The 68,101-nt window shown below is 57.1% G+C and overlaps 3 protein-coding genes across 9 annotated transcripts in view; 1 reads left to right on the forward strand and 2 right to left on the reverse strand.

The window, feature by feature from the left end:
• Positions 1-23,534: 23,534 nt before the first annotated feature.
• Positions 23,535-31,545, reverse strand: LGALS3BP (galectin 3 binding protein). 3 transcript variants are annotated; one of them, XM_011223864.3, is made up of 6 exons: positions 31,389-31,545; positions 29,886-29,966; positions 28,696-28,887; positions 28,008-28,139; positions 26,651-26,909; positions 23,535-24,939 (listed from the first exon to the last, which is right to left on the reverse strand). In XM_011223864.3, exons 2-6 carry the CDS (start codon positions 29,935-29,937, stop codon positions 23,886-23,888), a joined length of 1,689 nt encoding a protein of 562 aa, XP_011222166.1. In that variant the 5' UTR covers positions 29,938-29,966; positions 31,389-31,545; the 3' UTR covers positions 23,535-23,885. The 3 variants fall into 3 exon arrangements, with proteins under 3 accessions (XP_011222166.1, XP_019654352.1, XP_034496463.1); XM_019798793.2 differs by having other exon boundaries at positions 28,525-28,887; XM_034640572.1 differs by having other exon boundaries at positions 28,696-28,895.
• A 7,127-nt stretch (positions 31,546-38,672) lies between these two features.
• On the reverse strand, positions 38,673-54,597 carry CANT1 (calcium activated nucleotidase 1). Of its 3 annotated transcripts, XM_019798794.2 has the most exons (5): positions 54,462-54,564; positions 51,667-51,871; positions 43,778-44,430; positions 41,774-41,977; positions 38,673-40,869 (listed from the first exon to the last, which is right to left on the reverse strand). In XM_019798794.2, the coding sequence occupies exons 2-5, from the start codon at positions 51,774-51,776 to the stop codon at positions 40,499-40,501; spliced, it is 1,338 nt and encodes a 445-aa protein (XP_019654353.1). In that variant the 5' UTR covers positions 51,777-51,871; positions 54,462-54,564; the 3' UTR covers positions 38,673-40,498. The 3 variants fall into 3 exon arrangements, with proteins under 3 accessions (XP_019654353.1, XP_002918427.1, XP_019654354.1); XM_002918381.4 differs by lacking the exon at positions 51,667-51,871 and having other exon boundaries at positions 54,462-54,597; XM_019798795.2 differs by lacking the exon at positions 51,667-51,871 and having other exon boundaries at positions 43,778-44,466; positions 54,462-54,555.
• Positions 54,598-60,664: 6,067 nt separating this feature from the next.
• The window catches only part of C1QTNF1 (C1q and TNF related 1), a 20,043-nt gene continuing 12,606 nt past the window's right edge, over positions 60,665-68,101 (forward strand). The window contains exon 1 of one of the 3 annotated variants that reach the window (XM_019798796.2): positions 60,665-61,454. Coding sequence is in view for 1 of the 3 variants with exons in the window: in XM_011223865.2 (XP_011222167.2) it covers positions 61,108-61,454 (347 nt within the window). In the remaining 2 variants the exon portion in view is untranslated. The remainder of the gene's footprint in view (positions 61,455-68,101) is intronic. The other 2 variants (XM_002918382.3, XM_011223865.2) reach the window with 2 other exon arrangements.

The following is a 68,101-nucleotide window of genomic DNA, read 5'->3' on the forward strand; positions in this document are numbered from 1 at the left end:
CCACCTTGAACTGAAATGCCAGACAACAGAAAGGGGTGGCTCAGGTCACCAGCCAGAAGATCAGAAGGCAGCAGAGCAATGAGAAAGACAAGGAGGGACCTGGCTCCTTGGAAAGTGAGTCGTTGGGTCCTTACCACCGTTTCCAGCTGGTTTCTGGAGTTTGGGTCTGGCTCATTGGCACCCATGCCCTCTCCTTGGCTAGGAGAGCCTGCCCAGCTCCACACGCGAGAGGGGCCCAAAGGCAGTTTCTCAGTCCGGTGCCTGCATCTCCCCGGCCTGTCCAGCCCCTGGGTGCAGGTGGGACAGTGTGAGCCGTGTTGCCCCACACCCTGCTGCTTCTGTCCTCTTCCTGGGGAACCCTGGCTCTGTCCTGGCATTCGTGGCCCCAGGAACAAGGCCAATAGCCAGCCGCCTCTTGGTGTCCCCTGCTTTCTCCCGCTATGACTCGGCCAACCCCCCAACAGGTGTGACCTGGATGCCCACACTGGGGTCTCGGTGGGTGATGCTCCAGCAGTGAGGGAGTTGTGGGTCCCCGTCAGTGCTCCCCATCACATTGGACCGTGGCCTGACTCCTTGGGGAGTCAGCCTGTGTTCCCTGCCCCCGGCCCCCATCAGACCCGGAGCACTCCTTCCCCACCAAGCTGGATGTGGCCTGAGATCCCTCCTCATGGTGCCGCAGGCAGCCGGCCCAGCCAGCCGAAGGTGGCCTGTGATTGATTTCCATCCTAGGGAGGTGCCCAGCTGGGGCTGTGTGGACAGTGGGATGCCCTTAGCAGGGGCAATGATGGACACGGCCCCTCATAGCCCATCGCCTGGACTCCTTAGACTCCTTGCGTTTTCTCTAAACGGTTACTTGTCTTTGTGTCTGGCTTTCCCACAACTCCCTGCTTCTTAAGGTTACAGCTCATTTGTTCATTCATTCACCTATTCAACACGCATGTGTTGGGCACCTGCCATCAGCCAGGCCTGTGCAGGTGCTGGGGGCCTGGAAGGAACAGACATGGCTCCTTTCCTCCCACAGCAGGAGCCACCCGTTAGCAGAAGCACCTACAGAAAGAATTACAAGCGGGCGTGGGTGCTGGATGGGCATCTGCAGGGCCAGAGGGCCTGGGGGTGGCAGAGGGAGGGTGTCCGGCCTGCACTATGAGACCTGGACAATGGTAAGAGTTATCCCGTCAGGGGTGGGGGTCGGCGAGGAGGGCACTGTCCCAGATGGAAGGACGGGCCTTCGTGAGTGAGCACAGGTGGGAGAAGACAGGGGCTGTGCGCTGACCGGCGGGCTGAGCGCAGACCTGGGGTGGGAGCGGGGCCTGGGCTGTCGTCATGGCTGATCTGAAGGTAAGAGGTGGGAGACAGACAGGCAGCAGCTGTCGGGGCTGACTCACTGCCGAGCAGAATGATTGGAAACACATGTCCCGCCAAGAGAGTGCACATGTATTACTCAGAGCCGAAGGTTCTTGGACCACAAGGGAGTCAACAGGGAGAGGCGTGAGGAGGGGGTGCGGTGGGCGGCGGCCGTGGGGAGGGGCTCCCGGGCTCCCTTCCCTGGGGGGCTCACTGCTCCGTGACAGCCCTCACAGCATCGCTCCTCCACCCTGGCCCTGTTTCTTCTTGCTACTTTTTAAAAAACATTCTGTTAGGAAAACTTGCACGCATATTCACACGGACAGAGAACAGGGTCACGCTCACCCAGGCACCCAGACCCAGCTTGGAGAGCCACCAACCCCTCGGCCCCGGGCCCGGCGGGTTATTCTGAAGCAAATCCCAGACGTTGTCGTTCCTGTGTCAATTGGGGAAGAGCAGGGGTTTTTTTTTGTTTGTTTGTTGTTGTTGTTGTTGTTGTTTTTTAAGATTTATTTATTTATTTGACAGAGAGAGACAGCCAGTGAGAGAGGGAACACAAGCAGGGGGAGTGGGAGAGGAAGAAACAGGCTTCTCCTAGAGGAGAAGCCCGATGTGGGGCTCGATCCCAGACTGCTGGGATCACGCCCTGAGCCGAAGGCAGAAGCTTAACGACTGCGCCACCCAGGCGCCCCGAGCAGGGTTTTTTTTGAAGGGTTATCTGTCCTTCCTCTGTGTAGAGGAAACCCGTTAACTTCTGTATTTATGAGGGATTATCATACCGCAAGACTCTTTTTTCTTCCCTTGGGGCAGAACCAGCTCCCCAGAATCAGATAACCCAGGGCTTATCTCTCGTCACCAACTGCAGGACTGGTGCCCATTGCTCACCCCCGCCCACCTCTCCTTCCTGTTGCGAAATGGGAGCCTAGCAGCAGCGCAGTCTGAAGAGGTTTGGGAAGGGGTCCGGCATGTGCGAGTCCTAGATGCTACTGGTCCGAAGGGGCCGAGAAGCAAGAAGCAGTTTGCATACATTGGAAGCTGCTGGAGCCAGGAATCAAACCCAAGTCTGCCACGCTCTGAAACCTGTTACCGTTTGCCACCAGCCACATGCCCGATCAGCATACTTTTTAGGGCCCACTGAACTAGGTTGCCCGGTGACTTTTGCTCATAATCTGGAAGGCCCCTCTGCCCTGAATCCACTCCCTGGACACCAGGGTTGGGGGAGATGTCCCAACCCAGACAAGCAGTTTCTTCAAGAACTCAAGGCCGGGGCGCCTGGGTGGCACAGCGGTTGAGCGCCTGCCTTCGGCTCAGGGCGTGATCCCGGCGTTGTGGGATCGAGTCCCGCATCAGGCTCTTCTGCTATGAGCCTGCTTCTTCCTCTCCCACTCCCCCTGCTTGTGTTCCCTCTCTCGCTGGCTGTCTCTATCTCTGTCGAATAAATAAAATAAAATCTTAAAAAAAAAAAAAAAAGAACTCAAGGCCCTTGGAAAGGAGTAGCAAAAGGGGCCTCCCAGCCAACGGGAGGGACAAGAAGAGGGCTCCCTCCATTTGCAGGTAGGGGAGGACACCTCCTCCTACCTGGGGATAGGTGCCCCGAGTGTAACCCATCTGGATTTTTGGGTTCTAAGGAATAAACACCCAGGTGAGATAGTTGAACAAAGGTGGGCTTTATTTGAAGGATGAGGAGAACGGTAGGAGACTGATGGGTGCAGCTGGACATCAGGGACCCTGTCCCCTCCCCGCTCTTCCTCCTCTTGCTCCCCGGGGTTGGCCAGGCTCAGCCACCTGCTTCTCCCTGGCTCCTTTCTCTCTCTGGCTTCTCTGCGCGTCTGCAGGCCGGCCTGGCTGACCCACCACAACCCGGTGGCCCTTTGGTTCACACTCTGTCATCCAGTTCATTCCCCTCTAGGGTCCTGTTCTTGAGTGTGGATCTGACGGGCCAGCCAGGGTCAGGTGACTGCCACACACGGCTCAGGGTCGGGATCTGAAGGACAGGCCTGTTCAGAAGGAGAGTGAGAACGGCCCCTTCTGAGCCCCTCGCCTCTTGCAGGGACACACGGAGACACTAGGGCAGGGGTAGGGGGAGACCTTGGGTCCCTGATTGCCTGCCTGTGAGTCCCCTATACCCTCTCCCTTTGGCAATGGGAGAAGGCAGTCAGGGTCTGGGCCCCTGGAGGGCCAGATCCCACCTCCCTGCCATACTGGCCATTGGACCAGGGGGAAGTTTGGTCCGCAAGAAAGGCACTGTGGGGCCTGTCTCCCAGTCCTTGGGATCTCTCAAAACCTGATGGGGGAAAGAACGTCACTCAAGATGGATGAGGCCCAAACCTTGGCCTTGCCCATGGCCACAACTCCTGGCAGCTGTGGAGGGCAGCAGCTGCCCCGGGCTCGGACGTCGCCTGAAAGGCATGTCCGGGGCTGCTACTCCCTTATCGCCTGCCAAAGAAAATATTTTTTGCAGGTTCCTTGTGAGCTGAGAATGAAAACACAACACCCAGCAGGACGAGTGGGGGGGTGAAAGGCCTGGCTTTCTCCGAGGGTCCAGCAGACACTGGGGGATGGCGTCACTCAGACACAGCTGGACTGCCAGTCCTGGAGGCCCAGGGGGCTGCCAGGTGAGCAGAGTGGCCAAGGGTGGGGAGGGCCCAGAACCGGGGCAGGAAATGGGATTGTTGGAAAAGTTGTGTGCTCTTAAAAGGCCAATGACATGGCTCAGGCTGAACCAAGTGCTTCCTGGGAGGAATGCACTAGAAAAGACTTCTTGAGAGGGGTCTGCAGGAGCTCTGGGTTAAAATAAACAGAATAACAATGACAATTTCTAAAAAGGACAGAATTCAGGCTGAGTTTTCGAAGTTCAGATGAACAGAAAGGAAAAAAATATATACTACTCATGTAATCAGAAAGAACTGCTAATGTTTTGGCATCTAGCAACCATTTTCAAAAATCGCATCTGTGTATATACGCGATCATTTCCATACATACAAGAAACCATGTGTAGCAAGTAATGATGTATGTTCTAACTTGTAGCTTGCTTATTTTAAACCCAGGAAGTTATCATGAACATCTTTCCATGTCTTTAGTTTCCTGTAGCACCATTCCTAACATCTGCATTGCATTCTGACGTGGGCTCTCCCCAAGAGGTGGGAGGAAGTTGCCAACGGCAGCTCCAGGCTTGATGGTCCTTATAGCTCCCAGTCCCAAAGAATAAGCAGGTGGCCTCAGCCGTTGCTATGGCAAAATACCCAAGGAAGGCTCTGATTGGCCAGGCTTTGATCCTGTGCCTATCCTTGAGCCAGTCACGACAGCCAGTGGAATTGAGGGCTTTGATTGGCCAGGCCCGCAGCACGTGCCCATCCGGTAGCCAGGAGGAGAGCAAGGGAAGGGATGCTGAGCAGACAACAAGCATAGAGCCCCCACAGACTGCAAACCAACGAGAGCCCTAGGAACACACGTGCACGGAGTGTCCAGCACCGTAGTGGGTCTAAGACCAGAGGGCCATGAGACGTGGTCTTATCCTGAAGAGGCTTACGGTTTGGGGAGGGCCCTAAATACACAACACCCAACTACAGACGGGTTCAATGCCAAAATGCCAAGCACTGGGAGGACTTGGTTGCAGAACAGACCTGTATTAGCACCCCTGTCCTCCATGGCCTTGGCCAATCTCCTCACTTCTCTGGACTTGAGCTTCCTCATCCGTAACGTGGGAACCACAGTACCAACGGCGCTGGTCAGGGTACGGTGGCACATCCATTTGCGGGCATGAGCAAGAGCGCAGACGGGTGCGTGGTAGACGGGAGTTAGCAGCGGCAGTGGTGGGGCTGGGGGAGAGCATGGGGCACGGATAGCAAACGCCAGACAGCGCGCGGAAGAGGCTTAGAGGTGCACGGTGGATGCGCTATAACAGGAGCAGGAAACCACCCAAATGTCCATCAAATGATGACGGGGTGAAAATATGGTGCATCCGTAAGATGGAATATTATGGGGCCGTAAGAAGAACGGAGACTGCGGTCTGCCGCAATGGAATGAGCCTCAGTAGCGCGCCGGGTGAAAGAATCCGGCCACAAAAGGCCACCTAACATATGAGTCCCTTTGTCTGAAATGTCCGGAGCAGGTAGGTCTGTAGAGACACAAAGTACAGCAGGCTTCCCAGGCTCTGAGCGGAGGGAAGAGGGGAGATGCGGGTGACAGCTAAGGGCACAGGTTTTCCCTGGACAGACAGGGACAGCTGCTCAGGCTTGTCGGGGGACACTTGGGACAATATGGGAAGAGGAGGCGAAGGTTTGAGCCACGCGCTCCCAGGAAAAGAGCTTTGGTGGCACCTGGCTGATCCCGCTCGCCTGGAGAGCCACAGCCGCGCACTGATCCCAGTCCAAGGCACGGGGCAGAAGCCAGGGTGTCCCACGGCGTCCCCACCAGCCCCCACCTTTGTGCCCATCATCTCCCTCTGGGGAGGACAACTGCCGGCAGACGAGTACTTACACCATCCTGCCCCCACTCTGCCCCCAGAACATGGAGGGTCTGCTGGCGTGGCCCCAGGCTGGGACTCATGGGTGGGGGGCAGGGGAGACAGCAGGAGGTGAGGTTGGCTTCTTGTTCTCGGGCTGGCAAAGGCACAGCTTCGCCGGCGGAAGAGCACACGGAATTAAAGGCACCGGGAAGACGAGGGGACGGGAATAGGTGGGAGAGTCAAACACACGCGGGCTGGGATGGAGTGACAATGTGGGCACGCCGTGGGGAGGGGGCAGCTGCCACGGGCGCCCTGCAAGGCAGGCAGGGACAAGGGCTGGGGGTCCTGATGAGGACTGAAGAGCGACGCTTTCATTAAATCTTTATTATTCATTGTTTTTATTGAATAGAGCTTAATTTTTAGGGTGGGTTAACTTTACAGAAAACGGAGCAGATAGTACAGACTTGCCGTCCTCCCATCTCACGGTGTTCCCTGTTGTGGTCACGCAGTGTGACACATCGGTCACAGTGTCTTAGTCTGCTAGGGCACTGCCATAGCCGTGGTGGGACAGCGCACCTCGTTGTCCCAGGTGTGGAGGCTGGAGGTCTGAGACCAGGGTGAGAGGCCGCCTCCTGCTTCCTAAGTGTCTTCCCGCTGTGTCCCACGTGGTGGAAGGGGTGAGCGAGCTCCTGGGGGTCTCAATGACAAGGGCACTAACCGCATTGTTGGGTGCTCCCCTTCATGGCCTGATCACCTCCCAAAGGATCCACATCCCAACACCATCACATGGGGGGCAGGATTTCAACGTGAATTTGGGGGCACACACGCATGTGGTCCATTGCTCGACTGAACCAATATTGATACCTTCTTACTCACCGGAGTCCGGAGTTGGCATTAGGGGTGATCTCGGGGTTGTGCAGTGTAGGGTTTGGACAAATGCATGGTGATGTACGTTTACCGGGACAGCTCATACCGAAGAGTTTCACTGCCCTCAGATCCCCTGGGCACCACCCACTCCTCCCACCCTCACAGATTTGGTGTTTCCCTGAACGTGACATTCGCTGAGAGAGGACACACGGCCCAGCTTGAGCATCACCCACCAGATGTCATCTTGTCCCCGTGGGGCACCAGGGTCTTGGCACGGCCTAGCGCCTTCGGCCCCCAGGTGCCCCCTCTAGTGTGATGGAACCATGCATCTCTTCTGGGGTCTGGGTGGGCTAGCTGCCCCCTCCCATATGGGAGACGAGCAAGACCATCTTTGATTTGGGATTATGGAGGTCAGGCAGCCTATGAGGAGCGAGGCTGGGTCTAGGCCATTCTACCAATGCTGCGGAGATCCTCCGTCCATCCAACCCTCGGCCATGCTGCAGTGCAGGAGACGGAACCAGCAGGAACGCCCGCCTGCAGGAAGTGCTGGCCTCAGTGGGCTTGCGAGCCCCACGGCCCGGAAGTCTCCCTCGGTGTCTACTCTGCATGTGTCTTATGAAATAATGTGGTTGCTGTGTTCTCTGTGATTGCGGGGATTTGATGGGGTGACCTGTGGCTCAAGGGCCGGGCAGCCCTGACATCTTGGGCGACATGCCACAGGCAGGCGTGTACCAGAGGCTGGCGTGCGGGCGACCAGTCCCAAGCAGGGTGTGACGATCTCAGAAAGGCAGTCCCAGGACCAGCCCAAGCTCCCAAGGAGGGCACCCAGCACAGCCATCTCAGACCTGTGACCGCACCACCGGCCTCCCCAGTACCACTCAGGCACATCGCCGACCACGTCCAGCCCTGCCGTGGCCCTTGCCTGCACACACACGGAGCCACACGCGAGAGGAGCAGCACGCGGCTTGCACTCGGGGCTGAGATCTAAAGCCCCTGCTGATTTCCTCTTGCCAGGGCGGCGTGACAGGTGCGATGCTCGGACGGGTCACCCCACAAGCTTCGGCTGCTGGAGGGGAGTGCCTCTGACCCACCCCTTAAAGGGAATGTCATGTGTCCCCTGGATAGAGAGGCCACATTTTACTGAAATACCGCATACACACAGAGAAGTGCACAGATCGTAAGGGTGGGGCTTGGTTCCTCCCGGCAAAGCGAGCACGCGGTCCAGAACAGCAAACGGAGCGCCACCAGCCCCCAGAGCACCACCTCCTGCGTGGCCCCTCCGGCCCCTCCCCCCGCTCAGACCTCAGTCCTGACCACGGCACTGGGACTCACTCCGCTAGGCTTCTATTTTAGGTCTGACCGGCTCAAACACACAATTTGCCAAAAACCTGTCCAGTCGTTTTTGCAAACATGAGTTTATCGACTTAGAAAATACGCGGTCCCTGTGTGGTTCAGCTTAACTTTTCATTCCTCACCCACTGTTTGTCTGTATTTATCTGCACTGGGCGACCTCCTCAGAGGACAGCTCACCAGGGGCCAGAGCCCTGGCTGCCTGAAGTGCTCGGCTCTGGTGGAAGATCCAGACTTGGTCCAACAGTCCCCTCCCAGTCCTCGGGTAACACCCCAGAACAGGAGCACAGGGACCCACTGTCCTCAGGACAGTGAGAAAATGTCCAACATCGTGATGTCCCTGAGTAAGGACACCGAGGTCCGTCAGTGACGGGCATGACTGAACACGCCCAGGGACTCGCGCTCTGGGCTCCCTGTTGGGCGAGATTTTCACACTATTCTCGTCTACACTTCCTGATTCGGAGTTTTCTTTTACAGGCAGACCACATGGAGACCCAGTGTCACAACAGGCGCCATATTCTTGCAGGTGGGGGAGACGGGTGGCCACCACTCCGAGACCGGCCTGAGGATGGGCCCCGGCCGGCTGGTTCTGTGAGAAGCGCCGTGGGCCCAGGGCATGGGCCTTGGGCACCCACACCCCGGAGGAGGGCAGGCTGCAGGAGAAGCTTTTCTCAGAAATACTCTCAGAACACACGATCTGTTTTTCTCTTATCATGCTCAGCGAAGCTTCATGCGCCAACGCTCCTGATAGGCCGGGCGAGCGGGAGGACATCTGCCTTGTGAAAGTCAGCCTTGAAGCATGGCTTCATGTCCTGGGCTGAAGGCTGCTCCAGGAGTGAGGCCACATCTATCACCATGCGTTGTGCTGAGAACAGAGAAGCACCAAGGCTGGCCTCCTCCCGCTGCACCCCTGCTCCTCGCACACTCTCTCCATGGCCCCGCTGCCCCGGGGAAGACGGCTCCCCTGCCCTTCTTTGACCAAAGTCACATCTGGAGGGACTCAATCACAACATAGGTTCTGTGTTTGGGCTTTGAAAACAAGAGGCAGTGAATGGACCTCAGCAGGTACGGAAGCAGGAAAGGGGGGTTATGATAGAAACACCCCCAAATTCTGGAAGAATAGCTTCACCTGCTCTCATTTCTCTTCAAGTATGGTTCGAAAAATGGAGTGTCACATGCTGTGCTGGGCAGCAGGGATAGAGAAATGCTTGAGGCCTGGTCCCTTCTCCTAAGCCACTTGTTGCCCAGTTGCATAGGGAGACATATAGACAATCCCACAATGAAACTGGAAAAATATTGCACTGGTTAAGATACTCTCAATTATAGGGGCACCTGGGTGGCACAGCGGTTGGGCGTCTGCCTTCGGCTCAGGGCGTGATCCCGGCGTTATGGGATCAAGCCCCACATCAGGCTCCTCCTCTATGAGCCTGCTTCTTCCTCTCCCACTCCCCCTGTGTGTTCCCTCTCTCGCTGGCTGTCTCTATCTCTGTCAAATAAATAAATAAAATCTTTAAAAAAAAAAAAAAGATACTCTCAATTATAAATAACTATGCACCAAACATAGAGACTCTTAAATGGTAAAGTAGGTTTACTGGTTCGCTTACCTGAAGAGTCCCCAGGGACGGACGGCATTGTCACGTTTGATCAAGGTTCTTCCCTCCTCCATGCATCTGCTTCTTTTTCAGACTGGATTGCCTCATGGTTACAAAATGGCTGCCAGTGCCACTAGGCTATGTGGTTCCACATTCAAGCGGCTCTCTTCAGCCACAGACCTGAAGCCTCGGACTTTGCTATGGACTGGCCACTAGTGTAGACTCAGCGCCAGATGGGCCTGACCTTTAACTCTGTCTCTGGTGTCTTCTGGCCTTATACCCTTGGGCAAGTTACAAACCTTGGTTTTTGTAAAGTATGGAGAACAACAGCTCCAGGCTATTGAATTGTCGTAAGAAGTAATCAATGGAATGAGTGTCAAGCACTCAGCACAGCCCCCGGTGAGTCGGGAACACCGTGAGTGCACCCTGAGCTTCTCCTTCCTTTCTCTGGGGGATGCTGCTGGTTTTGTTTGGAATCCATACCTCCCCACACAGTCCAGACACCGTGGGGAGAGCCGAGTCTTCCCTGGATCCACAACCTATCCCCTGGCCTCAGTTACCAGTTTCGTGCTGGGCATGTGCCCCAAACTGGCTCAGTGAGAACGGAGGAGATGTTTGTGGGGGGTTGTGGCAGATCATATTTTTCAAGATGGCTCCAGCAACAGCTCCCATCCCACGTGCTCCTCATCAGTGCAACCTCGACACTCCACCAGTAAGTGGTGGGCTCTGCAGCCCCTCCCCTTGACTCTGCGAGGGTCTCTGCGACGCCTCAGCCCACAGAGTGCAGTGGGAGCAATGTTGCCTGACTTCCAAGGCCGGCTCATAAAAATGCCATGCACTTTTGCCTCATCTTCTTAGAACCCAGGCACCGTGCCATTAGGGAACCCAAGCAGCTCTCTGCAAGGAGGAGCTGAGGCCCCCAATGCATAGCCCTGGCTGAGTTCCCGGCCAGCAGCTGCAGCCACTTGTCAACCATGTGAGCGAGCCATCTTGAAATGGATCCTCCAGACCCCAGCTGATCTGCTCCAGCTGATGCCACATGGAACAACGACAAACTCGTTCTTGCTGAGCCCAGATCTCAGATTTGTAACCAAAATACAAGATTCAGTCACTAGGTTTTGGAGTGATTTGTTATACAGAAATATATAACCAGAACAGGAGTTCTGAAAAAGAGGTTCATTCTGCCTTTTAATGTGGCATACAGCTGGAGCCACTGCAGCCATTTTGGCACCATGAGGAGAATAGTGTGAGGATAAAGTTGCTGCTATGGGAGGCAGAAAGGAGCCATAGCCTTGCACCAGGTCCCCTGGACATGGCTGAACTGCTGGTTCAGCTAGCCACGAAGCCACCCGGCTTCTGCATTTCCCAATTAATGCCAACAAAACACCCTCTGCAGAGTTGTAGCCTTTCTGAATTGGATTTGTTATCATAACCCAAAGCATCCTGACTGATGGAGCTCCTCTCGCTATCAGGGAGCCATCATCTGAGTATAAGCAGAGAGCAATGTCTCCGTTGTGTACCTGAGAACAGTAATCACGGTGGCTCCGTGGCACTGGGTTGGAGACAGCTGGAAAGCAGGAAGGCCACTCAGGGCACGGCAGCCAAGCTTCCAGGCAAGAGAAGGTGAGGGTCAAGGTGATGGGTCTGGAGAAGGGCGTTGCTGAGGGACAGTTCACAGGTGTGTGCTCGGCACTACTCGTGATAGAAGGAGATCCCAAACACCGCCCCTGTTGAATGAAGACCCAGACAACTTAACTATGGGAGTGGCTTGAAGAAAGTGGCACCAAGCTTCCCTCCCCTGTCCCCTCTGCCCCCATGGGACTGAAACCATCCTTCCCACTGTCCTCGCTGTCTGGCTGCCAGGGCGATTCAAGATCTCCCAGCAGGATTGGGGAAAAGACCCCGAGGGCGATGGAAACTTCTAGGCCCAGGTGGCTCAGCAGCTTCCTGGCTCGGCACTGCTCACGGCCCTCGAACAAATGACTCTCCCTGTTTCAGCCCGTTGTCCTCCCTACATTTGTTCTTGGTTGGTCCCCACCCAGACTGACCTCAGCCCATCCCACCCTCCAGCCGAGCTGGGCGGCCTCCCCGCCCCCCAGCGCCCCCTCACACAGCTGGTAGCTGTTACTGCAAGCCCTCAGATGTTCACCAAAGGCCTTGCTCTGCATTTTCTCTCCTCTGGCAACACAGATTCTTAAAGGGGCCCAGCTAGTTTTCCTCCTCTTGGGCCTTGGGGACCCCTCTCCCTCTGGATTCTTCCTGGGGGTGCCCTCTTGACCTGGGGTGGGTAGCAGGTGCCACGGTTGGACTAGCTGGGGCCAGCAGCTGATGACCCCATTGGTTGTCAGCACTGAGGGCCGTGATGGCCGGGCCACCCTGGCTGTTGGAAGGGACCGACCTAACTGGCCTCCTTTCCTCCTGGGCTGGAAGGCATGCACCCCCACCCCCCAGGAAACTCAGGACAAGCCCCTGAGAGCCACTTCTCCAAGGACACCATGGCCAGGTCCTCCCGGCCCGGCCTCCTCCCTGACTGGGTGAATAAACACAGGCGCCCCAGGGTTTGGGCAGCCCACAGCCCAGAAACATCCCACTGTGCCAAAATGAAGAAAATCCTTCTGAAAGGAGCTGACGCTTTTAAGCATTTTCAGACATCCTCGGACCTTGCATGAGATCAGGCAGGCTGTCCAAGCATGCATCCAACAGACCCCACCAAGGTCCAAGAGAGCAGCCCGGCCTAGCGGAGTGGGGGGAGCTGGCCTGGCCCACGTGTGGTCGGGGTGAGTCCTCCTCACTTCCCCAGGCCAGGGAGATTGAGGAGGGCAGACCAGACCCAGCCAGGACGCTGGGGCCTGCCTGGCTGCAGCGTGGCCTCGTGCCAACAAGGGCCAGCGCGCCTCTCCTCCCCGACCCCCAGTCAATGCAGAGCCGTTGAATTTTTGTGAAGCCCGGACCCCAAATGAGCAACAGTGCCTGTAATCCAGCGCAGGTGGGGGGGCAGTTTATGGCTGGGCCTGGGGTGGGAGGGCACTGGGGTCTCCAACCTGGGACTCCAAAAGAGTGAAGATTCTCGAGAAACTAGCACAGAGCTGGACCTCCGGAAGCATCTGGCAGCGAGAGGAGATGCAGAAACATCCTGCCATCGATTGAATGTCTCCCCAGAATTCACACTTGGGAAGCTACTCCCCGATGGGATGGTATCAGTCTCGGAAGTGATCAGGTCAGGAGGGGAGAGCCTCATGAACGGGTTAGTGACCTTATAGAAGGGGTCCCAGCGCCTCTCTCACCCGTTCCTCCCTGCGAGGGCACAGTGAGAAAGACGGCCATCTGTGAACCAGGGAGAGGGCTCCCAGCAGACACGAATCTCCGGGCACCTTGACCTCAGACGTCTAGGCTGTTCGTTTATAAGCCACCGTCTGTGGCCGTCTGCCAGAGCCTCCCGAGCACACGGCGCCACGCCCTCACCATGCTGGCTAGAGGGACCATGACAACAGGCGCCTTCAGATGCCCTTTCATGCGGTACTGCCGACAGTCCTGGAGAGAGACGGTGTGTCCGCACCCCCCTTACAGGCTCGGAGCTGAGACTCAGAGAGGTGAAACCTCCTGCCTCAGGCCACACAGCCGAGATGGGAGTTCAGCCTGGGGGCTCTGTCTCACCCCCTTCTGTGTCTGGCCCACCTGGAACTCAGAGGTCCCCTTGTCTGTCTGGTTGCAGGTGCGGAGGGCACAGAGGGTGTGGCCCGGGGGCCACATGGCGAGGCTGGTACAAGCAGGGGCTCGGCTTCGGTCCAGGTGCTTTCCGGTGGGCACGGGATTCCTCTGTGCCTCCTGGTGAAACCGGCTTCACTGCCCTCAAGATGGGAGGGTGGGGAGGGGGCACGAAAGGCCTCCCTTAAGGACTGCATCTCCCCGCAGGCTTGGGAAGGGCCCCGGTGGCAGAGCAGGGAGATGAGAGAGCCACCAGCCCCACGAAATGGTGAAGGTCAAAAGCAGCCCTGGTAACCGTCGCCACCCCCGAAGTCTTTGTGTTGCCAAGGCAACGCTCCTCCCGTGCTACCCATCCCCGCACGGGGTCTGCTGGGACTGAAGCAAAGCCTCCCCAGAAAGGGCTGGGCTAACGGGGAACACATGCTCAGCACACCACACACGGCATCGTAAGGAGCTGCCCTTGGCCACTGTCCCCTCCCAGCCTCCCTGCTCGCAGGCCGGGTGCTGGCTGAGAGGCCGGTCTGCCCTCCTCTCCCCACCTGGGAGCGCTCCCCGCCTCTGTCCGAGCAATGCTGCCCGGACGCCTGGCCAGCCCCTGCCTCTCCCATCCAGCCCCCAGCCGACCCTCCCTCCCTCCCTCCCTCCCTCCCTCCCATTGCAGGGAAAAGAAGACGGAACCGGGAGCCAGAACCTAGCAGCCCAAACAGAACGGGGTGGTGGGGCTGTGATATCCTGATAAGACATGTCTATTAGGTTGGAGGATGGGGGCTGGCTGCCAGAGGAGCCAACCGTTGAGATCAGAGTTGGAACTTTCAGCCCCACCCCAAGACCTCCGGGAGGGGAGAGTGGCCGGAGGTCCAGCTGGTCACCAGCGGCCCTGATTTAACCAAGGATGCTTACGTAATGAAATCTCCATGAAAACCCCTAAAGGACGCGGTTGGGGGAGCTTTGGGTGCTGGGAGGGTTGCACAGCCACAGAGGGTGTGGGAGTGCCACGCTCCTCCTCCCCGTACCCTGGCGTGTGCCTCTCTCCCACCTGGCTGTTTCCGCCGCGTGTCCTTTATCAGAAACTGGGAACACTAAGTGCAGTGTTTCCCTGAGCTCTGTGGGCTGTTCTAGCAAGCGATCAAACCCAAGGACGGGGTCATGGGGATGCCCCTGGGGACTTGAAGTTGGCCTCTGAGGGGGATCTCATGGGATGGAGCCCTTCACCTGTGGGGTCTCTGCTGACTTCAGGCAGCTGGTGTCTGAGAGCTGGAGCAGTGTTGTTGGAAACGAAGCCACGTGGGAGGGGTGAGGCGGGAGGGTCGTCGAACCCTCTGGTTCGGTGTCAGAGGTGTTGCGATGACAGCACAGAGGGTAGGGGTATCAGCAGCTCTCAGAGCCCCGGGGGGTTCCCACCTGCAGCCCCGGGAGCTGTCACTGGTTCAGACCCGGGCCTTTGAACTTCCTTGAATGCGCTGGAATTTCTGGGGGGCTCTGGGAGTGCAGGGCCGTGCCCTTCCCCAGGGCTCCTGGCTTGGTAGGACAGGGCCGTCCGGAGAATGTGCGCTGCTGACAAGTTTCCCCAGGCCACGCTGATGCTGCTGATCAGGGACCCCACTTTGAAAACCGCTGGTTTAGATGATTCCGTGTGAAGCTGACCTAAGCTGGCCCCACGATCCACAGCCTGCTTCACTTCTCCTTAGGACTGTACGTGCGGGTCGTGTTGTAAGGGTTTGGGTTTTCCCCCTTGGGGGCGGATGCGGTAGTGGAGAAGGGGCGTGGGTCTGACTGACCGTGTATTTGAACACACGGCTTGGTTCCTTCATTCAACCGAGAGTTAGGGGCTAGTGGTCGCGGAGACACCACGGGGATGGCCCTGCCCCGTGGAGAGATCCCTGCAGGGGTTCACGGCGCGTGTCGCGGGTACAGGGCAGGGCAGCTGACTCGGTGCAGGACACAGAGAAGTGTGTTCCCAGAGGTCATGTGTCTGAGGGGGCTGCCTGGAGATGCAGAAGCTGGGGCCCCTTTCCGCCAGAGCCCTGAGAGCCGAGAGGCCCCCAGACCTGACGGATGCATGGCAATTACCTGGCGCAGAGGAAGAGAAAGAATGTTCCAGAAGAAGACAGCGTCTGTGGGCACTCTAAGAAGGGAAAGAAGTTCTGTGGACCAGAGCAGGATTTGGGGGTGGGTGTTGGCGGCTGGAGAAGGTTCTTTCCTTGGGAAGGGACCTCCGTGAGGGATACTCCTGGCTGCTCTCCTCCACCTGACTGGGGCCACCAGACCTCTGGCCATCTGGCTGGGCACTGGCGGTGGGTCGCCCTACCCTGAACTGCTCCAGGAGGACAGAGGACCCCTCTCCCTGGTGCAAGTGCGGTGCTGTTTGGCTCCAGTTCTGAGAAGTCTGCTCCAGCTTCCCTGCGAGCTCAGGTGCTCAGGAAATGGATGCTGGCCGGGCCGTGTCACAGGGAGGCTCCAGAAAGGAGAGGCAGCACGTCCTGGGTGCAGGGCAGGGACTGAGAGACGGAAAGGGGGCAGAGGGTCTTTGGAAGCTGGCAGGGTCCCCACTGCACAAGAGGAGCCTGGGGGGCAGGGGTGAGGAGTCCCCGTCTGCTCGGTTCTGCAGCTGAGGACCGGGGCTCAGGTCCCCGGCCCCCTGGCCCAGTTTCAGCCAGCTGCCCCCGAGGCCGTCCCCAAGTGCCAGCCGTCGATCCCTGGCCCACTCTCATCATTAGAATGTGTCTCGTCACATTAAACCAAAACCGGTCTCTCAGCGGCTTCCCTGCCTGGGCCCTTGGATCTTTGAGAGATGTCACTGTCCGTGATCCACCTGACCCCCTCACCAATCTCCTGGAGCTTGCTGATGGATCAGACTCTGCGGCAGTGTCCGTGGGTCAGCTTCTCGGTCACTTCCTAGGGTCCGGCGCCAGTGGGGGTGGACACCAGCTCCTGTGTGCTGAGATGGCCAAGGCCAGGAAACTTGCCAGGCATGGGGGTCTCCTGAAGTTGAATGGGAGAGTCCGTGTCTCAAAGAAAGCTGACGCCAGGAAGGGCGAGACACTCCGGGTCTGAATGTCCATCCCCAGGCAGCAGGAGGGGAGACAGCTTTGCATTTTCAAGTGAGGGAAGACATGCCAGCTCTGGGTACCCAAGGGTCCCTTCCGTCGGCACCAGCAGGGTTCGGATTAAGGAAGGCATACAAGAGCAGAGCCACCCGAGCCCAGACTCTGAACAGCCCCACGGTGGGGTAATGGTGGTTTCCCAAAAGACAGGTCTACGGCCTGACCCTCAGGACCCCTGGATGTGGCCGTGTTTGGATCAAGGGTCTTTGGAGATGTAACTAAATTAAGGACCTGGTGATGAACTCTCCCTGGATGTAAGGGGGCCTGAATCCAGTCTCTGACACCCTCACGAGAGAAAGGGCAGGGAGGCGGGAGACAAGAGGGTCGCGCTGATGGCCAGAGGTGGGAGCGATGTGTCTGCATGCCAGGGATCACCCTCAGACAGTAGAAGCTGGGACATAGGCCTGGAGCCCACCTGCCCTGGGAGCTTCCAGAAAGAACCAGCCCTGCCCATGTCTTGATTTCAGACTGTGGCCTCTAGAGCTCGGAGAGGTAGATCTGTGTCATTTCCAGCCGCGCATGGGGGGGGGGGGCAACGCATGCTGGGAGCCCCGGGAAACGAACACAGACCCCTCCGGAGTCTGGCCTGGAAGGCACGCAGCCCCCTAGATCTGACTGCGGGCAGGCAGGCCGGGGTGGGCGTCCTACTCCAGCAGGCTGGAGGCCAGCTCTAGCGGGCGGGTGGGGGTCGTGGGTGCTGATGCTGGCTGTCCCTGCTGGGCAGGTTCCAGCTAAGGAGCAAAGCCCGGTGACTCAGGTGGGGTGCTGTCCCTGCCTCACCCTGAGGCCCCGCAGCCCCTCTGGCTCCTGACCTGTCCCCACCCAGACCCTCTGTCCCACACTTCTGCACATTGGCTTCTGCCCTGACGGTCTCCAGGACCCCCCCCCCCCGCCCCACATAAGTCACAGCCCGTGGTGCCTCCAAGACCCTGCGTCTCTTCTCCCTTGGCGCACTGGCTGGGCGTGTTTGTCTCTGGTCCGCAGAGACCACGGCGGCTGATCCCTGGCCCCACTGGCCGGGCTGCGCAGTCCTCCTGCAGGATGGCAGGCCGCAGAAGTGCGCATGGGGCCACCCGGTGGCGGGGCCGCGATGGTGCGGGAGGCGGGCCCGGGAACAGGGCTCTGCGTTCTTTCCCGGCTGTTTTGCAAGGACCACATGCTTGGCGCTGAGCTCTGGCGGCCCCCCAGCGACATTCTTTCAGAAGATCAGCTGCTGCCACATCAAACCTTCTCTGTCCAGCTCCCCCTGGGGCCCAAGGGCCCGCCACCTTCCCCGGGACCACACGGGGGGGGCACAAGGAAGCCAGCGCGCATTTCAGGGCGGCCTGAGCATGTCTGGGCGAGGCCATGGCCGAAACTGAGGTGTGAGGGCCTGAGCAGCAAGGGGAGTGCTTTTACAAAACTTTTCCTTGAGTCATATTTCTCAATTAAAAAAAAAAAGTAAAAACCAGACAATAAAAACCTTTCATTGCACAAGGAATACGCAAGTACTCTCGGGGTCAAAGGGTGGCCTGCACATCCCCTCCTCCGACGGAAGCACCAACATGGGTCCCAGGCTCCTCACCCCAAACCAATAACTGTGGCAGACGGGGTGGGGGACTCCCCTCGGCCCCGCCCTGGGATCACCCCACGGCAGCCCAGTGGGGGAGGGGTGGTTCTGGAAGGAACACCTGGGTCATTTTGGGAAGGGTCTGGAGACGTGGTAGACAGCTGGGAATGTTCTGCAGCTTCCTGTCTAACTTGCTGTTGTGTCGGGAATCACTGTCATGTTGGCGCACGTGGGACCAGAGTCCCTTTGAACAGCTGATACTCCCGTCGTCCCCTCGACAGAGGCTGTAATGTTTCAAATTCATTCAGCTATTCCTCCGACTCTCCCTCCTGCGTTTGGGACACCTGCCACTGTGTGGGCTGAGGCCCGGCCGCTGCTCCCAGGGGGCTCTCTGCTGGGCAGCACGTGGCTCGGCGTGGCAGGGGTGGTCTGGAATGCTTGCTGAGGGAGAGAGCAGCAGCAGCGGGTCCCCCGGGGCCGTGAGCATGTCCGTGGCGGGGTGCTGGTGGTTGCAGTTCCAACCTCGCTACCGGGTTCAGGCATCCTCAGCCTCCTGGCTATGGCTGATTTTAAATGGCAGCTCCTGGGGCGCCTGGCTAGCTCAGGCAGTGAAGCATCTGCCTTCGGCTTCGGTTGTGACCCCGGGGTCCTGGGATCGAGCCCTGGGGCATCGTCCTCGTCATCGGTCTCCTTGCTCAGCGGGGAGCCTGCTCCTCTCTCTGCCCCTCCCCCCTCTTGTGCTCTCTCTTTCTCTCTCTCAAATAAATAAAATCTAAACAAAAATTTAATCAAATGGCAGCTCCTCCCGACAGGAAGTGGAGGCCGTTTTCCCCACCCTTGGATCTGTGGTGGCCTCGCATCATGGAGCTCTGCCGCCACGTGCCCAAGCCTGCGCTAGCATCCGCGAGGATGACACCGAATGGAGAGGGGCCCCACGATCCCAGCTGTCCCACCCAGGTGAGGCCCCTGATGTGAGGAGCCCAGCCAATCCCGAGCAAAGAGGAGCATTCTGGCAGAACCCAGCCCAGACTACCATTCCCTAGGGCCCTGCGCGCATGAAGGGTGGACTGCTTTGCTCGGTGGGCCAGTTACCCGAAACACTAACTTCCTTCATTGCTGCTCAGTCCCCGAGCCCGGTTCTCTAGCCTTTCCATCCACTCCGAGACCTCTCTAACCCCTTCCATAAACGCTCTGCCACTTAAGATTCACCAGGGTTGGTTCCGTTGTTTGCAACTGAGCACAGCGGCTGGTAGAGACACTGGTGCCGGGAATGGATCCAGGTGAGTGGCCCTCAGAGAAAACTGGACTGAAAGCAGAGAAACTCTCACGATGCCCCCCCCCCACTGGGACAGCTTTAGTTAAGACCCCCAGCGTGCGGTGCTGGTGACGACGCGTGGCAGCGGAGCTCTCGCACGCCACGGGGGTGGGGGCACTGGCACCGTCGCCAGGGAAGAGGGTTTGGCAGTGTCCACTCAAGTGAAACGTACAGCCCGTCAACTCCACTCCTAGGGGTACCCCAAGACAAGTGAGTCCCCGTGTCCTCCAAAGGGCACGTGCAAGAATGCTCGTGGAGGCTTTATTCAAAATACCACCATGCTGGACACAGCCCTGATGCCCGTCAGCTGTGGACTAGGTTGGAAAATCATGGCCAATTCATATAATGGAATTCTGCGTGGCTGCGTGGAATGACACGCACGAACCTCGTAGACAAGATGGCAAGCCCAAGAAGGCTGCCGCCGAAGGGCACGTGCTGTATGATTCCATTTACGTGAGCTTTGAGAACAGGAAAGCCTAGTCGGTGTTGAGAGAAGTCAGAGCGGTGGTTAGGGGACGGGGGTGTGGTGTACCTGCGAGGAGGCAGGAGGGAGCCCGCTGGGGCCGAGGGAAGTGTCCGCATCGAGATCTGAGGGGCGGGTGCACGGCGTATTGGTGTGACGTAGGGTAACGGAACTCCAGACTTCATACGTACACACCTGTATGTATTGCTGTGGTTCTATCTATCTAGATACGTACAAATACACGCACACGTCGTACACCGGTAAAGCCTCTTCTCACAATCCCACCGGCACACAGGATAGAAATCTGCCACTGCGTGCAGGGCGAACCAGCTGATTCAGTCACGGCCTACGGTCACCTGGAATGAAGTACCCACTGGAGGCAAAGTGTTGGGGACCCTACTGCTGTCCATAAAACAGTAGGAAGAACTAAGCGTTTTCAAGGATTGTAGGCTCAGGGCAGTCGTTTCCAATGGGACTAAAGCAAGGGTGAAGCAAGTAAGCCACCTTCCACACGAAATGGAAGGTGCACTCGGTGTCAGGGGATAGGCAGCGGGGGAAGGCACTTTCTGTCCCTTTCTGCTACCTCCTTCTTGCTTTCTGAAAGGCAGACACAGTGGCTGGAATCCCAGCAGCCATTATGGACCACGAGGTAACCTCGAGGACAGCAGTCACGTGCTAAGACGGTGTGGAGACGAGGTGCCTTCCCCGAGAACGACTGCCTCATCTCTCCTGTGTGAGAGAAAAAGAAAGTATCTCATAGAAGTCACTGCTATTTTGGGTGTTCATTATAGGAAGCCGAAGCTAAAAATACCCAGTACAGGTGCATTCATCAGAGGTCTGCCTTGGTTGCTCGAGCGTCTGAGAGCCGCGCTATCTCGATGGGTTGATGGACAACGGGACTCCCTGGAGACCCATGAACTCCTCGCTACGACGCAGAGAAAGGAACCCAGGACCGAGGCCCCTGAAGTGCGCACCTCTGCAGTTCATCCAAAGCCCCTCCTCTGGACAGACCGACAGCTCTCTTCCCTGAACGCTCGGGGACGTGGACCGAGGGAGGTGGTGCCAGGGGGCAGGGGCTTCCCAACCGCAAGGGGGAGGATGTGGCTAGCTGCCCAGCAGGTGCTCAGGACCAGAACAGGTGCGTTCACGAGCTGCTAACGCAGGGGTGCTTGAAGTTCACAAAGGCGCACTGGGGGGCTCAGGGGGCCACCCAGGTGTCTGGGGCTTTAGAGTTAAGTCATGCCGTGCCCTCCATGCAGGGAACCTCTCTTCTTCCAAGCCACAGACAGCTTTGGGCCCCAACACCTGAACATGGGTCCTACCTGCCCTCTGGGCCACCCCAGCAGCAGGTGGGGTGGCCCCATCAATCCCCGGAGGCATGGGTGACTGGCACCCACACACTGCGGCTATCCTGCATCTCAGCTCCCCCTCCCTCAGCCCCTACAGCCTCACGGGCAAATGCGAGCCTGGTTCCAGGATGCACCGCAGGCCAGCACCAGGTGGGAGGGGTTTGTGCCCTGTCACCCTCCTGTAGGGACTGAAGGTTGAGCAGACAGCTTACTCTCCATTTGGGTACAGACAACAGGCTCTGGGGCCTCCTTGCCTGTGGAGGAGGGTACGGGTTTGGTCGGAGAGGCTGGGATGGAAGGAGTGGGATGGGGGAGGAGTGACAGCAGGCTTTGGGAAGAGGACGAAGACAGATGTCTTGGAACGGTCAGAGGGCGAGGACGTTTATGTCTTGTGACTATTCACTGAAAGCCCCCCCCCCCCGCAGCATAGACTCTCCCACCACGGGAGTCGGGCAGGCTGCTCTGCGGCTGTCACTGCCCCTCCCCAGCCACAAGGGCCTGCTCTTCTGGCTCTTCAGGTGGCCTTGGTGGCAGGGAGGGAGGCTCTGCCTGGGCTGACCTCGGCCTGGTCACCCAGGCTGATGTGATCTGACCTTTGCCCCTGAGCCCTCACCCAGCGGCTTACGAGTCTGCCCATGGCAGACACTTTCCAGCCAAGGAACTGACATTTATTCCAGATTGGGATCGGGCCTCCTCCCCTGTCATTCTGGCCTTAGTGCTACCGACCCTGGACTAAACAGCACAGAGGCCGCCCCCCACTCAGGCAGGAGCCGAGGCCCGGGGACTCGGCAGGATCAGCACGTGACACACGTGGTGCAGGGCTTGGGATGGCAGCGATGAACAGTGGAAGACCCTGGATCCGGAGGCGTGTCAGCTGGGTCTGGAACCACCCTCCTTCCACAGTCCTTATAAACCCCATCATCCCTGCCAGACACGCAAACAACAGCTCTCCAGCCCACGGCACACGCTGAGCCCGTGGCCAATGCACGGTTCTTGCAGAGCCAGAGAAGAACATGGATATGGAAGCTGGCGGCGCCCAAGCCGTCCAGCTAGTCGCCAGGGGCACACTCAGAAACTCTGGGCTCTGCCGCGTCAGGGAGTTTACACCCAAGAGACCAATGTTTCCACCAGGAGACACCTCCAGGTCCCACTGAGTTGGAAGGTGCCAGTCTCACCATGCCCTCGGGCCGGCCCAATGGGCAGAGGGGGGTGGCTTGAGGGGAGCCGGGGGAGCAGGGCTGCCCCTCAAAAGTGTCCGGAGGGTGGAAGGAACTCGGGCGGATCCTGGGGGGGGTCTCCTCCCACTGCCGGGCTGCGGGCTTCCTCACAGGCAGGGGCCACGGGGGCCCAGGAGTGTAGAGAGGAGAGCGGCTGTTGGAGTGACTCCCGCTGCGTCTGGGGCATACTTACCGGATGTGTGCTTTCTGTCGGCCTCGACCGGCTGCTGTGCCTGACAGCAGAGATGGTGCTTGTCACCATGCGACGGAAGTAAAATGATCGACTTGGACAATGTCAAGGGACCGCCACAGGAGTGGCCAAGATGGTGGAGTGGGAGCAGGGTGCGTCATCGGAGCTGGGGGGAGCTGGGGGTACAGGCAGGAGGCTTTGCGTCCCAGCTTTTGTGTCTGTAGGGCCGGCGGGGGAGAAGTGTGTGGTGGGGCCTGCTGCTATCTTGGCTGCCCGGCGTCTGAACCCCCCCTCATTGGGTGAGCTTGGTCTCACCTTGGTCTCTACCTCCGCCCCTTCCCCAGGCCAAGACTGCCCAGAGGCTCGCGCTTAGACCCCGGCACGCATGTGGCCTGGGCTTGGCCAGATGCTTCCACCGGGGACCCTGGGCCAGGAACGCGTATCACAGAGAAGCACAGAGTTCCCGCCCCACTCGCGGTGGGGGCAGACTTGAGCACCCAGAATCCAGGGGTGGCATTCTCATGGGGCCCCAGGCTCGGGCCCCTGCCCCCGCTTGGATTCTGCAGGTCGCCCAGTACAGTTCAGCACGTCGTTCTGGCCGGCCCACCCCGTCACGGGTGTTATTTGTGGTCGGGCACCTTGCTGATGGGCATGGAAGTTGCTTCCAGGTCGCATTCTCACAGGCACTGGGTCCCAGTCCCTGTGCAGGAGGATTGACAGAGGCTGAGCAGGGACCGCTCCTTCTCCCTGGAGCGCATCCCCCCCCCCCAATTTCCCCGCACCCGCTGCTCTCATTCTTCATTTCACCACAGAGGTCTGACCCCAAGCGGGTCCAGCCTGTGCCTCCTCCCGCACCTCCTTGGGTTTCCATCACCTGTTATTCCAATTTTAACACCCTGTGTTTGTCTACCTGGGTCCTGACCCCCAGACTAGCTTCATGAGGACAGGGACTGTGTCTGCTCATTCCATGCCCCAGGGCCCAGCACACCCAACGTCCGAGTGCAGAATGGACTCATGACTCCGCACGAACAAACGCAGGAACTGGGAATCACAACGCAATTTTAGTGATCTCAGATGGGGGACGGCAGAGGACAGGGAAGGGAAAGTAGGTGTGGAAAATCCAACAGCTGCCCCACCCAGGTCCCCCTGCTTCTCCACCTGGAAACCAGCCGGGCGGTGGGGGGTACGGGGACTTCGGGGCACAGTGGTGAGTGGTAGTTGAAACCTTCCAGTACTTTCTCGAAGTTCAGAGAGATCAGTGAAAGCAGGAGGGCCCTCTGGTGGCCGCTGTTGGGGGTGGCTGCGGACAGGAAGCAGCTGGGGGTTGGGAAGCAGCTGGGTGGGGTGGGGGGGGGAGGAGCCCTGGGAGGCCCCTGGCTTCTCCAGCTCCTGTCTAGTCCACGCCTGAGGAGTTGGTCAGATAGAAGGGCCGGATGACCACCTGGAAGCTGCTGAAGGAGCCGGCCGGGCAGGGGAAGAGGGAAGCGCTCTTGGAACTGTTGGTGCCCAGGGCACCGGGGATCATGGCCTTCTGTCCCTCAAACTCGGTGACGTCGGCCACGAAGCGCCCCCCACAGAGCATGAGGGCTTTGTTTTCATAGCTGATGGTGGGATCCGAGTAGCCAGACTTGGAGAGGCCCAGGAGGGGGACCTCATCCGAGGAGCACGAGAACCCGTAGTTCCAGCAGCTCTGGACCGTGGGAAGGTAGACCAGAGACCAGGAGATGCGCATGGTCTGGAACAGGAAGCTGGGGTGCTGTGGGGTCTGGAAGGAGCGGTAGGGGTCGTTCCAGTAGCGGGACAAGGCCCGGGAATTGCTGGAGACAGAGGCGCTCCAGGTGGGCGAGGTGTACAGCCGGGGCTGGTAGGCGTCCTCGGTGAGGTTCAGGCCTCTGTACTGGGCCAGCAGGCGCAAGGGCACGGTGTGGAATTCCAGCGCCTGCAGGATCTTCTTCTGGAACAGCGCCTCGTGGCTCCAGAACAGGGACAGGTTAAACTGCAGCTCGAACAGGTCCTCGGGCAGTATCATGGGGAACCGGATCTTCTCCACCAGGCTTTCCACCTCCCTGTGGGACAGCTGCTTCTCCTGGCTCCACACGTCCAAGGCTGTGAGCAGGGCCAGCTCGCTGGGCACGGCCAGCTCACTCCTGGAGAGCAGGACCCGCAGCAGGGCTGTGGGCACGGCTGGCCAGGCCTCAGCCTGCGTCAGGGCCTTGAAGTTCCAGGCCAGGAACTGCACGCACAGCTCCTCCAGCACGGGGTCCTGGGTGGCCAGCGCGTAGGCATAGAGGTCCAGCGGCGTCTGGAAAGAGGGGTCCTCGGGGAGGAGGATGGCGAAGAGGCTGGCGCAGAAGCTCTGCAGCCGCTCGGCCCCGTAGGCGGAGGCGAGCTTGTGGACGCACTTCACGGACGTCAGGGAGACGCCCAGCCTTCGGGAGTAGAAATACCTGGGAGGGGAGCGAGAGCTGAGCGCCCGCGGCCTCTGCCCTGCAGGACAACGGGGTGCCCGGGCGTGGGCCGGCCTGCCTCTCCGACACCACCGTCGACCGCGTGTTTGCCACTGACCTGCACGGACACCCCCAGGGCGCCAGCCATCGCGAGGGGCACTCCGTGCCGCGTGCATTGATCTGAGGTTAGCTCAGAGCCACGTGCACAGACAAGCAGGCAGATCCCAGGGTCCTGGAGCAGGACGCTCCAACCCTCACCCCTGCCACCTCCTGCTCTCTGCCTTCGCGGCCACTGCCGTCCCTTTGGCCGGGCGCTGGCGCCAGGAGCAGCGGCGCGGCACCGCCCTTTCCTTTCTGGTGGCACACCCTGTGCTGGACCCCTCTGTCCAAGCACCTGTCTCATGCCCCCACGACACAGGCATCACCTCTGGCTGCCCCGTCTGCCCCACCCCCCGCCCCCGCTCCCAGTGACTCAGGGCACAACTCCAGCTGGGCCCAGGAAGAGGGGGATGGGCACCTGCCCTTGTCCTTGAACATATCACAGAAATCAACCCCACTGGGAGGGGCGCAGGCTAGCTTCTCATACTTGGCTGGAAAGAAACCATTTTCTCTCTTTCAATTGCCGTTTGCTGTTTTCTCTTAAATGTCACTTCCGCTATATAAAGCTTAGGTCTTAAGAACGGAAAGGAACAGTTCTTTTTAAATGGATGCTTTCTGAACACCAGCCCCCGGGAGGCCCCAGCAGGGAGGCCTGGCGGGAGGGGTGACGGCCCAGGCCCAGGACAGGCTGGCTCGCCTGTGTCTCGGTTTCCTTACCTGGGGCACTGGCTTGTTCGTGCTGCCGAGCCCACCGCGTGCACCGCACAGCCGTGTGCAAAGGCCCGGGTAAGACTTTGTGATGGTTTGGGTTCACAGGGGTTCTACCTTTCACACAAGCAAGGCCAGTATGTGAGGAGAGGGAGAATGAATTCATAACTAGGTTGTAGGTTCTTGGAAATCTTACACTGTATCCTTGTGTTACCTACGAGGTAGGAGTGTGTGTGTGTGTGTGTGTGTTTCTGGGCCCCGATTTCTTCCCTGCTACATGCATGTTTGGGCCTCCCAGAGGCTGTGTGATGTGGTGTTGCAGGGCAGGTGGCCCAGCCTCGAGTGTGCAAGGAGCCTCTTGCTCTGGGAGACACTTGGGGCCCCTACCCAGCTCTGCCTCCGGCCCTGCAGCAACCTCTCACCAATCCAGGCCAGGCATCTTGTTCCTGGTGGATTCCTAACCCACAGAGCGTTTGAAACCTCTTCTAATAGTGGCAGTTACCACGGGAGATTTTTGATGCAATGTTTTGTGGAAGTCGGTATATCTGTGTGTGCGTGACAGGGCGGGTATCAGTGGAGAGTATGCAAGTACAGGCAGGAGCGTATGAATGAATGTGTGTGTGTACACAAGCGTGGCAGCGAGAGTGTGTAGGAGAGTGTGTATGTACGTGAGTGTGGAATGCACACGACTGTGGGCCCAAATGTGCACCCGCAAGTGTGCACGTGTGCACGAGTGAATGTGGGTGCATGCAGGTATGTGTGGGGGTGAGAGTGTGCGTGTATGTCTGTGTTGTGCACACGCTTGTGTTCGTGAAAGCACCCATGTGCTCGTTGCCATAGCCCTATGGTTTGCTGTTGGAGGGAGGTGCCCAGGCCCTGGTAGCCCCATCCCGAGGGTGGTTACCTGATAAAGTCTCTGACGACAGGCAAGCACTCTGCGTCCACCTCCATGGTGACCGTTGGGCCCGGCTCCTTCCACAGGGCCTGGGCCTCAGGGTTGGTAGACAGGATCAGCCTGTGAGCACACAAGTCCAGGCCCTCCTCCTCCTGGTCCCTCACCCTCACCCTGATGGACAGGTCACAGCCCCTCTGGCTGTCAAAGATCTGCTCAAGGGCTGCAGGGAGCTCATCCGACAGGTCAAGGGTGTGGCCGCCTCGGGTTTCTAGAAGGGGCAGAGGGGAGCACATGGTTAGGTCAGGCGATGTCACTGAGAACACTTCCCCTCTATGGACTCAGGCTCCTCCCGGCCCTGTCCACTCAGGAAAGCTCGGGGAAGACGAGGGTGCCGTTCTCCTCTGTGGCCCAGAGCCTCCCCACCCCCGTCGAACACCCCTGGTCAGCTCCTCTGCTCCCCCACAATCAGGCAGCACCTCCACGGACTTTGAGCCCAAGGCCCCACCCATTTAAAATCCCCACCCATCAAGCAATCACTCAGGCGGCACCTTCTAAAAACCCAATCCTTCTCCCTGGCTTGACGGTCTGAAGGGTGGGGGTCTTATGGAAACTCAGTTTAGAGCTTAGGGGTCCCTCGCAGCCTCCCTCAGGGACTGAGGCCTAAAGAAGCAATCCTGCCCCCGGCAGTCCCAAAGCCTAGCTGGGAACTGAATCCCACCTGGTCTTTCGTTGCCACGAATAGGTTTGAATCAGTCCTGACATGTCAGCCAGGTGGGTTCAGCCCCCCATTCCTCCGGCCCCCACTCCCACCATGGGCTCCCCGCCAGGACTGCTCCCTGCCCTGCACCCCAGGTGCCGGTGCGTCACCTTCCCCCCGCCCCCGCAAGCCCTCCACACAGCTGCCCTATCCTTGCGTCAGTGCTCTGACGCGCTCCCAGGCCCCGGGTGAAGCCCACCAAGGACAAGTGGACAACAATAAAACCGATTCAGGGACCGAAGCAGACGGAGCACCGGGTAAGGTCAGCACGCGTGGTGGGGGCAGGGGACGNGGGGGGGGGGGCGGGCTCCCGCCACGGGGCCGGTTGAAAGACGTTCAGCTTGCTGTCGAGGCACGTGGGTGCTGCCTTCCACGTTTCAGGACGAGGACTGACGACCGTGAGAGGCTGGGGTTTGAAGAGGCACCAGGAGCCGTGCAGAGCACGTGGCCCGCGGGCACCGGGGGGAACGCAGCGTTTCTGAGCCGCTGGGGGGGGCAGTTTGGGATAGCTGCTGCGAGGGGTGGGCTCTGGAGGCTCTTCTGTCCCCTCCCGGCCAGGGGGCATCATAGAGGAGCTCCGCGCAGAGGGCGCGCGTGCCCAGGGCTCACCATTGGTGCAGATCACGCTGGCGTCTTGACGGTGCTTGCAATGGCTCTTCAGCCAGCCCAGGGACCTGCAGTCAGCCAGCGACGGCTCCGTCCCCGTGCACTCCACCTCGTCCAGCATGATCGGGCCCGCGCCTGGTGGCACAGCAAAGAGGATGGGGGCTGGGAGGAGGGTGCCGGAGCCCTCCGCCCCGGGGGGAAGGGCCTGTGCACCGGGGCTGCTCCCCCAGAAGCCTTGCAAAGGCGGGAGAGCGGCCGTGGGAGAAGCGGTCTGCAGGCCTCCCGATGGGTGACCTCACGCTCCCTCATGACCCCCGCGCCGTCCGCCACCGGCTAGAACCTGGGGCTGTCCGAGCGGGGTACGCTGGGAGCACTGTGCCACGAAGCAGCCTCTGTCCCCTCCCCGCCCCCATCGCCGAGGAGTTGCACTATTTCCCTGTCGTCAGAACCACGGCTGTGTCGGTGGAGATCTCCCTGCACCAGACTCTTCTCAGGGCGACTGTTTCAGGAAGGGACGCACCGTGAGGGAATAGGATGGCCTGTCCGAGCCTCTGCGGCACTATTTCACATGTTTGCCAGTGCTCCGTGAGTAGGAAGGCCATGTGTGTGTCTTAGCTGAAGGTCCCTTCCTGGGACAGTCTGCTTGGCAGTGAGTCTCAGCTTCGGAGGCCCTGGGGACAGGCAGGCCTACCTGGCCCAAAGGCGGCTCCGCCCAGAGCCTCAGTGGCATTCGCAAACCCCAGGGCCCTGCAGACGACGATGGCATCCATCAGGTCCCACAGGTTGTCACACACGGTCCCCCACTGGCCTCTGTAGGAGATCTCCACGCGGCCCTCATTGGCGGTGTTCCCATCGGCCAGCCGCATGTCCCCATCTTCCACACCTACAGAGCTCCGAGGGAACAGAGATCAGCAGGGATGAAGGCCTTGCAGCTGGGCCTCCGTCCCAGCGGGGAAGCACCACCCCGTCCCTCACTTCCCCCAACTGGAAGGGTCACTTGTCAAGTTCCCCCCAAGGGGGTGCCCACTGCACCATGAGCTTTAAAGCCCCCCATCCATCCTCGAGGGCTCACCCACTGGGGAGGAGTGGAAGACATGCCCCCCCCCCAGAGGGTAAAGCGCCTTTTCTTGTCTTTGAGGTCTGAGTCCTTCCTCCATGGATGGAGAAGGGACAGAAAGGGCAACTGGAGCCCCAGCACCTGAGGGTAGGGGAGGTAGGACCCTGGGGAAGAATGGGGGAGGAGGGGCCCATGCTGACCCCCCTGAGGGTGTCTGGGGCTTGGGGTGCACCATGCACATCACAGCAAGGACTGCTGGGAGGGCTGTGGGGCAAGTCCTGGGGCAGCAGGCCCAGGGACCCCCAGAAACACTGGCAGAATGAGCCGGGTGCAGACAGAAAGTGGGCTTGTTCTGGGACAGGGTCAGGAAGGAGCTGGGTGCCATGCTGGAGGGCAGTTCTCAGCTGGGGGTGTAGCCAGCCTCCATAGGGTCACCAGGACCAGGAAGGGCCTCCTCAGCCCGAGGTGCAGAGAGCATGAGGAACAGCGTCTAGAACTCTGGAAGTCTGACTGTGAGGAAGGGCCTGGACTCATGACCCTCCCACGCCCCACATTTGGCCTGTCCGACAGGCTCCTACTACTCAGTCCTTCTGGCTCCCACGGGATGAAATGGAGAATCCCTTGGTATCCCCCAGAACCTATAAGCCACCATCACTTAGGATAACCAGCGCTTCAAGCAGGAGAGAAGACCTGGGCTGACCCCAGTGACCCAGACACCGAGCAGAACCTCGCCTCGATTTTCTACAAAGAGGGCTCGATGCCACAGAACTGGGAGTGACAGCTTCTCAGACTGCCACTTTCAGCATTCCTGGGGCGCAGCTCACCTTGAGTCCCTGCAACCAGCAGCCACATCCAGAGGAGCGGTGGGACGGCCATGGCCTTTCCTGGGAGAGGAGGCCCTCGTCCTGCGGCGGAAAGAAGCAACAGAGTCAGAAAGCAGAGCTGGACAGCCCTCGGGACCAGGCCCTGTCTGTCCAGGACCCTTTAGACCCTCTGTGTGGAGGACAGCAGGCAGGCTCCTCTGAGCTGTGAGTTCGTGACCCGGGTCCCTCACCCCTCTGGGGGGTGGTCCTCTAAGGAGGAGTAAGACTTGCCCAGACGAAGGGGAGGGGGCCTGGGAGAGGTCTCTAAGCAGCAGGGCAGTGGGAACAAAAGCCCATCTCCGAAAACCAGGCCCTGGGCGTGGCCCCGGACAGGGCTGGGTGGGAATGGTGGAGGGAGGAGGCGGGGGCACACGGGGCCCAGATCAGGAGAGGCCTGGTGGGTCTCACTAAGGGTAGGGCTTTATCTTCAGGCAGTTGGACCCCTGTGGGAGTGCCTGGAGAGCTGTCTGTGAGCTCCTGAAGGGAGGGGACACATCAGGAGGCCACAGAAAGGCAGGCAGGAGTGACAGAGAGGGCCAGAGGAAGTGGCTGGGAGGGGGGAGGAGGGGGATCAGGGCTGAGGTCTGGGACTGACTCTGCAGCTGGAGAGGGGCTGGGGGAGCAGGGTGGGGAGGAAATGCTGAGCGGGTGGCTCGGTGGGGACCTGCCTCAGGTCAGTGTCCCCAAGAAACAGAGGCTTCGAGAGGCTGGGGCCACCAAGGCCACAGAGTCCGCCTGGGTGGGGCACAGAGGGCATGGGAGGCCCAGCTCTTGCAACTTTTGCCTGGAGTTCTTGCTTCTCTAGAATTTTGGGGGCACGCTTTTCATCTTCATCCCCAACCTGCTCCCTACCTGCTGTCTCCCCCATGTACCGAATGTAGAGGAGCCAGTCATTGTCTCTCTGGTTCATGAGAATCCCGTGGCTCCCGCACCACTCCTAGGCCCGGAAAGTGCGGCGTGAGGCAGCTGTTGTGCGCACCCCTACCCCTACAGGTCAGCGCCTGGTGACCCCCAGGCAGCACCCCCGTTCTGCATTAACAATGGCCAATCATGCACCTGGTGTATTGTACGCAAATGTGGCTGCCCTTGGGGTGGTCATGGCCACCTCTTGTAGCCTGACTCCCTTGTATGAGAAGTTGGGATAGGGCTGCCTGTTGGTGCCTTTTGCAAATTAGAAAAAGATACTCTTCCTTTGGACAGATGTAGGCCTGGGCTGAAATGCTAAAACTGGTGAAAGCACCCTGGGCTAAACTCCAAGCCTGCTTCCCCTTTGTCCTTGTGCAGTGAGCAACCTGGGCAACTATACATACAGAGACCCTATGGATCTGGGAGAGGGAATGATGGTCCCTGGGCTGAGGAGGGACACCAGATCCCCATTTGGGTACAAACAGGGAGATTATACCCTCTAGGTGACATTGGGTAGAGACAGGGACACCCACCTGAGACCAAGAGGCATGAGCTTACCTGCCTGAGGCAACCAACTACTGATAGCTGCCCTGGAGCCTCTCAGCTTTCTGCTGCAGGATCCCTCTGCAGGCTGTCCTTCGACCAGAAAATCCTCCCAGTGTGGAGTGTGGTCAGGCTGGTCCCAGGAAATACCAGAGAAAAGTCTAGTTTCGATTTCTAGAAACCACCTGACTTGGGTGTCTTCTGGGGTTGGCTGCCGACAAGGCTCCCGGGGCCCCTCCCTCCACTCAGCTCTGACTGTGGATGTCCGGGCGGCGGGCAGCGGTGGCCCGAGGTAGCAGCGTAGCTGACCATAAGCAGAGCAAGACGGCCAACAGCTACTGGGGAATGTAAACAATCTTCCAAGCTGGATGGGCCCCCAGGGCTGGCATTGGGGGAGGGCTGGAGGGGAAGCGGGAGGGGGGGTGGCAGCAGGGGGAAGAGTGAGGGTAGGCGCAGACAGGCAGGGTCTGCACCTGCCAGCATGACTGTGGGCTCCCACGGAATGCTCTGAGCCTTGTCCTGAGTCTGGCACAACGCCAGCAGGGTGGAGACCGCTCATTATTGAGTCTGCCCGGCCTGAGCGCTTGGCATGCCTGACCTCCCAGAGAGGCTCCCCCTCTGCGAGGCCACATGGAGTGCTCCCCCTGACGGTGGGAGGGAGGCCCCGAGACATGAGACAACATGCCCAGGTACACAGCCAGCAACTGGAAGAGCTGGGCCCCACACGCAGCAGTGACCCCCAGAGCCTGCTCTAGTCACCAGCAGAGGACGCCACACCCCCCCATGCCTACTGTTCTCCCAGCATCTCACCCCCTTCGGGGCAGGGGACGCAGCCTCTGGAGTGGCTGGAAAGTGCTGAGCCCACCTCCCAGCCATCCCTGGCCTCCAAGAGAAAGCGCCACCGCGGGTTTTCCCTTGGGGAAGCATGCGCTCTCACTCCCAGCCTGTGCTCTTGAGGACCCCAGGCTCCCCCGGAGTCTGCCCCAGAGCTGGCAGCTCAGAGTCCTTCAGGCCCCTTGCCACAGGGATGGTGTCAGCGAGGGGCCGTGATGGCAGCCAGCGTGTGGAGAGTCAGCTTCCGCATTCGGAGGGACCCTCTAGGGGATGTGCAGGCAGAGCCAGAACGTGGAGGCAGCAGGTCTGACGCTGTGATCTGAGCCCCTGGCTCCCCTGGCCTGAAGTCAAGGTCAAGTCCTGGGATTTGCAGTTCAATGAGGCAATCAACGCCCTCTATTGTTTTGGTCACCTGCATTCCAAGGCTCTGGATGAGAGCTGTCCCTTGGAATGTCCCCAGGTCTCTCTAGCCTAGTGGCCCCCAACCTGGTTTGCACATGAGAATCATGAGGGAATTTTACCAATTCCTGATGCTTAGGTCCGCTCAGTCACCATCTCTGGAGTGGGGACAGGCACTGGCATTTTAAAGCCTTCCAGGTGGCTGCCGTGTGCAGCCAGGGTTGAGAGCCGCTGGCAGACAGTTTCCCTGGCAGCCTGCGGTTCCAGGGAGTGAGCCCCGAGGTCAAGCATTTAATGGCTATTTGCCCAAGACGGGAGGTCTTAGGGAGTGGCATGGTTCACCTAGCTCCCTCCAGCGAAACTGCAGATAGTCAGGGGGAGAAGCATCTGGAAACGGCACTGGCCAAGAGACCGTAGTGAGTTTTAAAATCCCACGGACTGAAGGAGCTTCGGGTTTGTTGGCACAGAACCTCCAGAACCTTCCTTCACATAGTTTCCACTGACTTCTGCCCAAACAAGCAGCCCGTCAGGAAAAGGAGACAAAGGAAGTCCTTTGGGAGGTGTTGGTGGCATTAACCTTACAAATGAAACTGCCCCAATTATCCTACCAGCAGAAATCGGTTTATTCAGGAAGAGCAGAGGATTGCAACCTGGAATAAGCAACCAATGGCAGAACCACAGGCAGGTCCACCAAACAAAGAAGAGGAGACTTTTATGGGGGGGGCGGTTATTAGAAACAGAAAGCCCCCTGCAGTGAACTGGGAGTTGAAAGAATGGGGGCGTCTCACTGGCTGGGCTGTTGCGGGGGAGGAAGAAACCTTCCTTCCTCCAGGTGGGGTAGTCAAGTGGTGTCCAGGTGCACGGTGCTCTCTTCCTGCAGGGTCGGCAGCTGGCAACAGCGCTGCGGCGAGAGCTCCCCCTGCCGGCCGCGCCACTCCATTCTAACTGAGCTTCCCTTTTCTTAATGTTCACAGTGTTGAAAACTTGAGTTTAAAATTCAAGTTGCTGAATCTTTAGCCCCACAGTCCTGAGAAGTCCTTCAAGTCAAAGGGAGTAAAATATAAGACAGACCTCTTCGTGGAATCAGAGTATGGGTATCTCCTCCCCGGGGCTTTCCGCGAGCCAACTGGAACCAGCGCTTGAGATGATCTGCTCCAGCGAGGAGTGGGCTCAGTTCTGAGAAGGAGACTGAAAGCCCCGGACACCACGGACACCTGGGCCCAGCTGTGATGGTGTGCATGATGCCGCCGTCACCAAGAAGCCACTGCCACTGAGGCAGGAGAGAACCGTCAGCTAGCTTGTAGGCTATCCCACCCCCTCGCCCGATGTCCAAGCAGCTAGGCACTGCCGCGGACCTCCACACGCATGATACTGAAACCGCGATGGGAAGCAGCTGCTCCTCTTAGCGCCCTTTGTAGGTGAGAAAACAGAGGTGCGGAGAGGCAACATCTGCTCAGTGATCATCCGCTCAGGCAACATCTGCTTCTCTTTTTAAAAAATTGGGTTGAGATACAATCTACATATAATGAAATGCATGGATTGAATGAGTTTTGACAAAGATGCAGACGGCAACCACGACCACAACCACGATATAGAGAACATTTTCATCACCCTAAAAGTGCACTTATGTCCCTTTGCAGTAAGTCCCCTGCAGCAGCCCCGTCCCCAGAACCACCGATCTTTTTGTGTTCTAGAATTTCGTATGAACAGAAACATACAATACGTAATGTATTGTATCTAGCTCCTCTGATTTAGCACAACGCTTTCAGATTCACTGACGTCAGCAAATACTCGTAACTGGTTCATTTTTATTCTCTGCTCTAGCCCCCCATATAGATGGACTACAGTTTGCTTATGCATTTCTGCGTTGATGGGCATTTGGGACGTTCCCAGGTTGTGACTGTTATGAATAAAGCTCTTAGGATCGTTTGGGGAGCAGACTTGGTGAACATAAGCTTTTTTCTTTAGTGTAAAATACCTAGGGATAGGATTACCGGGTCACATGTAGATGTTTAACTTTTTTTAAAAAAAGATTTTATTTATTTATTTGACAGAGAGAGAGAGATAGCCAGCGAGAGAGGGAACACAAGCAGGGGGAGTGGGAGAGGAAGAAGCAGGCTCCCAGCGGAGGAGCCTGATGTGGGGCTCGATCCCAGGACTCTGGGATCACGCCCTGAGCCGAAGGCAGATGCTTAACGACTGAGCCACCCAGACGCCCCCCCCCCTTTTTAAAGTAGGTTCCATGCCCAGTGTGGGGCTTGAACTCACAACTCTAAGATCAAGACCTGAGCTGAGATCAAGAGTCGGAAGCTTGGGGAGCCTGGGTGGCTCAGTCGTTAAGTGTCTGCCTTCGGCTCAGGGCGTGATCCCGGAGTCCTGGGATTGAGCCCCTCATCGGGCTCCCTGCTCTGCTGGGAAGCCTGCTTCTTCCTCTCCTCTCCCACTCCCCCTGCTTGTGTTCCCTCTCTCGCTGGCTGTCTGTCAAATTAATAAATAAAATCTTAAAAAAAAAAGTCAGAAGCTTATCCTACTGAGCCACCCAGGCACCCCTAGATGTTTAACTTTTTAAGAAACTATCACACTGTTTCCCACAGTGGCCCGACCCCTCAGCATCCCTACTGGCCATTGTCTGAGTGTCCCGGTGGCTCTAAAGCCTCACCAAAACTTGGTGTTACCAGTCTTTTTCATGGCACCATTCTGGTGGGGACGCAGTGGGGTCTCATCGTGCTGTTAATGGCTAACGCTGCTAGGCACCTCCTCATAGGCTTGCTTGCCAGCCATCTGTCCTCTTCGGTGAAGTGCCTGTTTAGAGCTCAGGCACATTTTAAATTGGGCTGTTTGTCTTATTACTGAGTTGTACAGAGTCTTTACGTTCTCGGGAGGCAAGTCCTTTAGCAGATAGGATCTGCAAATTTTGTTTTTATCTTTTCATGCCTTTTCATCTTAACAGCGTCTTCTGAAGGACCAAGGTTTCAAATCTAGATGAAGCTCAAAGTCTCATTTTTTTTCGTGTCATGTTGAAGAAGTTTCTGCCTGACCCAAAGTCCGCTGTCTTCTGAATTTTTTAGTGTTAGCTCTTGCATTTGGTCCTATGATCTATTCTGAGGTAATTTTGTGAATGGTGGGAGTTAAGGGTTTCAATCATTTGTTTCCATAGAGATTAGACTTGTCCCAACATCACTTTAGCAAAAACAATCTTTTCCCCCACTGAACTACCCTGGCACTTTGGCCCAAAATCCATGGACCACACACATATGCGTCTATTTATGGACTCTTTTCTGTTCCTTTGATTTACATGTCTATTGTTCTTCTGCCAATACAACAGCTTTGACTGCTTATAGCTTAATACATCTTAAGTCTAGAAGCCAGATAGTATAAAGCCTTCGACCTTTTTTCTCAGAATTGAGTATTCCCATCCAACAAGAGTGTATTGTTCCATTTATTTGGGTCTCCTTTGATTTCATCCGTGTTGCGCGGTTTCGGTCTACAGATCTTGCACGTATTTATATCACTTTCAGTTTCCAATTGTTCACTGCAGCTACGTAGAAATAAGCTAATTTCTGTATGGGCGCTCTGCATCCTTTAGCTTTGCTAAACTCAATTTAGTTCTGGGAGCTATTTTTTGAAGATTTCTTAGGCTTTTCTATCTAGTCAATCTTGTCATTGGCAAATAAAAATAAAGACAGTTTTACTCTCTCTCTTCCAGTCTGAATGACTTTCTTTCCCTTGCCTAATTATACTGTCTGGGATACCCCATCAGATGACTGCAAATAAAAGTGACGAGAGCAACGTCAGTTTCCTGGGTCTGATCACTGTGCTTACAGTCGTGACAACTGTAAGGTGTTAGCACCAAGAAGCCTGCATTAGGGAACAGAGCTACACTATCTGAGTTTTACAATATCTGTGTGGTTTAAAATGACTTCACTATAAGAAGTTAAGTGTGTGTGGGGGGAAGTGGTGAAAGTGGCCACTCTTGCCTTGCTCCCAGACGTATGAGCGACACATTCAGTCTTTCAGCACAAAGTATGACATCAGCTGTAGGTTTTTTGCAGACACCCTTTATCAGGTTAGAGACGTTCCTTTTTTGCCTAGTTTGCTAAGAGTTTTCTTTTTAAATCATGAATGGGTAGTGAATTTTGTCAAATGCTTTTTCTCTTTGAAGATGATCATATGGTTTTTCTTTTTAGTCTGTTAATGTGGTGGATTACATTGATTTTAGAATATTAAACCAATCTTGCACTCCTGGAGTAAATCATGCTTTCTCATGAGTTATTTTCACTTTTATATACAGCTGGATTCAACCGGCTAAACTTTTGCCAAATATTTTTGCATCTATGTTCATGAGGGAACTGGTCTAGATTTTTCTTTTCTTGTAATATATTTCTCTGGTTTTGGTATCAGGATAGTGGTGCCCCCATAAAATGAGTGGGGAAGTGTCCAAAATCATGGAAAATTTTGTGTGGGCTTGGTATCATTTCTTCTTTAAATCTTTGGTACAATTCACCAGTAAAACCATTTGCGTTCAGAATTTTCTTTGTGTGAAGGCATTTTATTTTTGTTTTATTTAGATTTTTTAAAACAATTTTATTAAGGTATAATCTACCTTGAAACTTACGAATTTAAAGTGCACATGACAGGATTAACATTTAGGAAGAAATTAGCGTCACCTTTTTTCACTCAGTTCCAACGTGGCTTTCGGGAGTTTTCTTTCTGCTGATCAGTTATGTGCTGAACAGATGAGAGTAACCTATAGACCAAAGTCACCACCTGTGTGAGTCCAGAGGCTCAGAGGGCCGAGGGCTGGTTTTCAGCTCCTTGCTCCTCCATTTGTAATTCCCTGTCTGGTCCCGCCCCAGACTGACGCACTCTGGAGTCTCCCTCACGGCTCTCCTGGAACGGTTCTCGCCAGGATTGCCAAGAACGCCAGGTCCTCCTATTGCTCAGTCCACGGATACTTCCAGACCTCCTTACTTGACCTCCCTGTGGTACTTGATGGGTCCGGCTCCCCGCAGGAAACAAATGGCTTCAAACTGAGGTCACTAAGGAGGCTTCAAAAAAGGGGCTATTTACAGGGTGTGAGTGAGCAGGGTAGGGACACCACAAGGGGTAGAGTGGTATGTGGAGCTCAGACCACTCTCCGGCCAGAAGGTGCAAGGCAGGGAGCAGTCACTGGAGCGTAGGTTGAGAGAGTAGAGGGACTCGCCTTGTGAGACTGTGCGGGAGGCAACCCTGCAGGAGGGAATCGGGGACCCCCAGCTCGCCCTCCTCCCTCCCGCCGGTCAGGGTCATCGCAGAGGGCTCAGATGAGGCTCACTCAGGTCAGCCTCTGGGGACCAGAGCAGGGCGGGGAGGGGAAGGGGCAGGGAGGGTCTGAAGACACAAAAGGAACTGCGGGCACACCTGGCTTCAAGACATGACACTCTCGTGGTCTCTCCTACTCCAGTTCAGGCTTCTCTTCTTCATTAGCCCCTCCTTTTCCAGTGCTCCCGAGGCTTCGACGTAGAGCGTCCTGGGATCCTGCACGCCCTTGGGAACAGTCTCATCCCTGCAGCTTCACAGACACGCTAACGAAGCCCTAACGGATCTAGACCTCTTTCCTGGGATCTTCCTCATCACCCAATCCGGAGCGCTCCACTGCACGGGCAGCCACGGAGTGCACGAGTGCACACTAAGCAAGTGTTGGGGGCTACTCACGAGAGCAACTTCCCTTCACGGATGAAGAACAAAAGGACAGAGAAGTTAGGTAGTGTCCCAGGTCACACAGCGCCAATGTCGGGGCCAAGACGAGTCTGCGAGTGCCTTCACAGCCTATATTCTTAACCACCATGACCAAAAGAGTTTCTTCAGGTTCAGAAAAAGTTGGGACTGGATAATTCATTTTCAGAAAAGTCTTTCCCCGTCTGCAATGGTGCCTGTTCCATGAACTCCCATGGCATGTCAGACCCCAGCCCCAAAACAGAAGGACAGAGCACACCCTTTAGGGGGCCGTCCTGTGAATCACCAGGCTCTGGCATTTCTGCCAGTCCCCTGGCCCCCAGCCAACACAGACCAGGAGACAAAGAGAGCTCACAGCCCCTCTGGCACTTTATTGTTTACAAAACAATGGCTCCAGTTGGAAGGAACACAATCATTATGCTGACAGCAGCAGATACAGAAACGAAAAAATGTCTACCTTTAAAAGAGTCAAAAATCACTGACGGTGAAAATGCTCTTCAGGGCACCTAGGCCATGGCTGAGGTGCCATCAGAAAGGTCTCAACTTAGTGACTGTCCCAAGTCCTCTGTCCTAATTTCACCTCTGTCTTAAAAACTCACAGAGCCCCAACATCAGTGACATTTATCAAGAAAATGAGTCAGGGAGTCCGGCCAGGCAAAGTCAGAAAAGACTGGGGTCTTCCACGCTATGTCCAGCGGGAGCTGAGTTCCAGAGAAACGTGTCACATTCTTTCGCTAGATGTTTTATAGTGGAAGAAACACACAGCAGTGCAAGAGGGATCCTCACTGGGTTCCTTCCTAGCAGCTGTATTAGAGTCTGAGAAAAGTCTGATGGCCCTTCCTGGGCCATCACGGCACCCCACATCCCCTTGAGGGGAGAGGGGCACTGCTTCAGGGCAGGGGCGCTGTGGGCTGATGGTGGGGTCCTACTTGGCTCCAATCCTGGCTGACCTGTCCTAAACCCTCTCTCTGCCTCTGCCCTGGAGCATGGAGAAGAGGCCAAGGGATGCAGACAAGCAGGGTTTGTGCGAAGTTTCCAGAGAAGAGACTGCAAAGCTCCCCGGGAAGGGGGAATAAAAGGTCAGGGGACAGAAGCCATGGGACCAGATGAGCATCCCCGCTGACATCTCGAGCACTGAGCCCAGCGCCTGGGACCCAGGGTGGGTGTGGCGGAACGTAGGGTCAGAAGTAAAAGATAATCATTTGTGGAAGTCTTTAAAGGCATGACAACTTCTGATAGTTGTTCATAAAAAGCAATGTTTTATCTTTGTATCCTTTGACCAAAGACTCGGAAACGCTTAAAAACTTGTCAGACCAACTGTGAGAACTTGATTCCAAACTCCTCCACTGCCGGGAATGAAGTTAACTATGAGACTCACTCTGTGTGATCAGATGGTGATTCCGAGAAAGGAAATTGGTTTAATTAAAATAAGTTAATAATTACAACTTCAAAGTGCTGCATGGCCACAGAATTTTCCTGAAGGGAAAAACGGGAGTCGGTCACATGAAGTGGAGATTGTCTGATGTGAGGCTGAGAACAAACGAGCGAGCTTGTGTCCTTTCCTGCAGAATTTGGGTAGATATGTCCCTGGAGGTCTGCCCTCACCCACACATCCCTGTAATTCTCTGCAGTATAGACAGATTCTTTTCCAGGAACCTGGAGAAGTGGATTTAATGCATGAGGTTCACGAAGAAGGAAGAAAAGGAGCTGGCCCAGGAGTTCCTGATAGGCAGGTCCACTTTGGACTCGCAGTTTAGCTCCTAGAGGGGGCACAGGGCTTGACACATAGAAGGAGCTCAAGAAACATTCACTGAAGGGAAGAACAAACAGAGGAGAAAGGGAGGTCAGATGGAAGTGCGAAGCCAGGTTACAGAGGGCCCCCAGGTTAGGATGCCTGCAGGGACCAGCTCCCACCACCAGATGGCAGAGCACACACCGGTCGGCACACCCTGGGCACCAGGACCCTTTCCCAGAGCTGAGGACTCCAGGCTCTGCAGCTCCAGGACCCTGGGGCTGACTGAACTCCTTGAACCAGGCACACACCTCCCCCAAAAAGGAAAAAAAAGCAACATAAAACACCACAGAAAAGTGCAGTCATCTGGTTTTTATAAAATTTGAGTCCTGATGGAGCTGAAAACTGTCCACCTCTGGGCCTTGCTGGTCTGAGTTTTGTAAATTTAAATAAACTCTATTCCTTCATACTTCACGTTGCCGATCTTGGTCTCCGGCAGCAGGAAGCGCCCGTCCAGCGTGAAGGCCATGATGTAGGTGGCGATCTTACCCCTGTCCTCCTCAGACTTCAGGGCCACAATGATCTGGTCATCGGTGTTGGGGATGAACTTGAAGGAGGAGAAGCCGTGCGTGGGGACCACCTCCCCCACGTGGCTGACGGAGATGTCGCCGAAGTCCTGGGCCGCGCTCAGAAGCAGGTTGGTGCCCTTGTGCTCGTCGTCCTTCTCGCTGTACCGCTCGTGGCTGGCCCGGCGCGGCAGAAAGAACCACCTCTGCAGCGTGTCACTCCAGCAAGCAGACTCGTGAATGAGGTAGCCTGGGGACACACGACAGACCCACAGGTCACCAGACCACCCGGCGGCCCGGCCCCGCCCTGTGCGGGCAGGACTGTCCGCCAGACAAGAGCGTGCCCGTGGGGCCTCCTTCCCCGCACGGGCTTCACGCTGCCGACGCTGCGAGGTGGCCTGTCCCATCCGCTGGGGCAGCGTGCCTGCTCGATCCTCTTCAGACCTCCCTCTGTCCTACAGGCCTTTCCACCTGCCCTTGTTCTCGATTACCAGAGTAACAAAGACCACACAGGCCATTCTGTCCCTGATGCCCCATATCTGGTCACCTGTGGCCATGAGTTCTGTCTGCATTTCTGATTCCTTGGTGCCAAGGAGCACGGAGAGCGGGCCAGGGAAGGGAGCGAATTAAACAAGCAGGTTTGATTTGTGAGGCAGAGATCGGGGTCGGGGGAGAGGCTGCCTTGAAGTTGAAAAGGATGTAGCATGCCCTCTATCTGGCGGCAAAGCAATGTCCTCAGTGTCATGCCCCCTAGGCCTAGAGCTCCCTGACCGCTCCAAGCACCATGACTTCCCACCACACACCACAACAGCTCTTGGAAGGTGAGGCGAAGAGCCCAAGCTCTGTCCACCTTGCTTCTACTGGGTCAGAAGCGAGGCCCAAGCCCTGCCCTTAGGTAACATCCAGAGAGCTCGGGTGGGAGGGGGCTGCGGCCTGAGACAGCGGGAGGCAATCTGCCGGGGAGAGTGAAGAACAAATGGCTCATTTGTCCCCAGAAGCCACTGGCCAGCTGGAAGCAGCCATCACAGACAGAAATCATCAAAACTGAGCCCGAAACGACACTGCTGAGTTCGGAAGCAAATGCTCGGAGGAAGAGCACGCCCAGCACACTAGCATCCGTCAGAGGCCCCCCGCCGGCGGGAGTGGTCCCTTACCTGGAGGCTGGATCCCTGCAGCGGCCCGCAGAGCGTTGTAGCTGGACACCCAGTTCTCGTGGTCCACGCTGCCCCTGCAGCCCACCACCTTCACCCACTCTGGGTTTTCATTCATCACTTCCCCCGTGCTGGTGGTCCACTCCTTGCCCAGGCCGCCCACATACAGATGCTCGTCCTTCACAGCCAGCCACTCGGCTTTGAAGCCTGGGGACAAGGAGATGAGGGAGCGTGCCTGAGGTGACAGCCACGCCTCTGCTCCCCAGATTCCTGCGGGGTCCGGCAGCCTTGGGCATCAGAGGTCACCCGTGCTGGACCTCCCGCAAGGCAATGATGAGAGTCTGGCTCAAGGCTCCATTCCCAGAGGGTATTTGGGTACCTGCCCTCTGCCTTCTATTCTCCCCCCTCCCCACCCTCTAGGACCTGTCACATTCTCTTTGGCCACTCAATCCAGGAACCCGCTGCTGGGACAGCCTCTCCTAAACGGATTCAGATGGCTCCTGCCACCGGCGCTGCACCTGCCCCTCCACTCTCCAAGGCCCAGCTGGCCACTCGTCAATCTCCTCTGATCCCCAAGCTCTATTTCTCAAGCTGTACGCCCCAACCTCACGACCGCCTCCAACCCCAGGCAAGAGGAAGCGCTTGGGTTATTATCAGGGCAGAGAGTGGGTCCTCACAACGGTGCCTGGCGCCCACTGAGAGGAGGGGAAGGGCCAGGAGCCAGAGCTAAGATGGGCTGGTGGGGGCTCAGAGTCCACTCCGATCAATGTGTTTACCTTCTTAGACAGTTCATTTGTTGTGAGTCCACCTGAAGGCTGCAGAGCACTCAGGCTGTGTGGGATGCTAATCCCCACGCACCCTGTGTTCTAAATTGCGCTTGCTTTCCCAGATATTTTGCAAGCTTCTTGCTGGCCCTGAGGACCCAGGGCTGCAGCCCGCCCTGAGAAACGGCAGCAGGCTGCAGAATGCTTTCCTGCAGGTGGCTCTGCAGGGACCTGCTGAGTTCCTGTGGTCCCACCCTCTCTGACGACCCAACCACAAACAACCCAAGATTCTACTCCCCCCTGACCCGACAGGAAAGAGCAGAACTACAACGGCTGCACGTGAACGCTGACGGACTAAGGCAGGAATTGGGCAACCAATGTCTTCTCCGAACCCTACGTCCAGACGGTCCCCTGCCCCTGGCCCCAGGCGTGGGTGAGCACTGAAGGGGTCTCGTCACTGCACGGAGGGCTGGCAGACAGCGCGTGCCCCACAGGCCCCGCTAGTTGCTGCCACTCCTCTGACCTGAGAGGGGCCTGCAGCGTTTAGCTCCCCGAAGGGTGCAGACCCACGTGGGGAGCACAGGCAAGCGTGGAGCCTTCGTCAACTCTCCAGCTCGTGCCCAGCACCTCCCTGCCCCTTGCCCGTCTGGGGCTCTGGGCCACTCCAGCTCCCTCTCGAAGCTCTGTGCTCCCCGCCGCCTGAAAGCCATAACTCCTTTCCAGCACACGGCAGAGCAGTGGGTCACAGAGGATTTCCAAGCTCGGATCCCACTCAAGTGCAGTCACTGCCACGCACGCACAGACACTCCTTCTGCTGTATGTTCAGAAAGGAGTGCTACACAGCGTAGTTTGCCTTTCCAATAAAGTCTCAGTTCAAAATGGGAGCAATCTGACACCATGGCTTTAAAGGTAAGATGCTTGGAGGCTGTCATTTCCACGTGCTCTGAAGATACCTTTGAAGATACAAGAAGGGCCGCGTTCCCGGAAGTGCCAAGAGCAGCAGCGGACAGGGCGCGCAACCTTGTCCTGGAAAGGACCCGTAGGGCCTGCGTCAGTGTAAGGCCAGCTCTGGGACGGGGCGGCCGTGGGTCAGAAGCAGGAGGGAGATGCCTCTACCCGGTGTTCCCTCCTCCTGGTCGCGTGAATGCTTTACCACGCACATACACAAACCAAACTGGCAGTCAACCGAAACCTGCCCCTGACACCCCAGGCGAAGCCGGGAGACGGAGATGGTCTGACTTACCTTTCCCCACCGTCCCATCGCCATCGGACAGAATCACCCACGGCACAGCTTTGGTGCCCTCGATCTGGTAGATGACTCCTGTCCGGTCGTCCACGGAGTACAGTCTCCCGTTGAAGACGATCAGCTCAGACAGCTCCATGCCCCGCCCCTTCTCAGCCAGATGGGACTCTAGGACCCCCTGGCCTTTGTCCCACTCCACAGCCACCTTGTCCCCGCTGTCTGAGAGGGTTAGATAGCCCTTCCTCAGGTAACTAAACCAGGTATTTTCCTCTTGGGCTCTAGACTCTGTGTCCAAGTCAGCAATAACTGCAATTCGGTACCGAGTCCCGCCCGGCGTCCTCTGGGGGGCAGACAGGGGGTACGTGTCATTGTACCGGTCAGCAGCTGCCTGGCTGAGCCTCCAGCTGTGGGCATTGGGCGCAGGGGGCCTGCCTGGGGGTGGGCGGTGGGAGTAGAGCAGCCAGAGGACGGCAACGCCCACAAAGGACGGCAGGATCACTTTCCAGCGGGGGCGGAAGCGGGGGTCCGCGGCCTTGGTCATGGACGCCAGCACCGGAAGGCCCCCCACACTTATCCGGAGGGCATGCATAGGCTCATTCCATTCCAGGTGGTTGGAGGGCTGGACGGGCATCAGACTGAAGGGCAGGCGGGACCTGGACACCCAGACAGAGAGGACAGGGGTCAGCGACCTGCAAAGCACAGAGGCTTCCCAATTACTTGAAGGTGCAGAGCCTGAAGGTTGCCTTATCCAGAATGGCACCGTCACACTTTGTGGCCATTACTATTTCCTTGGCTTAACTAAACCCTGACTCCAGCACCATCTCTATTTACTCTTACTCAGCAGGGTGAGAAGTCTTTTCAAAGCAAAATTATTCCATCTCCTGTCTCAACTGGCAAGAAGAAAGCTCAGTGAGGGCAAGCTCTGTGTAGGCTGGTGCTTTACCAGCTCAGAAAGAGGGCGCAGCAGGGGGTGAGGGAGGGAGTGGGGGTGCTGAGGGGTCTGGACGGGCCAGGGCAGCACAGGGTCCAGATGTGTACGCTCATCGAATGTCACCTCGTTTGAGAAGCTCTCCCTGAGGGCTCTGCTCCCAACAGCACCCCCATATCCCCTTCCTTGGTGTCTGCCACCCCCCCAACACCATGTTACACAGCTATCAGTGTGTTTGTCCAACTGTGTCCCGCACTCCTAGGAGATAGCACACAGAGCAGACGTATGCTCACCCAGCGAGTCTTGACTTCCTCCTGGGCAAGGTTTCTGTAACATTAATGTAAGTATAAGACAGATTTAGGCTAAACAGAAATTGGCAAAGTCTTTCCTCTGGCGCCCTTCTATTAACGTAAATGACAGAGGGACCAGTGTCTGACCAGCCCTCATGGCCTGGAGCCCAGCATCAGCACACTGGCCCCGAGGGACAGCTGGCCTCAACTGGGGCCTGGCTTGGCCTGGGACCCTGGCCCGCTCCCGAGGTGCAGCAGGACAGCTGGGTGGCGGCGGCCAGGAAGTGCAGTTTCTCACCACCTGCCCCAGCTTACGTCCCCAGCACAAACCACGCAGCCTGGTCGGCATGGCCACAGAGGCGCCAGGCCAGCGTCTGTCTCGGGGCAGATGCCAAGCTGGGGGAGCAGAACCAGCAGAGCGTCAGCCCTGGGCTGCGGCGCTCGGGCTCTGTCTTCAGTTGTGACTCAATACGTCCCGGCCTGGGACGGTCCCCCATTTTTGCCGCCTGCCCCCAAACAACCAACAACGGGACTTCAGGGGCAGATGCTCCTCTCACTGCCAGGTGGCAGCGGGAAGGGTGGGGACTGGGCAGCGCTGCACCACCGGGGCCCCTCCCCTGCAACCCAGTCCATGCAGCCTTTGTGCAGGGGCCACTGAGGAGCTCCCGTCCACGCCACAGGCCGCTGGCGCCGAGGCTGGAAAAACATGGCAATGGTTCCACGTGGAAGCCAGCCCTTTCCTTCTTTTGCTTTTGGACCGATGTTTAGGTTTTGCCCATAGGGTCAGGTGCAGAAAAGGGACCTCTAAGGAGCAAGCAAGGTGCCAGGAGGGTGCCGTGCGGGGTGGGGGGTGGGCGGCAGGCTTGGGAAGCCCTCCCACTCCCCACCTCAGGTGCTGGTCCCAGGCTTCCCTCCTGGGCGAGGACTCCCTCCTCCCCAAGAAGTGGGTCCGTTGTGGCCACAGAGCCAGTGGCTGAGCCTTCTCAGCTGGGAAACAGGGGTCCCAGCCGCTGCCCCCCCTCTGCTGCACCCAACCCCAGGCCTTCACAAACTACGGCTGGGCCCAAGCCACCCGGCATCGCTCTTCTGTATGCCGCTGAGCTCTCAACTCCCACATCTCACCTCCTGTTCCAAATTCTGCCTGGATTCCTAACGCATTTGGAACTTAGGATTTCCAAGTAAGTCTTACTCCCTCTCCCCAAACCTCGTTGCCCCCAACTCCTCCCTCAGAAATAGTGCTGGTGATGGGGGAGCCACCACATTCGCAGCTGCCTGGGGCAAAACTTTCCCTGAAACCCTGGGAGATGCCCTTTTCTGCACGAGATTATACTATGACCAGAAGTTCTGAACCACGAGCGCCTGGAGCCCTCTAGGTGTGGCCCCCACTCTCCTTTCACAGCAGCTGCTCCGATAGCAAGCCTGTCGATTCGGTCACCCCCCCCCCAGCCCCACCCCCGCACACCTGCTGCCACACCCCTCCCTGCTGACCTACTTGCCCCCCCGCAACCAGTGACCCCTGTCACCCACACGAGCAGATCAGACCATATCACGGTGTGCTGCAGGAGTAAACCCTCACTACTACGGGGCCCCTGCCGGGACCTCGCCCCTCGGAGCCGGCTCCTCTGCGGCCCTCATGCACCCCTTCCTGGGCACTCCTGCCTCTGCACGGCTGCCTCACTTTCTTTTCTGGATGTCCCTTAGGAAGACTTGGCTGGCCGCCCCCTCCCCCCACAGAGCCGGCCGCGTGCCTGCCCACTCGCCAGCACGGCAGCCTGCTCCTCCTCTTCACCGCCCCCTGCAACTTGTATAAGTACCTCTGCTCGGCCCTGCGCGCCACAGGGCAGGGGCTGGCCCACCGCGAGCTTACACCCCTGGTCCATGGCGGGGCCAACAGTGGAAACTCCGCACGCATTCGCCAAAGGAATGACAAATACACCCACACCTTCAACAGCCCGTCAGCTCCAGACCCGTTCGCCCCCTTGGTCAGACTGCAAATCCACAGCCCTGTATCCGGCCCCTGGCTGTCACACCGAGGGGTAGCCTGGTGTCACCATTGTGATGTGTCATCCTACTGCGCCCTGGTCTGCCCCCTCTCCATTCCTGAGTCGCCATCCTGCCACTGGTCATCTCGTCACATCTCCTGCCCGCTGGCTTCCCACAGAGGACGTAGGGGCCCAGGGTGGAGCACCGATGGCCACACATCTCATGCACCAGGCTGCCTGGCCCCGGTCCAGGGGTTCCAGGGAAAAAGAGCCCCGTCCCACTGCTTGGGGACACTTTAGCTATGCCTGCTCGTCTGGTTCCTTCACCTTCTACAAACATGTCCAAAACTGCCACCTGAGTGGCTACCTGATCTCCAGATTACAGATTACACCCTCAGGTATGCCGAAAGCACCCAATAAATATTGTGGATGAATGATTATCCGTGAGTGAACAGAGAACCACCCCCAACCCCTAACACCTTGGTCCCTCCCTGTCCCTCACCATCCTGAAGAACGATGGTGAATCCCCAATTCTGAATGAATGGAGGGAGAACCCCTCCCAGCCCTGTGACACCCTGCCCCCTCCCTGTCCCTGAACACCACAGAAGAGAACCACCCCTCAGTCTCTTAAGGATGCTCCATGTCCTATGGCTAAACCTCCTGCCAGCAGGGACGGTGAGACTGCACGGTGACACTCTCCCCAGTCCTCCTCTTCCTGCCTGTCCCCAGGCCCTGAGTCTGTATCTCCTTCCCCACCACCCACCTCTCCTTCTGCCTCTTCCCTGAGATGACCTCAGTCTCCAGGGGCACAAGCACTACAGTGAGGGCTCCCTGCACCTTCCTAGCCTGCACCTGTCCCCTGAATTCCAGGCCCAGCAGGCCCAGCTGCTGAGACTCGTCTGCCTGCAGGCACTTGAACGGGCTCCCTCAGGAATTTACTGACCAGCCGAGGGCTCTCCCAGACCTCAGAGGTCATCCTGGGGAACAGCCGGATCACTTTCTCGCCTCCTCACATCCCAGCAGGCGCCAGGCCCCCTTGCTGGTCTGGTCTGTACCCCGGCTCCAGACTTGGGTCCCATCTCACCGTGGCCTCCTGGTGACCTAGACCATCCAGCTCCAACCTGCACTCTGCCATTCACCAGCTGCTCGACCTGGCATCCCTAGGCCTCGGCTCCTTTGCAGGTAAACTGTGACAGAACAGTGCCGACTTCCCAGAGTCACGCTGCTGGCTGAGTCAGACGCTGCAGGACTCGGCACAGATCGCCCGCTCCTGTCTGCCTGCCACCCTCGTCACTTTGCTAGCACCTGTGCCCACCTGCCCGGAGGGCCCAGCTTGATAAGTAAACCTGATGAGAAGTGGCTGGGCCATCCTGTAAGTACTGAGCATGGCAGCGACGTGAAGGACTCTACACCCTGCAAAGACTACCATAGAAAGTGTGCGTGACCCTGGTCTAGACACTCTCAAATCCATCCTCCACACAACTGAGAGAATGATTTTTCTAAAAACTGAATCCAGACGAAAGTTCTTTGCTAGATCCCAAAGCTGTCCCACTAAGGGACAAACTCCTCAGCTCCCCCTCACCCCCCCCCCAATGCTGGGCTTTTTACAATTCCGTAGCCCACAGCCAAGCCCCTGTGCGTGATGCTTCTGCCACCTGGGATGACAATCTCCCTGACCACAGTGAAGGATCTGGCAGTCCCTGGCTGTGCCGTGATAGTGATGCTTCTGCTGTCCCTTTCCCCTCCTGCCCTATGCCTGCAGTGAAGGACCTCCTCCACCACCAGTGAGCTTCCCTCCTGTGGACACCTGTCCAGGCCGCACCCCTGAACCTCAGTGTCCCCTTATATGTTGATAACGACTGTGCAGATGTGATCGAGTTAAGGATCATGAGATGAGGTGATCCAAGGGAGCCCTAGATGCAACCCCGAGTGTCCTTATAAAAGGCACGGCAGAGGGACATTAGACAGCGATGGAAGAGGCCACATGACCACGAAGGCAGAGAGGGGAGTGACGTGGCCACAGCCCAGAAGCGCCTGGAGCCCCCAGAAGCTGGAAGAGGCAAGGACAGACTGTCCCCTAGAGCCTTCAAAGGGAGCACAGACCCGCTGACACCTTGATTTCAGCTCAGCGACACAGAGACTGGATTTCTGGCGTCGGCACTATGAGAGAACACGTGCGTGTGGTTTCCAGCCACCACGTTTGTGGGAACTTGCCACAGCAGCCCTGGGAACAAATGCCCCTCCTCACACACTGTCCTGTGTGCCTCCTCCTTCCGGGGCGTGGCTTGGCTGCAACGCGGACCACGCCGTACTGCCACCATCCGTCCTGCTTGACTCTGAGTTCCTGGAGGGCAGGGGCTCTGCCTTATCAGGCTGGTTCCCAAGACCTAACCAACAGGCAGAGCACCTGGGGCCCCGTCACCTTTTGTCAATAAGAGAATGACCACTTCCAGTGATAGTGGAGTGGAACTCTGTTTGCCTTTCAGAACATCCCTTTTCACCGCTGGAATCATTTCTCTTTGCATCAAAACCCAACCTTGATCCTCATCCCTCCATTAAGATCCTAGGAATTACTTCCATTTTGTAGAATAAAATCAGATGCTTTTCCATTTGTTCTCCACAACCCCAGGACGGCTCACACCCAGAACTGACAGTGAGCTGCCTATCTTGTGCAGAACGAGAGCTTGTTTTTATTTAAAAACAAGAACAAACCCCCCCCCCAACTTCCAGCTATGAACACCGACAGAAATTGGCCAGTGAAGGTGAGTGTTAAATGGACAAAGCTGCTCCTAGAGGAGGGGCCTGTGTGAAGCTCTCCCTTGCTCATACCCCTCAAAGCTCTAAGCAGTTTACATATTTGCTGTATTGATAAGAAGGTTGGTAGCCCCACCTTCTGCAGCCTAATGGGTTGATTTCATATTACCAGGAAAATCGGAACCAAGCTGCTACAGTAAAACGTCACGGGTTCTTTGGTTGGCCGTGCTCGCCTGTCCGGGTGGGCCTGCAACCAGTTCTCTCCGTTCAGAAACCCCCGGGGATCACACCCCGCTGGCTCCTTTCTCCTGTACCAGCCATGCTGCAGGGCAAGGTCCTTGGAAAGAGCCATCCAGAAGAACCACTACCACCCAGGCTGCTCCAGGCCCAACTTTCTTCCCCAGCCCCTCTTTTTCAGACAGGTGTCAAGAATGGCTCACCGACACCCCTACATTTCTGGTTTCTGTCACCAGTACTTCCTTATAACACAGGCCTGAAACAGCAAGGTGTAACCCTGTGCCTTTCCACTCCTAAGTGGGTCCCTGGACTCCAAGGGGAGTGGCACTGCCAGGGAGACGCTCCTGTCCTGGGCCCCAGAGGGAGCGGCCACCCTACCTTCTCAGACCATCCTCGGGCCTGCCATGGGACTCTACAGAAGGCTCGGAAGAAAGGTGGTAGCCACTCCTGACACAGCCCACAGGCCAGAGGGTCTCATTCTCCTTTTCCTTCAGGTGTGTGGCAGGTGGCAGAACAAACAGGTTTAACTACAGCTGCCAGAGCAAAACTCCTCCCTTCCAGGATCTGGGAGGGGCAGGAAGCAAGAGCGCAGCCCCGAGATAAGGAGGCCTCCCCTGCCTCCCCAGTCAGGCTCTGCCTCCCCCCTCAGACTGTGCCTATGCCCCTCAGGCCTTCCGTCCTGCACAGCAGCTTGCCCTTCCCCACCACAGTCTATGAACTGAACGGTTCTCCAGAGCTCATGTCCAGAGAGCAGGCAGGTCTCAGAGTCCCTGCTCTGCTCGCTGCCTATGTGCACTTCCTGGCTGGAGAGGAAAGAGCTCAGCCTGTTGACCCTGCACTCGTCAGAGTGACGCAGAGTGACACAGAGTGACACAGAGGCTCAGGGCTTCAGAGTCTCAGAAAGTGCTGGTGTGTCTCAGGGGAGTGAACATCAAACACCCACCGGGGGCCAGGCTCTGCAAAAATGTTACCCGATTCAAGGCATTCTCCCACTTTGGACTCGCCAAAGCTGCACTGTACTTGAAAATTTCATTTCGAATTTGAATGGGGTAAGCAGCAGAAGGAAACAAGGAAGGAACAAGTCACAGTAGCCAAGTGTGTCCTTCAGGGATTAACCGAGGCCCTCCTCCCAGATAGCAATTTCCTTAAGGCTGCGACTCCACACCTCCCACCCCCTTACTCTGCCTACAGCAGGCACTCACGACGGCTTCCTGAAGCAAGTTAAACACAGCTCACGATAACTTCTTTTTCAGCCATTTTTGTTTATAAGCCAACCACCCGAGAGAAGTGGGACTTCTATTACTGCTGCTGTGTGGACTCCGCGCAGACGCGGCGGCCTGACACCACACACCTGTTCACAGCCCTGCAGGACGGGCCCCGGGCCCCACGGGGCTAAGATCAAGGGCTGCATTCCCGCAGAGGCTCCTGCGGAGAGCCCTCCTCCCAGACGGTCCCCACTTCTAGAGGTGCCAGCGTTGCTTGACTTGCAGCCCCTCCTCACCTTCCAAGCAGCAACACTGCATCTCTGCTCCTCCGCTACCCCCACTCCTGCTCTCCTGCCTCTGTCTTTTGCTTCCTCCGGCCGTGATTACGTGGCCCACCTGGATAACCCAGGACGCGCTTCCTAGTTCAAGGTCAGCTGATCAGCACCCTTCCTTCCATCTGCTACCTTTGTCCCCCCCTTGCCACGTCACATACTTGCAGGTTCTGGGGGTCAGGATGTGGACATCTTGGGGGGCCGTTTTTCTGCCAACCACAGGAAGGGAGACAGGGAAAAGACATCCAGCTTTGCCAGGGGCCAGGGCCATCCACACACCGCTCTGTCCACGGTGCGGGCAGCCCAGCTCCGGAGCCCGGCACCGTCTGCATTCCTTACATCACGGGACGGCTGTGTGTGCTGAAGCTGTACCGGCAAGGTTATATGTCAGGAGGACGTTCAGCAAAAAGTTACCCTTCCACTCGAAAGCCACATTCCAAAAAACACTCCCCATTATCAGGGTTGCTTTCCAGAAAGCCTGAAAATAAGGGGGAGCAATTAAAATTTCACCATCCACCCAAATCAGGGGGTTGCCCCTGCCCGAACCCATCTTCTGTCCTGTTCTCCCCAGGGCCGGCTCCCCGGACACAGCAGTCAGCACCGCAGAAGGCACGCAGCCCGGCCGGACCCGCTGCAGCCGTTCTGGATGCGCGGGGATCTGACACTTCCGCACTGGCACTCGGTGTCTGCGCCATGCCTCGTTCCCCATGGCATGTCCCTGGGTGAACACGGACGCAGGAGCGCTCTCCTTGGGAACCCCAAGCTGTGAGTTCCAGGGAGTGACTGCACTTGTTACAGATAAACAAGCAGTAGTCAAAAGAAACATAGACAAAAAGAAGAACTGAATATCTTCCCAGATTTCCCTATTATCAGGATGTTTTGTCTAAGTAATTGTCTTGGTCTCATGAGAAGGAAAATCCACGTAAAATTCCTAAAGCCACAGTCCCGAGTATTAGTGAAAGGAAAAGAGCACTTGCTAAATTTTCTCTCCAGTGTCTCAGGTACCATTCCACAAATGTCTACAAGATAAAGAAATGATGTCCCTGTCACGATGCTGACCCATTTCAGGATGGTGGACCGCTCTCTCAGATCTGAGACGCTGTTTTTGAAAGAGGAAACACTCGAGTATCTGCAAAGCGACTCCCGACGGCTGCCGTGAGGACTGCCACACAGTTGCCCAGAGGGTCTTAAGACTCCGATGAAAGGGGCCGTGTACTTGTGAGCCTGCACGAGCCCACCTCAGAGGCCACACGCGGGCGGGGGGTGGGGGACACACCACCAGAACAAGGCCTGCTCCTGTCATACTCTGAGTCTGTCTGCACCACCTCTGTGGCTCCAGGAAGCACAGCAGGTGAGGTGCACAGTTGCACCAACAGCTGAAACCAACACATTCACTACGTGGCTGTGCAAGTGTGGCAGGAACCACAGCGGGGTACAGTTGTAGGGGGAAGAAGGCTTTAGCTACAGAAGGCATCAAATGCTCAGATGGATACCTCAGCTGAGGGATTGTAGGGGACACAAAGTGGCTCATATACACTTGCAAGTCTAGGACTTTCTCCACCGCCCTGGGTCGTAACATGCCTTCTGTGATCAGGTCTAGTGAGAACACCAAGACTACTCAGGCTCCAGGCCACCACGTGAACAAATGCACGCTTCACCGGAGTCCCCCCCACTGCCCAGGATGAGACACCCGCCCAAGTCCAGAGAGGAGAAGCCTGGCCCATCAATGTATCTTTCAGCAGGGCCCTGGAGGCCAGAATAGAGGGCTCATTGAGGCTGTTGGGGAGGGGCTCTGGGGAGGCTGCTGGCTGCTGTGCCCACAGGCCCAGGCTGGACCGTCCTGCTCAGAGGCCTGTGGGGTGGGGCTGGGAACTGGGGGGGGGGAGATCCGTCCCAATACATCTCTGAAAAGGGAGGGGAAGGAGAGACTGCAGCACCTGCTTCCTCTTCACGGACCCTCCTGTGGCCCCATGCTTTGGCCAGGTTTTGGTCCTTACGCTGAGGAGCCAGCAAGAGTCAGAGCTGACATCAGCAGGTCCCAAACCTACGCTTTGTGGAAAATGCACTAGGGAAAGACATCAAGCATACACTCTGGGACAAGAGTGAAAAGTGGGGGTGCTATGCTAAGAGACCCTGGTTTCCCTGGGGCAAAAGCTGGATCTGGCAGACAGGAGAGTGACTGAGAGTGCTGGGGGCCCGCCAAGCCTGGGGACACACTGGGCAAAGGGAAGGCACCAAGTAACAAGGATGGAGGAGGAGGCGCCATGACCCCAGGATGAGAGGACCAGGCCGGATGGAAGAGAGGGAGGAGGGTGGACAGTTTGGGTGCAAAAGGAAGGAAAGTAAGGCCTGGGTCGGGGGAGGCTGGCCTGCTGCGGGTATGACAAAGTACCAGTCTGAGAGGGGAGGGCTCCCTAGTGGGAGAGGAGAGGCCCCGCAATCAGAGAAAAATCATGGTGGGGGGGGGGGCAGGAAGGGATTGGACTCAGGGACAGCTGTCCCAGTGAGTCAGGAAAGGAATGAGTCCTCCAGGGTCCAAAGCTGTCCCACAACAGGCAGAGAGGCAGGGAAGAGTCAGAACAGGGCAGGAGTCCTGAGTAGGAGAGGGGAGGTGTCCCATACTAGTCAGAGGGGGTGGGAGTCCCGCACTAGTCAGAAGGGCAGGTGTCCTACACCAGTCAGAGGGGTAGGTGTTCAGCACTAGTCACAGGGGTGCGAGTCCCACAAGTCAGAGGGGGGAGGTGTCCCGCACTAGTCAGAGCCAGTGAGAGTCCCGTAAGTCAGCCAAGGTAGGTGTCTCTCAAGTCAGAGGGGGAGGTGTCCGCCTCCCGTCGGACGAAGGAGACAGTTTCTCGGGAGTCTGAGGGCCGGGGCGGGACGTGGCGGGGTAGGAGGGCGGCGGCGCGGGCCCGTCGCGAGGGAAGGCGCGGCGGCCACGGGTGCAGCCGTCACTCACCCGGTGCAGGCTGGCTCCGGGGCCTCCCTGCAACAAGGCCGGGACCCAGCGGGCAGCCGACTTCCGCCCGGCGCGCTCGCCTGGTGTCCGGGACGCGCTCCCGGCAGCCTCTGCTCCGCGGCTGCGCGCCGGCGCGGGCGGGACTGCTGGGAATTGTAGTTTTTACTGCTCGGCGAGCCCCTACGGGAGCCGGGACTAAAGGGAGGGGTGCAAACGTGCGCCGGGACCGCCCCGCAGGCCCCTTCCACCGCTTTGTCCTAGAACGCTGGCCCTACAAAAGCGGGAGGCGGGGATCATTTCTCGAGCAGAGATTTTAGGACCTCTTGCCTGGCGCTGTTGACCCCCGTGGTCTCCCGGGAGCCGGGGAAACGGGGACCCCTTTATGCCACCCTCATTATCAGAGAGCCCCTCTCCTCGGCTCTTCTGATGGGCCACTTCGGAAAGCTGATCAGTTTCCAGAGCAAAGATCAGGGCGCAGGTCTACAGGCTTGCAGTGTCCTGGCGGGGGAGCGTGCTGGGGTGGGGGTGGTTCCCTGCCCTTGATTTACTGTCAAGGAGTGTCCTCCCAAATAAGGGTATCCAGTTCGCCCCGTTTCTCCAGTCCCCTCCCCGGTCCCTGAGCTATTTTAATGGAATATATTCAGAGGCATCCCTGCTCTCCACCCCGAAGTCCTGCAAAATTGCCCATTTTAGAAATCAAGAGAAAAGCCTGGTAGCAGTGAAGTATTTATTACATAAGAGCCAGGCGAGGGTTGGCGCTCTGCGGGTCTGCAGCTTGGCGTGCCCGCAATCACCCCAGGGCCTCCCAGGAGCCTTCCGTTAGGTAACAGATGCACAAGAGAAAAATTCAAATTATGTAAATGGTGTCCAGTGAAAAATAACCCTCCCGTCCCTGTTCCGCATTCCCTGCCCAGAGGCAGTCACTATTACTAGTTTCTTGTGGTTATTGTTAGAGAGATTTTGTGACATGCAAACAAATCATAAAGGCGTATATGAAATTACCTTTTTAAAAAACCAAATGGAAATTTGCTAAACACTCGGTTCTGCATTTTGGCGGGTGGAAAGGGGACAAACCCTTCTTGAATTTATTTGTTTCTCGTTATGTGAAACTGAGCTCTAACTATATACCACATATTACTATTATTTTAAATTATTTGAACCTTTTATTTGCGAAGATATGTATATATGCCTCCCAGCTTGAGAAAGAAAAGGCTAGTCCTGCTCTCTTGAAAGTTCTCCATACTTCTCCCCTTCCAAACCCCCTCCCACCCCAGGAAGTGAGTGCAATCTTGAATCACTCTCATGCTTTATGTTATAATTTTAGCAAATAGGTATGTGTCCCTCAACAATATATATGCATATTATAACTTGTACAAAAATGAAATAAAATTGTATGCGATGGATGGGCTTTCCCGTTGCTCCACGAATATCATCAGGCGTGTTCATTTTGCCAATCTGATGGGATGAGATATCTTCTCATTGCCTGATTGCTGAGAAGTTGTGTATCTTTCGTATGTTTTTTGGCCATGTAGATTTTTTTCTTCTGCAGATGCCCCTATATATCAGTGTCATTTTGGGGAAATAATCCATCCTTTCCCCATTGGTATGTATGCAATGCCATCTTTTGTCACAGATCAAGTTTCCATATATACATGGGTCTGTTAGGGGCTCTCTAATATGTCGTACGGGTATCGTTGCTCTCGTCTGTTCCAATACCACAGTCCTCACACTTACCTCTTTATAATAAACCTCCATAAGTTGTAGGACAATTCCCCCTCAGCCCCCTCCTACATCCCATCCACCCCTAACTTTCAGGGTTTTGAAAGGAGTTGCTTTAAATCTACAGACTAATTCGGAGAGACTTGGGAGTTTTACGATGTTAAGCCTTCTACCCAAGAGCACGGTTTGCCTTTCCATTTACTTTGGTCCCCGTTAATGTTTTTCAAAAAGGTTTGTAATTTTTCACTCCGCAGCACAGCTAACAAGCTGTGTGGTTATGTAGACACGTGTTTCCTTCTCTGCACAGCTGCATAGTACTCTGCGGTGTGCATGTCTTGTTATTTCTTTTGCCAGGCCCCTAATGCTGTCCTTCTAGAATATGTGTGATCTTCTTGCATTACAGCAATGCTTCAGGGCAAATCCTCGAACTCGCGCATTGGAGCACAACTGTGAGTCTATCTGTAGCATAAATTGCTGGAAGGAAGATTACTAGGTCAAAGGGTGTTCACATTCTCTAGTGACTAGACGCGGCCTTCCTGCCTTCCGGAGAGGCCATGCCCCGTGCTCTCCACGGGCACCTAGGTATTCCTGTGGTTTAAGTTCTCCCTAATTCCTTTGCATCCTTGGCGACACCACCTTGGCCTTCGTCGAGAACTCTTCTCCCCCTTGTGTTTCTGTGGCTCCACGTGAAAGACTAAAAAATCTTCACTTTAATCCTCCATCGCGTGCTTACTTAACATCCCGGCTCACTCATTTCATAGTTAAGGCTTAAAATGGAGCAGTCCACCAGGGGGCCCTCCCATTTTATTTATCAAGGAAAATGCTGCTGGATGGTGATAGCTCCGTGTTATCTCCGAAAGTGCCGAAAAGGAATTCCCACGATAGGGACATAAACAGCAAGAGATGGAGAAACTGCGGCATGGGACAGTTAGTGCCTGATGAGAGTCAGAAAGCACATGGCAAAAGGCAGACCGCAAATGTGATTTCTTGTCCCTGACGGTTCATCTTTGCGTCCAGTCCAGGGGGGCTTCCAGGGAAAGGCTTGTCCTCCTTAGACAGAAGTCTTCTCCAGGTGTGAGGGCCGGTGAAGCAGCAGATGATCCTTCTGTCCTTGCAGCTGCCGGTCCTGATCCCCACCTGCCCCCAGGCTTCCAGAAGGCAGGCACTGCCATCCAGAAGCAAGGAGCATGGGCCAGCGGCCAGGGTGGCTGGGTCTGGCCGCCAAGTTTCCATCTCTTCCAAATCTCCACGGAGACTCCCTCGTCCCCACCCTTTGGCAGTGGGACGCCACCATCTGAGCCTGCTTGTGGCTCCCCTTCCGAGCAGAATGCAGGAGTTTGCAGTGCTGCTCTCTGCCCTTGTGGGATGGCTGGGCAGCCTGGCCCAAAATAGCTGGGACAGGCAGAATGTTGGGGTCACAGTGGGAAAAAAATCACAGTGTTGCTAATGACAGGCTGTGCTTATCTGGACCCAGTGTCTTACAGACATTAACAGAGGTCACATAGTTTTTTCCAGGGATGAGAAAACAGACACAATAAGCAGCAGTGATATGCCCGGAGAGAGAAAAGGGATTGCCAAACAGGGAAGGACATAGAATGCTGCCTCCTGAGAATGTTCTCTCCCCACCGTGAGTCTCTGGACTTAAGGTCCCATGAGCTGCCCTTGTCTGAGGATATGGGGCCACTTGGGAAGCTTCAGGAAGCCCTTAAGTGCTTGGCCCAGACATCCTTGTGTGGAAGGTGTGAGCTCCTAGGGAATTCCAGGATGGGCGTGACCTATAACTCACTTGGGAACTGAAGAGAGAGACCTTGGGGGGGGGTGCTCATCATTCTGGTTGGCCCTGGCCTCTGACCCATCATGGGGCTGATGAAATCTCCCTCAGGCACTGCTGCTGGCTTTGGGTTCTGTTTTTTTTTTTTTTGCCATGACTCTTGTCCTTAATTCCGGCCAGGACTTTCCAACAGGAAGATATTCGCTGAACTGGGAACAGTCTGCTCTGCTTGCAGGAGAACACTATGGCCTTAATGGAGGACCAACAATCAGGTGGTCTGCAAGACCATCCCGGGCTTGCCCAGTGTCGCTTTCCTACTTACAGTTTTAAAGTGGTGATGAAGTGAGTGACAGAGAGCATTAGGGCACCTGGCCAGCTCTGTGTTTGGGTGACAGACCTTGTTTCTTTCATTGAGGGCTGAACTGTCCTTGTGAATCTTTGCCCATTTGCCTGTTGGCTTGAGCTGGGAGCCGTGATGCCCGAGGTATGCTCAGACTGTAGTTCCCTTTTTTCTGGAACTTTCCACGCCTCTGAGCCTTCTGTCCCATGCGGATATCTTGGGAAATTCCAGGTACTTGTTGCTACATTTCATATCAGTGCCCCTCACCCTCCTGGTTTCTGCCTCAAGAGATACGAGTAATCCTTTTCTAACCTCCTGGGAGATGTAGGGGCTCGACCCAAGAAGAGGGAAGGAGGAAGATTATACTTCCCATAATGACAGTTATCGTGAACATTCTCATGCTTTGTATCTGCTCCATCAGGCCTTTCATCGGCCATGTGACAATTACAGAGTCACAGTCCTTTACCCCAAGCCCACAAAATACGAAAAGCTCTGAAAACGTGGCTTTTGCCCCTGAGGTTGGCATGAAGGACGTTGGCAGAACAGTGTGACCCGCAGCGTTGTGAGGGTGCGGGCGTCGGGTGGGCGGGCCTGCCCCAGAGCCTGGCTGGGAGAGAGGGGCTGAAGGACGTCTGCACCTTACTCGGAACACATCTGACTGTGTGGGTTCCGGGTAGGAGACCCTGGACCCATCTCTGCTTTATAGATACCGAAACTAAGGCCCTCTGAGGTGGGACAGCATCCAGGCTCAGGACTTAAGGCCTTCAGCTAGAACGAGCAGCTGGAAGACAGAGTCGCTAACTGGCTGTATTTCTAGAGCTCTGCTCTCTATTGGGCCTCTGGATTCCCGTCTTGGAATTATCTTTAAGATAACTGTCTTTCAGGGGCACCTGGGTGGCTCAGTTGGTGAAGCGTCTGCCTTCGGCTCAGGTCATGATCTCCAGGTCCTGGGATCCAGCCCCACGTTGGGCTCCCTGCTCAGCAGGAGTCTGCTTCTCCCTCTGCCCCTGCTTGTGTTCCCTCCGTCTCTGTTTCTCTCAAATGAATAAATAAAAAGTCTTAAAAAAAAAAGGTAGCTGTCTCTCAGTTTTTCAACACTAAAGCCATCTCAGATGGGATAAAGAAAGGGGACAAATCTCTGCATCTGTTTCTCTTCCGAGCCACGTGCCCAACTTCTTGTGTCCACAGTCCTGGTGTGGATCTAGGACTCCCTGGCAGGGAGCCTGGCAGGGGCTGCATGGAGATGTGGCTTCCTTGTCTCTCCTGCTTTTCTTGTGTGTCTCCCCCGGGCATCCCTGCTGCGAAGGCCAGCTGAGGACAGAGCCACTAGGGGAAGGTCAGCCAGTGTACTGGGCCTGGGTCCTGTTGGCCAGGAAAGCATGTAGGAATGAAAACGAGCTTATCTCTGGGTTTCCTGTGTCGATAAGCAAGCAGGGATGTGAGTTTTGCCAAGCCTAAGACACATGCCAATGATCATGAACGATTCCCGAGTGTTGTAACGCCAGCCGAAACCCCACCTCCAACGGAGACACATTTACGTGATCCTGCCGTAGTGTCCTTGAAGTTCTCCATGGCCACTCAAGGATCAGGGCATCTTTCCCTTTGTTCCCACAGGAGCCGGCGGACTGCCCGTGTCTCTGTGGCGCGGTTGCTGGGCCCTCCTGGCTTTGCCGCCCAGAAGCATCACTCTTCTTTCATCTGCACGTTCTCCACTCCGCGGGCTCGAAGGTGTGCCTGCTGGGCATGAGGCTTGCATGCTCCACCCCCTCTTCCCTCTTGATTTCTCAGCCCTTCAGGCAGACACGTGGGGAGCACAGCAGGAAGGAATCTCCAAGGCAAGAGAGAGTAGGGTGCCGTCTTGGTGCTTTGCCCGGAGCATCCCAAACCAGCAGCCCTGTTTCTGCATCTCCTGTCCGCACATGGCCAGAGAGAGAGGCCCTTGGGAGGAGCGGTGATGACAAACAAGTTGCAGGTGTGACATCCCAGCTGATTGAGGAGAACGTGGGAACGGGGTTCGGAAAGAAGCAAGCAAGCAAACCGTTATCACCACAGCAGAGCGTCATTACTCTGACCAGATCCTTCCTCTTCTCGTGATATGATAAGATGCCAGAACTAGCCGTTCTGACTCAGTCTGGGGACGGAGACCAGCCTGACCGGGGCAGCTCCCCAGAAGCCCAGAGCAGCGCTCAGGGTGCGAGGCAGGGCCAGAGGAGCCTGTTCAGAGCTTCCATCTAAGTTGAGGGAAAGGCCTGTTTTTCATATGAAGGACCCAGAGGCCAACAGAGACTGAGGAATGCTGACGTCCCTCCTGGCCCTACCCTGACCACACTGTCCTCTGGAAAATGTGCATCCCCAGCCAGGGGTTCCTAACCTTTGGCTCACAGAGCTCTCTAAGAATCGGATCAAAGCAATAGACCATCTCTGTCCCATCATGAACACACACACAGCTTTGCACTCTTTTTTTGGGGGGGGTGTCACAGATTCTCCAAAACCTGTCTGTGGTCCCTGGAACCCATCAGGGAGCCTCTGACTGAACATATGTCTGGGGTCTGCCACCGTTTGGGGACTTGACCCCCCAGGGTTGGCAACAAGTGCCCCCTGGGCTCCCTGGAACCCATCCCCTACCACCCAGCAACTCGGGGTCCCCCACCCTCTTTGTCCTGGGCCCCCAGGGACCTCCAGAGGTTGGAAGAGGTCACCTGTGCCCCCCAGCCTGGGCGAGCTCCCCAGGGTGGCCAGGAGGAGGGCAGTGCTGGCTCTCCCTTGCCTGCCGGGCACACACACAGTTAATCCTCAGCGGCTGCTGTTTGGATAACATGCGCTGGGAGCGTTGGAGGCTCCGCGGCCCCGCTCACATCTGGCTGGGGTTTGCTCTTTACGAGTCTGCCCCGCTTTCTTCATCTCTTCCTTTACTTTCGAGAAACCGCGCTTCCGCTTCTGGCCAGAGAGACCTTGGAAAGGAGGAGGTCAAGGTGCCGGGAAGGCAGGGACGGCTGTTGCCTGCACCCGCCCCCCCTTCTGCACCTTCTTCCCCGAAGACTTTTTCCTTCCTCCTGGCTCTCTCCTCTGACAAGTCTGTTCTTCCCCCGACCTGGCTGGGAGGAGGCCCTGCCACTGGGAGATGCTCTAAGCCCAAGAGGCCGCCGCAGGACGCCGGCTGGAGGTAGGTGGCGGCTGGCGGGCAGGACAGGACTCAGGGCTGCTCCGCTCCTGCTCCACGGCTTCGCGGCGTGGTGGTTGCCAGAGCGGAGTGGGAGGGGCCAGGGTGGCAGTTGTGGCAGGCAGGAAGACCGGGAGCTGCGGGGCTGGTCGGGCAGTGGAGAGCCGGGGCTCGGTCTCCCGCTGGGACGAGGGAGCAGGGGCTCTGTGGCAGCCGGATACAGTCGGGAATGATGGTGCCTGCCTCTTCTTTGTGGGCTGTTTATCTTGCTTCACACTTCTCTAGGCGTGAGAGAAAAAGGAATGGTACCCAAGTCCCCTCTGTACCAAGTGGGGAGCTCCCCACCCCAATAGTGCCTGGGTCACCTGAGAGACAGGTTTGCCCAGCCCTGCCGGTGGCCAGTTTGGACCCCACACAGAACAGGAAATGCTGACTTTGGCCCCTGCATCTAATGGCCTTGGTGCTCCTGGACGGGATTCAGCGTGGACGGGGGAAAGTCATGTCCCTTTCCCTGGGGACCCTCCGGAGCTGCCTGCACCACTCAGAACCATCGCTGGCCTGGGGCCTAGTCACCCAGCTGCCATTAAACCTCTGGACCTCCCACGCCTCTCTGTGTCGAGAGCCCATGTACCACCCTGTTCTTCTAGGCATTCCACGGGGACAGGTGTGAGTCCCACCTGCCCTGGGTACCCACATCGCGTTAGCCTGGTTCCTAGCGTGCTGACTCCTGGGCAGCCCCATGTCCTCTGTGGGGACACAGGGGCCCTCCCGGTCCACTTGGAAGGGAGGGAGGAAGCGGCCTCCCTCTGTGACTTGTCTGTCTCTTCAGTCTCACAGAGTTTCCAGGAATGGAGGCAGTTTGGAGCACCGGAGCTGCTTCCTTCCGAGCTTGGAACATGAGGCGTGTCCTGAGAAACTGAGTTTTCTCAACCATCCTGGGTCCCTGGGGGAGGATGTGAGGTCCTCCAAGGCTGCTAGGCCTTTGCTTTTTATAGTGCAGGAAAAGCACGCAGTCAGCCCCACGTGCAAGGTCGCTAACAGATGCACTTGACTGTTGTGCTTGTTGCAGGGAGAGGCCTGCCTGATGTCTCCATCAATGAGAAGAGGGGAGAAATACAGGGGAAGGGGAGATGGGGGCTGAGGCTTGAGTTATCCTGTCCCATCTCCCTTCCTCACTCTCCCTCCTGACCTGAGAGCTGAGAGGAGCTTAGGGTAAATGGCAGCCATGTGCACGCGCGCACGCGTGTGTGTCCTGCGTGGCAGGCACTGAGCAGATGTGGATTCTCGCCGATTCTATCAATGGCACTCTCACCCCTGAAGAGCTCAGAGAGGCTCAGGACTTGCCCACACGCAGTAGATGGAGGACCCCTTGGAGGACCTGCATCTCTGTGCCCAGAGAAGGGGTGTAACTTGCTCAAGGGTGCATAGCTCTCCAAGCTGAGACTGGGACCTGAGCTGCCCAAGTTTGCAAATATCCACCTCCCAGCTGTCCATGGATAAAGTGCCCAGGGGCAGGAAGGACGCAGCCAGGTTCAGTTTGCCAGGAACCCCACCCTCTCCTCCTATTCTCTCCCTCCTCCCTCTCCCATCTTAAGCCTCTTGTGATGCCAAGGCAAGTGCCCCCAGTGAGCAGGAGGTCAGGGAGACAGAGGAACGGGTGCAGGAGGTCTTGGGTGGGGCTTCCCCGGCCAGAGGACGTCGCTGCCTGTCAGGGACAGGTGCAGCCAGCCAGTGAGGGCCACCCTCACAGGTGGGTGGCGAGAACCTGACATGGTCCCAGAAAGACGCACAGCCAGGTCCCTCTTTGTTCCTAGAGTGTAAACCTCCCTATTCAGGGCAACCAGCACAGCATAATTTTTTCAGAACATGCTTCTTTCTGTTTTCTTCCTGGTGCCTGCGGCCCTCCTCCCCCCAAGCTGTAATTAGCATGACTCATAAACCAAGTATTCTGGCACTGAACTTCACCCATCAAAACAAAGATGAAAAGAATTTTGTAGATACAGTCGTGCTGCTGGGCGTCCTCACCGGACATAAGCTTGCCACTGGGGCTTTGTCTTCAGGGGCTGGCCCTGTGTGGGGGACCCTGTTCTGGAACCGGGGGTCTCCGAGACTCCAGGGCCCTAGGGCAGGGTGGTGGTGGTAGGTCACAAACCAAAGGAAGAATAGAAAGGTCCTCGTGCCTAAGGCAACTCTGTGGAGCCACTGGAGAGGAAAATGGGTGTTTCAGAAGCAGCCTCGCCTCCCTGTCCTGAGAGCCCACAGATACTAAGGTGGGGGTGATGTCCCCCCCTCCCCCCAGGCGCTTCGTCTTGGTGGCGTAACTACTGCGTGGGCCTAGAGTTATTAATTTTTTTCCTGTTTTTACCTGCTGAAATCTGCCTCAGTCTCTTAAAGTCAAGTGAGACAAGGCAGTCCCCAGGATAGGACCGTGGGTATCTCCCTGACTCCACACCCGGTCTGCCCACTGGGAGAACAGTTTGGAACGGAATCATCAAAGCGTGCGCAAGGCGCTTCCGCCCAGTCTCTCGGGGCAGCCCAGCAAGCCTGGGATTCGTGATTCTCCAGGCCCTGCCAAGGGATCTGTGCCTGGGTCCTTGGCCCGGCAGGGTCAGGCCTGCACTCAAGCAGACGTGCGGAAGGAGGCTCGCCGGCTCTCTTCCTGCTTTGCAAGTCTGCTGTGGGCTTCTGCTGTGGCAGCCTGCATCCTCTGACCCTCATCTTCCCGCCTCTGGGGAGGGGCTCAGGGCTGTGGGCAGGAGAGGAGCTCTCGAGCCTTCGTCAGGGGGCACCTTTATCTCTGGCATCTCGTCAGGGTTGCAATGGAGCCGTCCTGGGAGCAGGAGACAAGAGCTCCCAGCATCCTTTTCAGCCACTCATTCTTGCCCACACTTCTTTCCAGGACCGGGCTCAAAGTGGGATGGCTGTGGGCAGAGGCACGGAGGCCCCCTCCTGCCCACTGGGGTGTCTCCGGCCTGCCCTGTAGGCCCCTGGAGTCAGCAGCTTCTCCAGCTGTGGACGGGACTGGCATCGTCCTCCTGGGGCGTCCCGCCCTGTCCAGGATGGCTGTCAGGATGGCTGTGCGCCAGGCTGGGCCTCAGTGTCTGACCATCTCCCTGGCTCCTGTAGGAATTTTCCTTGAAACAAGACGGAGCAGAGCTGGAGACTGCGGGCAGGGAGGCTGGATGGAAAGGGAGGATGGGAAAAGAGGCAGACAGGCGGGGCAGGCAGTGAGGGAGTTGGGGGAGTGGGGAAGTCACATTCCTGGTGCCCGGGGCTCAGTCAAAGGCTGCTGCTGGCCCCGGGTAAAGCCATACTTGGGGAATGCCCCAAACCCTTTGCCTGGGTTTGCACCCCCATCCCAAGTGGGGCCATCTGGTTACCAGCCGCCCTCTACCCCGGGGACCAGGGAAGGAAAAGGACCTCGCCTGGGACAGCTGCCAGCCCTGCTGGATTTGCAGGCGGGTGCAGGCCAGAAGTTGGGCTGGGCCCTGCAAGTTTGCCCTGCAGGTGTCTGGGGCTGGTCTGTAGAGGTGCGGAATGGGGTGTGCTCGGAAACACTTGGGCCCTTTCTCTGTGTGAGGAGTCTAAAAGTGGGTTCTGGTGAGAGATGGGTGGGTCAGGGTGGGTTTGGGGGAGGCCCTGGGGCTCTCAGGTCTTTTGGCATTCAGGACACCCTCCTTCCCCATGAAGGTGTGGGTATGAGAGCAAGACCCATGGTTCTGTAAAGTGGCCATAGGGCTCGGCTTGAGGAGCCCCTGAGAATGAAACCACACAGCCGGCAGAGCCAGACCGGGCAGCTGGGGAGGTGAGCTGGAGCCTGACGCCCACCTTCCCCTTTTGGTTCCATTTTCTGCTCCCACATTCTCCTGCTTCAGCTCCCTCTCTGTAGAAGCCTCCGCTGGGGGCTCCACCCAACCCCGATCGCCAGGCAGCACCCCCAGGGGTGGGCAGACACAGGGCACCCATGCTGCTCCCCGCCGCAACGTCAATTCCTTACACCATCGGTTCCTGCTAGCTGCACTTGGCCGCAGGTCCCTTTGCAACCCAGTGTTCTAGTCGGCCTCTCTCCATGGGAAAGCACAAGGTGGGGGGTGCGTGAGACCATTTGCCATCCCTGCTCGATGTGGTCTTCCCCCCCTTCTCCTTTTCAGAGCTCCCCAATGGGCTCTTTCTCTCTACCTTGCAAAAGCAAGGCTCTAAAAATGCACATTCAATGGGCCACACTTCCCCCGGCGCTGACATTTTGAGGTATGGGGTGGTCATAGTGGGGCGAGGTTCCTGGTGACTCTGTGCCGAAATCCAAAGGAATTCAACTCAATGGTGGGTTTTAAGGTGGCAGCCTGGCAACAGGGAGATCTTAGCACACGGCTTGAGTGACAATGGTTGTCACGGACCCCCGTGCCCCGCACCATGCCTGACACAGGTGCTCGATAATCTGCAGAATGAATGAATGAATGGGAGGGCTCAGCGGGTGGATGCCCAGAGAGGCGGGAGTGCCCGCTGGACTGTGGTTTCGCAGGACGAGCCTGCCTACCTGGCATCTTTCTGAAGGCCCCTTGAGGTGGGGTGGATGGCACTTTGCTGTCAGACACACCTCCCCACTGTGGGGCCTGGGGTGAGTGGCTCCTTCACTCTGAGCCCATTTGCTCATCTGAGAAATTGAGGTGTGTTGTGGGGGTGAGTGGCACCCAGAAAGCACTGTGGCCAGAGCCCACCACGTGGTAGGCGCTCGCTTAGTCACCGGTCATAGGGCTTTGCTGGAGGAACCTCTGTTAAATGATGGGGCTGCTCCTGGGTGCATTAACTTGCCGGCCCCTGCACAGAATTCCTAAGGATGGGCTCAAGGATTTGGCTTCCTTCGTTCCATGGCCTCAGTACCAAGTACCAAGTACCACCAGTGAGAGGCGTGTCAAGGACAGAACAAATCCCCCTCCTAGAAAATGGGGTCTCTCTACCAGGCCTGACTCTGGTCCAAGTCAGGTGGCCCTTCCCAGGCCTAACCTGTATCCACAGTAACTCTGGGGGTTCTGCTCCCAGGGAGGGTGCAGGGGGCGCTGTATCTTCTTCCCGTTGCACGGTGTCCCTGGAATCCAGCTTAGTACATGCTGGTGTAGGACCTCGGAACTTGAGCCCTGGGTCAGTTTATACTCCACGGGGACCTGCCTGTCCCCAAGCCCCTCCTTTGTTGTCCTCTTTGCTTAGAGTCAAGTCGCCTGGAATACACAAAACGCTCTCTGAGTCCCCTGGGTGGGGTTTATTTGTCATTGTTCTAAGCGGAAAATCATGTGTACTTATTGTAAAAAAATATGTGCCTGTTAGGAAAAAAATCGGAGAAGCCAAAAGAAGAAAATGGCAAACATCCCTATTTTCATCACCTAGAGAGAATTGCTGTTAGCAGCCAGGTGGGTGGCCTTCAGATCTCGGTGGCTGAGCGCACGGACGTGCACTGATGCGTGTCTGTTTTCAACCCAACCTTCACTCATCAGGAACATCTCTCCGCCTCAGCAAAGAGTCATCTGTTTACAGAGGTCGCAAATTAGCGCGGCTGCTGAAGGGGCCCCTCCCCCCACTTGTTTATTTATTTATTTGTTTACTGGCCTTTCCACGAAGCACACATCTCCCTGTTAGGTGGCTTGTGACCTTGGTAATGGAGGCAAGGGGTCATAGCGCTTATGAAACAGGAGATTTTCTGAGCGCAGATAAGAGGAGCACCTGAGGGAAAGATGGGCGGATGGATGGCCACGCCAGGATCCAGCCTTGAGACCGCACTCCAGAGCCCCCCCGGGACACGCTCCCCCCTTTCCTCCTCTCTCCCCAAATAGTCCCACCCAGAGCTAGAGAGAGATTTGAACGCCCTGAGGCCCTAGCAAGAAGTGGGGGATCCCGGAGTCCTGTTTGCGTGTTGGCTGTGCCGGAAGGAGAGTGTGGAGTTCAATCAGGATAGAAGATCAGACATCAGGGGCGCCTGGGGGGCACAGCGGTTGGGCGTCTGCCTTCGGCTCAGGGCGTGATCCCCGCGTTGTGGGATCGAGCCCCACGTCAGGCTCCTCCGCTATGAGCCTGCTTCTTCCTCTCCCACTCCCCCTGCTTGTGTTCCCTCGCTCGCTGGCTGGCTCTGTCTCTGTCAAATAAATAAATAAAATCTTTAAAAAAAAAAAAAAGAAGATCAGACATCAGACAGGAGACACTGGGGGTGCACGTGGGAGGAGACACGGCTCCCTGGGAGGGGCTCCTGGTCCGAGGGGGTGGACCCTACAGGATGCTGGGGAGCGCCTTGCTGGAGGAATGCCCTCAGGCTTGCTCTGCAGAACACGTGGTGGGGCGGATGGCGAAGGTGGTGGGGGAAGGGACAGACAGCGGAGAGCCCACACGGCTGGGGTTGGGTCTGCGAGCAAAGCTCCAGATGGCTGGAGCTGGGCGGGGACACCGCCAGAGGCGAGGCAGGAGCCAGGTGGTGAAGCTCCAGGTTTAAACATTTTCCTTATTTTCACGGGAAGCCTTTTAAGCCCAGGGTGGAATTCGAATTGGCAGTTCTGCAAGGTACCTCTGGTGAGCAGGTGGGAAGACGAAGGAGAGACAGAGCAGTGGGGGGCTAAGAAAGAAGAGGTGACAGGCTGGGGAAGAGAGGAACGGAGGCCTTCGTGAGGCTG

Source organism: Ailuropoda melanoleuca, chromosome 13 (assembly GCF_002007445.2).
Source record: "Ailuropoda melanoleuca isolate Jingjing chromosome 13, ASM200744v2, whole genome shotgun sequence".
Classification (NCBI taxonomy): Eukaryota; Metazoa; Chordata; class Mammalia; order Carnivora; family Ursidae; genus Ailuropoda; species Ailuropoda melanoleuca.

What these genes read in the sequence shown, in the direction of transcription:
- LGALS3BP (XM_011223864.3), bottom strand. Translation starts at nt 29,937, where the DNA reads ATGGCCGTCCCACCGCTCCTCTGGATGTGGCTGCTGGTTGCAGGGACT. An exon ending in GCTGGTTGCAGGGACTCAAG is followed by an intron (nt 28,888 to 29,885) that starts GTGAGCTGCGCC and finishes GGAGCTCTGTAG; the next exon opens with GTGTGGAAGATGGGGACATG. An exon ending in CGGAGCCGCCTTTGGGCCAG is followed by an intron (nt 28,140 to 28,695) that starts GTAGGCCTGCCT and finishes CTGTGCCACCAG; the next exon opens with GCGCGGGCCCGATCATGCTG.
- CANT1 (XM_019798794.2), bottom strand. Translation starts at nt 51,776, where the DNA reads ATGGCCCTGGCCCCTGGCAAAGCTGGATGTCTTTTCCCTGTCTCCCTT. An exon ending in CGATGGGACGGTGGGGAAAG is followed by an intron (nt 41,978 to 43,777) that starts GTAAGTCAGACC and finishes CCTTGTCCCCAG; the next exon opens with GCTTCAAAGCCGAGTGGCTG. An exon ending in TGCAGGGATCCAGCCTCCAG is followed by an intron (nt 40,870 to 41,773) that starts GTAAGGGACCAC and finishes GTGTGTCCCCAG; the next exon opens with GCTACCTCATTCACGAGTCT.